At 32.8% G+C, this 58,079-nt stretch overlaps 2 protein-coding genes, 1 long non-coding RNA gene and 1 pseudogene across 3 annotated transcripts; 2 read left to right on the top strand and 2 right to left on the bottom strand.

Annotated features, from left to right (window-relative positions):
• Nucleotides 1-21,999: 21,999 nt before the first annotated feature.
• LOC143074649 (uncharacterized) lies at nucleotides 22,000-37,645 on the bottom strand. Its single transcript, XR_012978004.1, has 4 exons — nucleotides 37,524-37,645; nucleotides 35,705-35,799; nucleotides 22,501-22,592; nucleotides 22,000-22,203 (listed from the first exon to the last, which is right to left on the bottom strand). It is a non-coding gene; the product is annotated as an uncharacterized LOC143074649 (long non-coding RNA).
• LOC143058836 (uncharacterized) lies at nucleotides 26,551-28,655 on the top strand (the record flags this gene model as incomplete). The annotated part of the gene is made up of 4 exons (XM_076232345.1): nucleotides 26,551-26,621; nucleotides 26,983-27,075; nucleotides 27,876-28,158; nucleotides 28,326-28,655. Coding segments are annotated over 4 exons (777 nt in total), but the record flags the coding sequence as incomplete, so codon positions are not given.
• On the top strand, nucleotides 28,998-32,397 carry LOC143071280 (uncharacterized; annotated as a pseudogene).
• Nucleotides 32,068-34,845, bottom strand: LOC143071284 (uncharacterized). Its single transcript, XM_076245507.1, has 4 exons — nucleotides 34,578-34,845; nucleotides 33,333-33,566; nucleotides 32,934-33,206; nucleotides 32,068-32,358 (listed from the first exon to the last, which is right to left on the bottom strand). Exons 1-4 carry the CDS (start codon nucleotides 34,587-34,589, stop codon nucleotides 32,095-32,097), a joined length of 783 nt encoding a protein of 260 aa, XP_076101622.1. The 5' UTR covers nucleotides 34,590-34,845; the 3' UTR covers nucleotides 32,068-32,094.
• Nucleotides 37,646-58,079: the final 20,434 nt, after the last annotated feature.

The raw sequence follows: 58,079 nt of genomic DNA on the forward strand, positions 1-58,079 counted from the left end.
GACACCTTTAAGGGAAATGCGGTGAAACCCCAAATTCAGAAAACAATTGATTTTTTTTACTTAACTGATCATATGAAGTGATAGTAGTCACATTTCAATCTTTTTGGGGGCAAAAAGTCACATATTGCAAATTTAGAGCCTTAGACATGAATTTGTGCTATTTTTAGCTTTTCCCGACCTGACAATATGCTTTCACATAAAAAAATGTCCCAAATTGTTATAAATGCACAGCAAGATGTTTCTGTGGTATTAACATTAAAACATGGTTATTTTACCACCAAAAAAAGTTCTTGTCATCAAGATTTAATGAAATTATTTGATTTTTATCCCTTATATCATTGCGTCATAGCATGTATTTGGCAGATAACATAGCCTGATGTAAACATTGCAAAAACTCACAAAAATCCCATTTATTATCTCAAATGAAAGTTTTATGCCTTAAGTTGTATTAACTGATAGAAAATAAAAACATTTAAATGACCATGACTGCACTTTTGATCATTTAATAGTCCCATTACTTACACCAGGTGTAAAAAAGGGGGGTCAATATTCCTTGACTCTTCAATACCTTGAATTTTTTACTTAACCCATTGTAAAAATTGTGGAAAGTCTTTTAAGAAGTAGAACAAACCAGAAAAAAAACAACAAAACTGATCTTGATATTGAAAGTTTATGTTCCTGTAGTCCAAAATGAAATTTTCAAGTATTTTCTATCAAAGTCATACATTACAGTCAGTTTAAATTGAGCTGTGAAATTTGTAATATAAGTCACATTATGCTCAGATAGGATGTTTCTGACTTCAAATTGACTAAGGATTAAGAATAAAGCAAAGCAAAGATTTCTGAGCAACTTTTTGGCTCTTTAGGTGTCAGACCACCAATTACTCCCTCCAATTTAGAACGTATGTAAAAGTAGTCCTACTTTGACACAAAATAGTGCTTTTGATGTCATTGTTTACTTAAACTAACCAACAAATTTGCAGAAATGAAACTTTTGGTGAAATGGAAGTATATTTAGACCATTTTGAGCCAAAATTCACTTGTCTATGAGTTTGCATTAAAAATTCAGGATTAATGCGCTACATAGTACACTAATTTAAGATTTCCAGAAAACCGGGAGTTATTTTGGTAGTACCTGTCTTTTCAAAATCAGAAATTTGTTACAAGACTTTAAACATTGGTTAAAAATTGGCATGTAGGAAGGTGATACATGTACAATTCAGGATATACCTGGTTTCCTTGAAGTTAAACTTAAGGTAAAATATTTAGAAAGCTGTGAAAATTGCAAAATTTGGTTGAACAGATAGGGATTTTTAATTGGTGGTCTGACACCTTGTACGTACATACGGCGTGTTTCCCGTCTTTGTGTTACCATTTACATTCGTGAATATAGGAACATCTCCTTCGACTACATACTGTAAAATTGCAAATTTAGTTGGTTTTTCAGCACTGTCATGCAGTTCATACAATCTTCTCTTAAAACCTTTAGTGTTCTTAGACATCCAATATGTTCTTGTTAGTCTGTAGACAGAATTTTCATTACTGAAGGTTTTTTCTTTAATACACTTATATTAGATATTTCTCCATCAGAGATATGTACAGAGACAAAATCACGCTGGACTCTATTGTTTTTCATGGCCCCTGCCATATGAATCCGTAGGTCGTCTCGATCTTTCAAAGGTAAAGTGTCAATGACAAATGTTGACGTTTCAATGCAATCAACTGGTACTGAGGACACATAATCTTCTTTGTCTCCTTTTAGTATAAGTTTACAATCCTCTTTCACGGTTAACTGTTTAGCAAATTGCTCCATGTCTTCCTTTTCCCTAAAACGTGCAATAACTATATAAGTCATGATGAAGCATAAAAACCTACATATATAGTTTAACTTTATATAGCTAAATCACTGCACAAAACCAAAGCTAAAGAATGAACTACCGTATGACATTTTGAATGATCTTGGTATCCTCAATAAAATGCATCTTTATAAAGGTCTAATTGGTCTTCATATGACGAGTTAAGCCCATTTACAACAGATATTTATTTTTGATAGTTTTCTTTATGTTATACTGTTATAACACTGTCCCAAATCAGAATCATGTATTTAGTGGTTGTCGTTTGTTTTGAATGTCATATTTGTTTTTCGTTTTAATTCACAAATCAATGAGTTATTATTTTTCGTTTCGTTTGCTTTACATTCGTTATTTCGGGGTCTTTTATAGATTATTACATGTATGCGGTAAGGGTTTTGCTCGTTGTTAAAGGTCAAACACTATCCTGTATATGTTATATGTTATTTTGTCGCTGGTGGAGGATGGTCTCAATAGCAAACATATCATATTTTCTTTTTTAACTTTCAGTAATATGTTGATGGTATCGCAAACTTATTTCGAAGTTGAGCCTATTTTATTGATTTTGTTCATGTGCATCTACCCAATAACACTATTGGATTCAGCTAATGGAGGTCTGGCCTAAGCCAATATAACATCGGGCAAGAATGTGCCAAAAATATCGCAAGTGTTCGCAGATTGTACATGGGTAGCTGTCAAATTTGGATCTTTGTTCTCGTAGAGTTTAAATACAGTATTTATGAAATTGCTAGTGAAAAAATGTATGTTTTGTTTTAAAGATTGTTACTGTTTTACCTAGATAAAAAGGGGTAGCCAAAAGCTCGAAATTTTGTTTTCGATTCTAGTTCCAACATAAATACGTTTCTTTTTTTTCTTTTTTTTTTTAATTCTTACAAAATTTTCTTAATTTTTTCATATGCGACCTAGCCTGCAGTTTCTGTTCGAGCTCTCGATTTAACAGATTTGACCTAGATTATACTTCTTCCCATAGAGAAGGGCTCGAAAGGAGATGGCCCTCGCGAGTTTGGAATTTTTAGATAATTTGCAATGCATTTTCAATAGATAGGATTCACGTCAATATTTTAGCAATAATATAAATATCGACTTGTTAGGTTGATGTCGTGCTGTTTTTAAATGTAAACTATATTCTGCATATTTTTTTTTAAAAGTTTACCTGATTGTTAATGAATCGTTGCTATCATTGCTGAGATCAGTGCTGCTAGATATATTGATCACTGGTTGGGGATTTTTTTCGACAGAATCATCATCACTGTTACTTTTTTTCCATGGTACAAACATTAATAGGATCAGTAATAATGTCCAATGACGGTAAAGAAGAGGAATCAGAATCAATGTATGAACGGTTGCTTAAATTTTCAGTTTCATGCTTTTTTTCCTCCGAATCTGTCGAAATCAGAATTAAATCTGAATCTGCACAAATAAGCCCTCTCTCTCTTTCTTCCCCAGACCCGAATGATGAAGATGTTTCCACGGTTTCCTGGTCTCCCCTTAAATAAAATGTATATTAGAGTTTCTACATGCATAATTCAGTTATTTTTTCGCCAACCTTATAGAACTAGAGGAAGACTAAATAGTAAACTGCACCGACTAAATGGTCGATAAAAAAACTGACCATTACTTGTTACCGAAGTAACAAACCAACAATTGTAGTTAATGGTAAGAAAAGAGAAAACATTTTTAAAACAAATTCCTATTTGGTTACTGATTTTAAATGAGGGAAATGCCAGTATTGGCTCTTACTGTGTTCCATGCCTCTTTAAGGGATTTACACACGAAAGAAATTGCTGACGGTCGGCACTTAAAGTTAACCAGTCATGAGTGCTGACACCTATACATGCAGCATAAAGCATTTACCATCCATTTCAAGTGATTTTGACGTCATTGTATCATGTAGTTTGGTTTTCATGGCAACAAAAAATGATTTTTTTTCGTCAAAAATGGCATTAAGAAAGCGGCTTGTGGTGTTGTATTACATTGTTACGTATGTCCTTCATCCCACCCATCCTTAACCACCTTCCCATTGACCCCGGATCATGCTGTTGATACGAATATAACAGAAAGATGGGGTTTTATTACCTATTAAATAACTCGACAAACGACTAAATGACACAGAAATTAACAACTGTAGGTTAACCTTCAACAATGAGCGAAGCCTAACCCTCAAAGTCAGCTATGAAAAGGACCCGAAATGACAAATGTAAAACAATTCAAACGAGAAAACTAACGGCAAAATTTGAACGAAAAACAAATGTGTAACACATTGACAAACGGCATTCATTGAAATACTAGTACAGGCTCCTGACCTGGGACAGGCACATACATACAACATGTGGCGTGGTTAAACATGTAGGCGGGATCCCAACAACACCCTAATCTTGGACAGTAGTGTAACATAACAGATCATAATAACATAAGACCGAACTATAAAAATCAGTTGAAAAAGGCTTAACCCATCAGCTCATTAAGGATGTGCACCTCAGAAAAGCCATAAATTTTCTTGAATTAAACTTTTTCTTAACCTGGAATTTTGACTAAAATGACTGACTTGATTAGTAAAAAATGAAAAAAAATTATTACTCCATAACTACTTTTTTTCAGAGATAACTTTTTTTTTTATATTTTCCACAAATTTGGAAGTATTCCAGATAAGTTTGACGCAAAAATTAAGAAATGAAACCCGTAAAATTTATAAGCATTGCGTATCGAACACACTGACAAAGTCCTGGTACTGCAATGAAGTTTATGTCGTCGAATTCTTGTTTGTTTGTTTCCAAGTATGCAAATGAGTATTGTATTTCTTTGTGCATCATATTTTCTTGTTTTAATTGAAAATTTTATCCGCGCTTAGTATTTATCTGTCTGTGACCTAAATAGACCAAGGTAAGGATGATCGGTCTGGTTCCATGATTAATAAAAAAAAAATGGGATTTTAAACCAATAAAAGTCTTATCTTATCTAAATCTTATCTTAACCCGCACTACGAAAAGAGAAAATTATAAAGATAACGGAATAATAATAATATGCACTATTGTATGTTTATATGCCCTCACTCTATTTCATTTATATTTACACATTTAAGCATATACCTCTGTAGAAACTTGGCAAATTCTTCTTCCCACATGATTTTGCTTGACGAGTAGATACAATATGAGCCCAAAAACAACAAACAAATGGAAGTTTTTAACGACCTTGACTGGCTATACAGCCCTTGCACGGTCGGCAAAGCCCAAAAAGAAACGCCACTTCGTTTTTAAATGCTTCACGCTACAGAAAAGAAACTCACTAGAAAAAACTTCAGGACAGCCATTAGAAATGAAGAAATCAGAAGAAAGCATAACGAAAGAAATGACATTATTAATTACAATCAAAATGATAAACAGAAATTTTTTAAATTAATACGGAAACAGAGGCAAAACGGAAACACCTTTATCAATGATCTACACGTTGAAAATGAAATATTTGAGAGAAATGATATATTAAAAGGCTGGAACCAACATTTTAGTAAACTTGCAATTCCATCTGAACATCCTGACTTTAACTATCAACATTTAGCACTATGTGAAATGGATTATGTCTCTATAAAAAGGATAAGTGAACATTATGCTACCAGATATGTAGATTTAGACACTATCGAGAAAGCTATAAAATCAATCAATAAAGGAAAAGCTGAAGATGTATTTGGTATATCTATTGAAAATGTGTTATATGCCGGACAACAATTTAAATTATTTTTGCATAAACTGATAAATCGAATGTTCCAAGATAGGGTACTTCCTGACATCATCAAAACAGGGTTATTATCACCAGTATTTAAAAACAAGGGAGACAAAAACGATGCCAAATATTATCGTGGAATAACAGTCCTTCCCATACTTTTGAAGATCATTGAATTTATTTTACGTATAGACCTAAGATCTGGCTCTCTAAAATTACAGTCCATACTTCAAAAAGGCTTCACGGCAAATACATCACCTTTGAATGCTGCTATTATTTTAGAAGAAGTGTATAGGGAATATATGGACAAAAAATTACCTTTCTATATAGTACTATTGGATGCAAAGTCAGCTTTTGATGTTGTTGTTCTAAAAATGTTGTTAAGAAAAGTATATATATCAGGCACTGATCCATCATCTTGGCTACTGATCGATGAAATCCATAAGAACACAGAATCTCGAATAAAATGGTCAACCGAAATCTCAGAAAAATTTTCAGTTCTACAAGGAGTTAAACAAGGCGGTTTATTGAGCGCAGATCTATATAAGGTATATATCGAAGATCTTCTTAGTACATTTGAAAATACTACATCTGGATGTGAGATAGGTGAAACGCTAATTAATGCAGTAGCATGTGCTGACGACGTAGCAATTGTTAGCGAAAACCCACATGAACTACAATACCTTGTGAATATTGCTGCACAATACAGTGAAGATCATCACTATCTCTTACAGCCACAAAAAAGCGTAGTTATACAAGTACAACCCTCAAACCGAAAAAAATCTGAGGATCCAGTAAGAATATATATAAACAACAATGCAATGCCAATTTCAGATAAATCTCCACATTTGGGCATCTTAAGATCAACAACCAGTCAAAAAACACAAGATGCTACCGTTGAACAGAACATCACCAAATCAAGAAGAGCCGCGTACAGCTTAATGTCAGCCGGTATGCATGGAGAAAATGGACTTGATCCTAGTACTGCTATTCAACTATTCAAAAACTTCGTACAACCCATCTTAACCTATGGTCTCGAAGTCATACTACCAACTTCAAAAAACCTACTTAAATTAGAAACATTTCAGAAGAAAATATTAAAACAAATTTTATCCGTTCCTATATCAGCTCCTGATCCTAGTGTTTACATCATGTCTGGCATTTTACCTATAGAAGCTCAAATTGATCAAAAATCATTAAATTTATTCAACAACATCTGTAACCAAAATGAAAACCATTTAGAAAAGAAAATAGCAAGGAGGCAATTAATAGCAAAAAATCAAGAAAGTAATAGCTGGTTCATAGCGATCAAGAGGGTACTATTCAAATACGATCTACAATCACCAATCGAACTTCTAAACGACCCACCAACAAAATATTCTTGGAAGAAATCCGTTCGTTTAGCAATTGACCATTACTGGAAAAATGCATTAATACAAAAGAGCTGTACTTATAAATCTCTGAAATATCTTGGGACCTCGAACATTTCACCAGGAAAATGCCATACATTATTATCCATTGGAAATACAAGTGACCCAACGAGAGAAGCTGTCCGAATATCTGTGAAACTAAAGGTTATTACTGATACGTACATTTTACAATCTCATAGATCAAGATATAATCTAAATGAGACTCCTACTTGTAAATTATGTGATACAGATATCGAAGATCGTTCTCATTTTTTGCTTACATGTAAAATACTCCAATGCATTAGAGAAAGATATCTTAACCAAATCGATGAAATTATCTCTGATTTCTTGAACTTTAGAATGAGGGACATACCAACTGATGACCAACTACAAATTATCTTGGACTGCACCGTGTTACTTTCTCGGCATACAAATGATAATACAGTACTTCAAAGGATAGAATATTTATCAAGGCAGTTGATTTATGCTCTTCACGTTGCTAGATATAGAACGTTGGACATTAAGAAGAGATAATTGTGCGTCTTTAACAGGAAATAAGTATATTGTTAGTGTGCCGGGAACATTTAGTGCTAATTTTACCGTGATCGATATTGTGTATATATATGTTGTATATATAGTGTATATAAATGTGGTGATGGATATTATTGACATTATTGTGATGACGGATTACTGTTGTCTGTAGATAGTGAAGAAGGAAAACTGTACTCAATTGAGGTTGTCCCAACGTGGACGGAAAAAGAATACCAGAAGAAGAAGAAGCTACACTGACCTGACTTCAAACGGATTAACTGTTAACATTGATCAATACGTCAATCAAGTCTCATATATGTTGCAATAATCTTCATCAAAAGATTTTAAGAATTGTTGATGACAAAATAAATTGATTTACTGTAAAGTTCAAAACTTCAAACAATGACGATTATGATTGCGTAGTACGGTAGATCTGGTGGGATTTTTTTCTTCAGAAAAACATCATAAGGGGAGCTAAAAAAAATGGGCCAACAGTGAACTATTTGATTTTTACGGTAGGGGGCAGGAATATTAAAAAAAACAATTATTTCTTTGACCCGGTAAGAACTAAAAAAAAATGACTTGGCATGAAGATGAAACAAAAATGAATTGAACTATCATGTTGAAATTTATAAGTTATAGTTACTCTGATTTTTATTTTTGAAAAAGTTTCCAAGTGATAGATGCTAATTGTTCATTCAGTGCTTCTGCTTTTTAAAGGTCATTTTCTGCAAGGGCTGTTTGTAGTGGAAGTATTTTTTTTTTTTGGGGGGTTCATATTGATAGTAAACCCGGCAATTGTAACAAGCCCCTGTGGGTAAAGCAAATGGTGAATGTTAATCTCACAAACAAACAAAAAAATACCACCAAACAGCATTATCAAGATCACAAAACTTAAACAACACACATGATACGACGCGGCTAGTGCATTATATAGATGCAAGGGGTGATACAGCAATTGCACAATGGGTAGATAGATCTGTAATTAAATAATTATACAAATCAAAACTTATTTAGAGTAACCATATGCCGGATGAACAAAAAGTGTGCCATTTATTGAAAAAACATATGGTTTGGTATAACAAGAAAACTTCTCTAGTGTTTAAAAACATTTCTCACAACTGAATTGCCCAATAACAGCATAACAGTTAAACCCCTTGCCCCCTCATTATTATAACAAATTCAAATTCAAATTATTTATTCAAGAAAACTCACAAAGAGCATAAAATGAACAATATAAATGCATATGTACATAAATATTGAGAAAGAGTTATAGCTGACAAAGAGATCTAATACACACATAAAAAAGGAAATATTATATTATATGGTATGATAAATATCAAGGGAGACAACCCTGTTCTTATGTAAATACTCTATTAAGTTACCATATCCATACAACAAATAAATATATATATATATGACAGAACACTAAGATGATAATTTTTCTGTTGCTTTGCTATCAGTTTTGTAAAATATACTCAAACTTAGAAATCTAGATATATTTCTACATACATTGGCATGTTCATTACTCATAAGCCAAATAAATTTGTTATCTGTGTTCAGTTTTGAACTATTCTTATTATAGCAAATGTCTATATAGGTTTGCCTAATAGTAAAATATTTTTGGTAATCTAATAAAATGTGTTTTTCATCTTCTACTTCACAAGAGGAACAGTTCTTACATGTTCTGTCATTAACAGGTGTTTTTGGTATTGTATATCTACCCAATTCAATTTGCAGTCTATGATTGCTGGTTCTATATCTACTCATGTTATATTTATCATTTTCGTTACAAATATTAACAAGATAATTTTCAAATTTGAAAATGTTTTTGAAAGTTCTATATGTTCTCAGTTTCTCACTGGTTTGAAGTTGTTGAAACCATCTAGATTCAAACTTACTTTTAGTAGATTTTATTATCCTTTGGATATCACCATTTTTCATAGAAACATGTAATTGAGTTAATTCTGACTCATTAGGGTTGAACATATTAAATTTCTTGAGAATATTTTTTTATTGAGCTTAACCAGCAATTTTGATTATTTTCAATCATGAGTAAATTCTCTGCAAGTGCATGAGATAAAAGTTTATCACCTGTTTTATCATTTTCAAGTCTAGTCCAATATTTTAACATAGACGAAACAATATCAATATAAATTGGATATCGACCTAATTCACCATACAAGGCCAGTTTGCTTGTCTTTTTATTAACTGATAAAATATATCTACATAAAGACAAATTAAGTTTCTCCAATGGGAGATATTTATAAACTTTTTCAAATAAGTTATCATCTAAAGAGGGTTTAAACATCCCCACTATCTCGAATGCATATAAAAGTACAGGTTTGACAGTATGGTCAAATACATATAAAAAAATTTCTGCATCACAAGACATATTTTTAAATACATTAGTTATTTTGAAAAAAGCTTTTTGGCCTCGGGTGTATAGGTCCTTTAGCGCATTATTAAAACTACCATTTGCAGTAAATATAACACCAAGATACTTGTATTGTTTTACAATTTCTATTTCTGATTCACCAATGTAGAAATTAACTTTAGGAATTCTACTTCCCTTATTGAATATAAGTACTTTTGATTTCCGATAGTTGATGCCAAGTCCCCACTCATTACAATATTCAAACACTTTATTCATGCTATTTTGAAGACCCTCTTTAGTTTCTGACATCAACAATAAATCATCGGCATATAGCAAACAGTTAATAGATTTAGTTCCCATAGAAACTGGTGAACAGGAGCAATCAAATATCTTGGTGATATCATTGATAAATACATTGAACAGGTTAGGACTAAGGTTGTCTCCCTGAAAAACACCAATATTTGAAGGAAAGGCTTCGGTTATACTTTCATTGTTAAGTTTTACCCTTAATCCAATATTTGTATACATGGATTGTAGAATAGATAGATATTTCCCACCAATACCAGCTTTTGCAAGCTTTAATAAAAGGGCAGGGTGGATCACAGAGTCAAATGCCTTTTTAAGGTCTATAAAGCAAGTATAAAGTTTTTTTGACTTATTTAAATATTTATCTATAATAGTTTTAAGCTTAAAGATGTGGTCTGAAGTTCTACATCCCCTCTTAAACCCAATTTGCTCATCAGCGATTATGTTATTAACTTTAAGAAATTCTTCGAGTCGTGTATTTAAAATGGAGTTGAAAACTTTGCCCATACAACTAGTTATAGTTATTCCTCTATAGTTGCCAGGATCATGATTATCGCCCTGTTTAAAAATAGGGATTATTATACCATTTGACCAACTTTCTGGATAAATACCAGATGACAAAATACTATTAAATAATTTAATCAAAGATGGCATCAGTGCGAACTGGCCATACTTAATCATTTCATTTAAAATACCATCATGACCACTGCTTTTATTATTTTTAAGCTTTAGGCAAGCTTTACTAATTTCTTTTATAGTGATTGGGTTGTCTAATATATCTGTTCCATTAGGAATTATAGTTGTATTTAAACAGTTCTTAAAATAGTCATTAATTAAAGATTTTTCACCTGAGACCTTATTTAACTCCTTAAAGTGATCCAGTAATACACTGGGGGTAATTGGTATTTCCTCTTTTTCACTGTCACAAAATTTGAGTGTATTAACAATTTCCCAAAACTGTTTGGGGTTTTTTGTACAGAGGTTTTTCATTTAATTAACTATATCTTTACATTCTAACATTCTTGTTTTGTTTTGTCTGTTAATAGTCTTTTCGGTATTTCGTTGTACTCTACAAAATAGTGATGTTTAGGCAGAAAGTAAACAATCAGAACCATTTATAATATATCAGTGTTACGCAAGAAGTATTTGAAGCAAAATATCACCAAAACGTACCATTTAAAGGATCACTTTACTAGGCTTTCTTAATGAATATATACAAGGATTTTTTGTTCTATTCAAATTTATTATTCATTTTCTGAAATTTGCTTTTTCAGTGCCACTCTATGTTATGACTGTCCTTAATCGATGATAAGTTTCATTTATGGATGGTGTTGTTTATTGCTTTTGAAAGTTAGAAAAGGTACTTGTTTGTACTATAAATGTTTCGTTCAGGGCATTTTCTCACGAAGATCTGTCAGGTGAAAAATCATCTGGATACCACACTCGTTTGATGCGTTTGGGCTGAGATTATATGTATTATATGTCTCTGATCTCAGGTTTGAGCTATTGATTTTGCAATTTTTATTGGAGATCTGTATTGTTTTGATTAACTTTTCATCGGTGAGTACATTAGACATTAGACATTAGACATTATTTATTAAAACCAATCATGGGCCCTTGTCGGGCTAGTCCAAATAATTATGACGTCTTGAAAGGCTATTATATTTTTTTTCTTTGACGCCTTACTTCGATGTAAGGCGTCAAAGAAAAAAATTATAATAGCCTTTCAAGACGTCATAATTATTTGGACTATTGTCGGGCAAGATACAAAAACATCATACAATGATTATATAAACATTAGTGAAATACACAATATTATAAGTAATACACAAATAATAAATTGATGATATACACAAATAATAAATTGATGATATACACAAATAATAAATTGATGATATGAGCAATGTAGGATATTATTAAGGTAAGAGGCATTAAGTGCAATCTGTATCTAATCGTAATTCTGCCAATCAAGGCACACCTCCATTCACACAGAGGAAAATGTCAATACGCAATATAACACAATACAACGCGCATCACTTCATATATTAAAATTTTCCGCCACCTCAAGAATTTATGTTACATACACAAAATAAAACATTAGAAAAAGCTTTGATAGAAATAAAACTAAAATGTTCTTTGAGTACAAAAACAACTCATTCTGGGATCATGTGTGCCCGATATGTACTTGCAAGGCTAATCTTTCTAAACTACACTATAAGCAATTAGAAGTTAGATTTTCTACTGCCTTGCTTATCTATATTAGCTAATAAAGCATAGCGTTTGTTATGCATATTATAAAGCAACTGTCTACACAGGGGTTCCAAAATGTTACTGGTTTCCTCAAAAACAGCTCTGTTTGCATTAATGTCTACATAACAGAACGGATTGATGATTAGTTGGATAAGATCAATTGGAAACGAAGTTGCAACTTTGGCTAGGATCAGGCTTCCATTATCTAAGATCTTTGACAAAAGTGGTATTCTTGTCTCTTCTAACTTTTCACACAATAGAATAAAATGTTCCACCGTTTCATCCGCTTTACCACAGAGTTTACAAGTTGGACTTATAAAATTATTCTATGAAAATGATGCCTTGTGGGTTTGTAGGATATAGTTCCCAGTTGAAATTTTAAGACGTACAGGAATTTTTCTGATGTCCTTTAGATTTGCATTAACTGATATAGCTACTGTAAAGGATGTACGGATCCAATATTATATTTATGGTCCATAAATTTAAGAGTCGAGTAACCTTTTGACTCATCAGTAATTTTAGATGTCCAATAGTCATGAATTTTGGATTTAACTAGCTTTTTCCATTGGAATTTTGATAACGGATTGGTTAAAAAGCATATAAGTCATTAATTTCATATTTTAAACATAATTCCTTGACTTCAATAAACCAGCTGCAACTATTATGGGATTTTATCTGTAACTGTCTTTCGGCTAGCCGCCATTCAATTGAATCACAATTCGCTCTAGATATGTTTCCAAAAAGATTGATAGCTTTGACGTGGATTTCAGCTTCTATAGGGAGTAAACCAGATAAAGCATAAACTGCAGAATCTGCTACGTTGGAATTTAAAGACAGAATTTGTTTGATCCAAATGAGGTCGATTTAATATTAAAAGAATATGATATAAAGTTTATTAATACGGAAACAAAAAGTAAAAATAGAACCAGGAATATAGTGTCTCATTCTGCAGTAGTTCTCCTCATGACCAGTGCACAGCAGTGAGGGACTTTTACATCACAACAATGCAAAGGTCATCAAGGGGAGATCCTTCAGAACTAGCTACAGATACATGAGATAACTCCAATAGTGATTCTCCTCATGATTAATGCACAGCAGCAAGGGTTGACATTGCTACTGGGCAATATTCATCAAGGGACGGTGCTCTAGAACTCACTATAGAGAAAATATAAAGTTCAAATTACAAGTAGTAGAGGGAAATAAATCCCATTAACACTTTTCATATTTCTTAATGAACATGCATAATTCTGATAATAAATTCTCATCTTCATTATTCATTAACCATATCAGTTTTTGGTTAAGGTCAAGATTTTTAAAATTCTTGCAGCAATTATTTATCATTGTTATCATGTCTTTCCTTTGGTCTGATAAACTATCACAGTTGAAAAGAAAATGTGTTTCATCTTCGACCTCATTACTACAACATCTCTTACAAATTCTATTGTGTCGGGGAGTATTACTATATCTACCTCTCTCTATAAGTAAATGGTGAGCAGATATGCGAAATCTTGTTAGACTCCGTCTATCTTCAAATTTTTTAACAATATTAAGATATTTTTCACAACCAAAATTTGATTTAAAGGTAACATATGTGCATAGTTTTCCTTCTGAGTGAGTTTTGAGATTTTTTTCCCAATCTTTCAACATGGCATTTCTTAGTTTTCCGTTGTCATGCAGAGTTATGAAGCTTACCAATTAAGGGCGAAGATGTCCGTATTTGAACGATCATTGTAAACCTTCCATAAGCTGAATTACACATACATGACATATCTATAGGGTCCTTACATGAACGACTTATATAGACATGTTTGGGTCCATTCCCCCTGAGTCTGTTGAAACTGTGACTCATTTCATACTACACTGCTGACAACTCCGAAATATTAGGAACAAGATACTTCTAGAAACAGTTGATGTACTTTAAAATAACCAGTCCATGAATTTAATGAAATATTGGACAATAAAAATCTGCAAATAATTCTGGACATTACACCGGTAGCAACATCAAGGAAACTCTCTCCAGCCAGTGTAGCAAATTTAAGTAGAACGCCTAACTAGATGCATGAGATACCAGTTACATAAAGCCCCTAATAAGATAGATCAAGATAGTATGCGGATGATAATTATAATAATAATGACTTTAAAAATGAAAGACACTAACTGATTCCATAAAAGAAGAAACAAAATCTTTGTCATAAAATTCATGAAATTCTTATATATAAACTAGTCAATTTTACAGAGCAAAAATAATGAACCTATTTTACCATATATTCATACTAGTCATGAGGGGGGATAGGAGGGGTCCTGATCTCGAAATCCCAGGCTTGAAAAAATGAAATCCCGGGCTTAAAAACAAAAAATCCTGAGGTCCCGAAATTTGCAAAAAAGAATTCCCGGATCCCAAAAGGGTCAATCCCGAAATCCAGAGCTTAAAAACACCCGATCCCGGAGTCCCGATAAAGGTCCTATCCCCCCTCAGTCATGCTAATGGTGACATTTTATTAAAGTGTGCGATCTTATATTGAAAATATTTTAAATTATACAGCTAACAGAATTTTAAGTAATACTTGAATTACATAACAGAATAATAAACACAAAGGACCTTAGAAGAAATGAATATAACTTTTAGATAATACTTTATAATACAGCTTAAAGCCTTTTAATTCATGGGGAAGAGGCACTCATTCTTTTATCTTTTTACTGTGAAACAAAAGCAAATATGGACCATAATTTGGTATTCAGCCTTTGGTTTCTTTTTGTATCCTTTTTTATAAGTGCTAAAATTTTAACTTTTATTTTGTGGGTTGTGTTGGTGTTAGAGTAGTATAAATAGAACAATTGAGTTTTTTCGAGAAAAAATTAATACATTTTGATTCACCGTTTACGTGACAGGAAACCAAACAGGAAACCAATCTTTATTTTCTTTATTTTGCACAATATAATTCAAAAGGCATAAATAAACACCATTACTAGTGTTACTTGCTTCATGTTAATATTTAAAATCTATTTTCAATGTTATATTAAAGTTTTTTTTAAACGTGACAGGAAACCATAAGAAACCGAAAGCATTTTTTTAGTTTTATTTTATTGCAAAATCTGCTTAAAATAATCTGAACAGTATACTTTTTCTTAAAATCCATCTTAAATGTAACAGTATTATAAAACTCCTAAATATGTGCTTGTTTTGAAAACAATTAGTACAATTTATTCAGAATTTTCCATATTTTCTTCATTGATACAGGATACCATAATCGTTGTATCTTGGCCAAAAAAATATATTTATATTTGGTTTTGAAATTCCAGTTATATAAAATTTATTCCAAATCATTGGCAATGTAAAATTCTTTAAATCCAGTAAAGAAAAAAACTTTTAACTTGGAATTAAAATCTTTAAAATAGGCACCATGTGATATTTGTGACCTGTACACCATCTACATGGTTTCCACATTTTAACCTACTTTAGTGGGCTAAAATCAATAGAGTACTTCCTTTCAAGTCATGCCTGGTAAAAGTTTACTTTTCCTTTGACAAGTTTATTGCGTTTCTGAAAAGTGTTTGCAGAACATGAATAAAAAAAAATAATTAAAAATTGTGACAAAGTTACCAACTTTGTACATTCCTAGTGTAACGGTATATTAACATGCATTTTTCATTTAATTATCTTTATTCACCTAAAATATCCAGTAATATTTACTGCTGAAGCAAAATCAATCCAACGAACATCGGCACCATGATAAGAGACGTAATTTCGATTGAATTTTCCAAGGACCCTTTACATCGTTATTGGGAAACGTAGTGTGTTTAAACGTCGGTCAAATTTGAAATCGATTTTGTCAACTCATTGGGCATTTATTTTCACACAAGATCGTATGTAACATTATGCACATAGGAATAATAATAGAACCCCCGCGCAATCTCTTTGAAAATTGTATTTTCCTTTTTTAAACAAGTCGAAACAAGTCTACAGATTATGTTTGCTAACATCCCGTTGGAAACAAAAACAATGTTTAGAACTAGTATATCGTATGTCCGGCTGTAAGGGCGTGATCACATGTTAGTCACATGTTTCACGTATGACCGGAAATGATTAGAACTTAAGGACAAAAACAATTTTAATAAATAACTGGACTTCTGTTTCGTGTGAAATGTAACGCATAACGATAACGTCATTTTCTTACTTAATTATTACGAAGATCAAAACAAGAATGTAAATCATCTCTGATTTACCTGTTTGAACATCTCGCGAGAGTTCATATTTGCATATTGTTTTTAAGAATTCTATTACAACAAAGCAGATTACATCATCTAAAATTTGCGTTACGAAATCGGACACAAAAATCACGCCACTGTTCTTACATCTGCTACATAAATACTTATAGTTCTCGGTAACCCGAATAATTCAGTCCCTCCCCGTAATCGATCTCTCCTACTTGCGAGGGCCTGAAGTCCTAACACGATAAAAACTCTTCACGAATCCTGGATTTTGATTGGTGCCCTGTAGAAGAGGTGACCAATCAGCAATTAGCTCAATTTTATCGAGATAGGTAAATCCCGAGCTAATTCCGAATGGTTGATTGAAGATTTTTCATTGTCTATGCATTCAGGCGTTAATGTAGTAAGCGGAATATAACGACTGAATTATTCGGGTTAAGTTCTCGGCATTTTCTTCTCACTATTCTTATTGGTCGATGTTCTTTGTTATTTGAAAGCAAAAGTTACGAATTTGCCGGTGACGATTATCTATAAATCAGTCAGCGTTATGCTCTTCGGAAGCAAAAAGTAACGCGAGAAACGACACAAAAATACGGTTGTAGAATCTTTGAAATTCGTATATTTCAATTTTTTTTCTAGGGAAGAGTAGCATACACTTGTATGTTAACAAAAATAATGGCATCTTTAGATGTAGTTACAACTTTTCTTACAGTAATTCAAATTTTATCACTTTTCTATAGTTATAGGAAACAGAGCCCAATAGCAAATTATGGTCCATATATGGAATAATGTTTTTGATATTTTAAAGAAATGAGTCATACTAACTTTTAAAGCATACATACAGTCAGGGGTACTACTTGTACATGTAATGTTTATTTACTTGAGGTAGTAAAAAAAATATATGTATTACACATATATTTTATAAGTTAATTGTAATGTTTAAATAATCTCCCCTTAATTTTCTCAAAATTCACTTGTACATATAAGTAAATTTTTCTTACAATCCCACAAAAATTCTCAAGTTTTGAGATGTAAAATCATGCCTTTAATGATTATTCCTGGGTTAGCTTTCAAAATAATTTTAATTTAATTATTATAATAAAAAGACATTGCCTCCAACAGGTTCGGAACAACCCCTCAATTGCATGACTATCCCTTTTATGAGTAAAACACTCAAAGTGATTAATTTTGTTTTTGTTGTAAAAGCCACTTTTTAGTACAAAATTTATGTCAATTTTGCATATATTTATATTATTTGAAGAAATGTTTCCCATTGGCATTGTAAGAACTATTTACATCTATCTGGTATTGTAAGTTCAAAACATGTCCACGAGTTTTATAATAGGTTTGGATTTATATCTTTTGTTTTTATTATTAAAAATAATGGGACCCTATAGGCCTCTTTTTGAAAAAAACTGTTTCAAATATAATGAATTTTTCCCCTCTTAAGATAAAAATCTTAATTTTCTTTTTTTCTTTTCTTCAACAGTAAAATGACCCTTTGCCCTCATTTGGAGGGTTCTTCCCAACATGCAGTACAATAGTCCAAATAATTTTGACACTTTGAAAGACTATTTTATATTTTTTGCTTTGATGCAAAAATTATAGTACTAGGCTAGTCCAAATAATCATGACGTCTTGAAAGACTATTTTATTTTTTTCTGTGATGCCTTCCTTCTCTAAACATTCTTTTTTAAATTTGTTTGGAGCTTGTGTACCTTATTTGGTCTTCTGTCATGATCAGTCCTCTTTGATTTGAAGTCTTAAAATATTGTATTTCTTTGTTACCCCGGTAATTGTTTATAATATGAACAAAACACTGCAAGTATACAACAGCTGTACAAGGTCTTATTTGATTGTGTCAGACCTCAGACTATTATTATAGACAATTTTTTTCAAAGGTAATTCAGTATTTAATGTATAATGCATTTCAAATTGTTTTATTTTGTAGAGCAAAGCAGTATTGCATTGATCGATTGCTGTCAATATTCTTCTATGGATTTTTGCAGGATTAAGTAACTCATGATTTTATGTACTGTGCATATGTGTGAATTGTAGTCGTATGCCTTTATATAATATACTGAGTTGCACATCAATCAACAGAATTTCACCAGATTTTTTAGGTTGTGAATGGTTTTAACTAAAAGAACAGGAAAATCTGATTATTTTATTTACATGCCCTTCTATTTAACATAAATCTACATACATATATAGCCGCATCATATGAGATAGTACTTGTTGACCTACTTTCTACTGTATTGTTATTCATTGCAATTTTATTTTAACTTTACTAAGTCTTAAAAATACTCCAACAACAAGGATTAGAGGCTTGATAGACCTACTAATTCAGTTTACTAGGTTATTTCTTTTTTCTAGTATTTATAGTCATAAAGAAGGACACAACACAACAACAAAAACTAAAGAAAGCAACACAAACCCTACCAAAAACCAGGGTTCATCTCAGGGGCTCCTTAATTGTGTATTTTCTGAGGAGTCAGTTGTTTTTTTGGTCAAGTGTTTTCACATATATTTTCAGTATCATAGTTCCTGATAACCTTTTATGAAATATTACAATTTCTGGGTTGGCAATTAGATAGATGGGTATTTACAAATAAAGCCATAAAAGGCATGCTTTCAAATTAATAGTATTATTTAACCCTTGTACAGTCTTATGCCTTAAGCTTTAGTTCAGTGGTTGTTGTTGGTTCATCAATGTCATTTTTAATTTTCGATATTTTTGTTTTGTAATAAATTAGGCCGTCAGTTTCTCATTTGAATTGTTCATATAATTTATGTCTGGGCCTTTAACAGCAGACTATATGATATGGGTTTTACTCATTGTTGAAGACTGTACAATTGCCTATAATTGCTAACATCCACTTTATTTGAACTTTGATTAAGTTGTCTCATTGGCAATCATACTCAAATGTACCTTTGTTGTTGGGATATACAAGTACCCGGCCACGTCCACTCTATGTAGTATTTCTATTTGTATCCATCTGATGATTTCAGCCTTTTTCAACAGATTTTTTATAGTTCGTTCTTATGTTGTACTGTTACACCGCTGTCCTAGGTTAAGGGGAGGGTTGGGGAAACCGCTAACATCATCGTTACATGTTTAACCCAACCACATTCTGTATGTATGTATGTATGTGCCTGTCCCAAGGCAACAGCCTCTAATTCAGTGGTTGTCGTTTGTTTTTCCTTCATCTTTATGCAACTGTATATTGGTATTACGTTGTATGGGTTTTGCTCATTGTTGAAGGCTGTACAGTAACCTATATTCATTTAATTTCTGCATCATTTGGTCACTTGTGGAGAGTTGTCTCATTGGAAATAATACCACATTTTTTTATCTTTTATATGTTTTGAAGTTTTGTATGACATCTATTTTCACTGAACTAGGCACATTTTGCTTAGAGTCCAGCTAAAGCCTGCCTGAGTGAGCTGGATTTTTTTCGCTGTGATGAAGACGCATTGGTGTCCTTTTGCTGTTTTCCTCTCCTTAGTGGTCTCTTTGACACACTCCCCATCTCTATTCTCACTTTAATATATTCAACACTAAAGTAGATTCTTTTATTCCTACTTGTTGTTTGAATGTCCAAAGTAGACATTTGGAAAACTCCTAGATGGTCTTTGAGTCCATGACAGAAACATGATAAACTGTAATGCCACTTATTTTCTCCATCATAACAATTGAACATTCAGTAATTTAGAAATATCACTTAGATAAACAATGTTTTTTTGCCATGTTAAGAGACTTTTAAAGCTTACTATAGGCTATGGATTTTGCTCATTGTTGAAGGTTGAAAGGTGACCTACAAATTGAATGCACAATATTTGAACTCTGGTGGATATAAATCTCAGTGGCAATCATACCATATCTCATTATTCCAATAATTATAAGCATTCAATGTAGTGATTATTTTGCAGGATCATATTAGGTACACTTGATAGAGCTCTTTCTTCATGCTCTTTGGTTTTAATATTAAAATGCAATTTTTAGGATAAGTGTTTCTAGTTTCAAATTGTATTTTTTAAGGGGGTTTTATGTCAGAAATAAACAATGAAAACGAAATACATCAAATAGATACAACAAATTTACTTTCATGGTATTGTCAGAGGCAGATTTAGAGGGGGGCCAGGACCAGGCCTCCCCTTTTCTGGAAAAAAATTTGGTTGATTATATAGGGAATCACTGAAGCATGACTGGAGTGGGCCAGACCCCCTCTTAGGCAGTCAGTGGGCCCCAACTTATGAACATTTCTGAATCTGCCGCTGATTGTGTGATAAAGTGCTTATTAATGTACTGGAAACAAATTAGAAATATCTATTTTAAATCGCACAAACACCATACTAATTGTCTATTTAAAACTTAAAAAAATTCGTAAGGGTTCCATGGAACCCAGTGTCTCGCCTACTTTTGCTGTTAATCGCAGACTCAACAAAAATGAGGAAAAACATCAATAAAAATTTCCCTCTCGATACTGTCTTTTGATTGAAAGAAGCTTCCAAGTTTGGTAAAAAATCCAGGATAGTTTATGAATCTAATAAATGTTTTATAAACTTTAACTGCAGACTGTATGTATTGTTAACTGGAAGAAAAACTAAGTCCATTTATAAGTAAAATACGGAAAAAGTGATTTTTTTTTTTACAAAATTTACTTCTGAATAATATCTTATGATCAGAAACAAGCTTTTGTCTAAGTTTGGTAGAAATCCAGGATAGTTTAAGAACATTATAAAAATTTTAAAAACTTAAAACACAGAGTGAATGTTTTGTTTCTGGCAAAAAAACTAAGCCCATTTATAAGTAAAATACGAAAAAGTGGAAATTTATTTTTACAAAATTTTCTTCTTGATACTCTCTTATGATCATAAACAAGCTTCTATCCAAGTTTGGTACAAATCAAGGATAGTTTATGAAAGTTATTAAAATTTTAAAAACTTTAACCACAGAGTGAATGTAATGTTTCTTCGCAGAAAAACTAAGTCCATTTATAAGTAAAATACGGAAAAAATGGAATTTTATTTTTACAAAATTTACTTCTGGATACTTTCTTATGATCATAAACAAACTTCTGTCCAAGTTTGGTAGAAATTCAGTATAGTTTAAGAAAGTTATTAAAATTTCAAAAACTTTAACCACAGAGTGAATATTTGTGGACGCCGCCGACGACGACGCCGACGACGACGGAATGTAGGATCGCTTAGTCTCGCTTTTACAACTAAAGTCGAAGGCTCGACAAAAAAGTACTTGCACTTCATTCAACAATGATCTTTGTCATTTGTTTTTTTTCAACATTCTACTCCATTTATAACAAAATAGTCTTTTTAGAAAATCATACAACCAAAATAACAAATGCAATTTATTAAGAAATGAGTGGCATTGACGACCAAGATGATAATTCTGTGGATGCTGTAATGTATTATTATATGATACATGTAGGACATCAATTACAACTATTGCACAAGTATTGTAAGCACAGTTGGTCAAATGGTGTCTACTCTTGTTTCTTGATTTCTTCACTAGTTTCTGAAAAACAAAGTAAATTCTGTGGTTAAAATCAGACTACACAACATTTTTGGTAATGGATATCATGAAGTGGCTAATTGTTATTACATGTACAATTGTTACAGAAATATTAAGTTAATAAAGTCAATCAATAATCACCAATCAACTGATAGAAGCCAATTGAGAATTTCACTAACATTTTCATTGCAATTAACCCCACCCCACATTGTAACTTTGGATCTCTAAGTGTCTGCCCTGTATACATGCATGTATGTTTAAATGGAAAAGCCTTAAAGCAATATGTCATGTATGTGTTACCTGTTAGATTAATTTGACCTGTCACCATTATCAGGACTGTTGTTCTTTTTCTTCTGAGATGAAATACATGTATTGGATGGCAAAGCCTTTTGCTGAAATATAATTTGCCCATGTTTAATAAAATACAATTTGTATGAGACTAATGTCTACAAAACTATACATTTGTTTAGAAATTGTACTAAATAAAGTCAAATGAAAGTAATTTAGCAAAACTAAGAAACAAGTTCAAGTAGATATGCAAGGTTTAAAAACATTTAGTCTGACTTCATGTATCTGTATTGGAATAAAACCAAAGCAATTATTTTTCTTATTGGTAATTCATGTCCTACCAGTATTAGGGTACAAAAAAAAATATTCTTAAAAAAACCATTGGTACAATATATTCAAGATATATTTCATATGCTAAAAAAAAAGTCAAAAAGTGATAAAACATATATATAGTGTATGACATTTAGTTAAGTTCACATTATATGTCTGAGGAACATGTCAGTAACTGCTAGAAGTCCTTTGTAAATTTATGTATCGTAATTTTGCTTAGTTTGTTTTGTTTACTATTCTGACATAGGACTAAATATGACTTCTTTAAACTGAGATTTACTGTGCCTATTGTTTTTGTTTTTCTACAATGGCTAGCTGAATAGGTTGAGATCTTGCAAAACATGTTTAACCCTTACGCATTTTTGCGCATGTCCCAAGTCAGGAGCCTCTTGCCTTTGTTAGTCTTGTATGATTTTTAATTTTAGTTCATTTATATATTTCGTAGTATAGTATAACATTCATTATCACCTTGACCCCATGTTACCAGGAGTAGTACACATTTTTGTTTAGGTGGCAGCTGAAGCATGCCTCTGTGTGCATGATTTTCTCAGTGTGTTGTAGATCTAATGGTGGTCTTTGGCTGTTTTCTGCTCTTTGGTCAGGTTGTTGTCTCTTTGACCATGGAAGTAATATTTAGAAGGAATAACAACGTCGTCACTTCAAAGGTTTCATCTGCGTTACCGCCCATCTTTCAATAACTTGTTAATTGGTTCAATATCTGGCATGGAAGTTGATTCTCCGCATGTGATCGATCAAATCACTGACACTTATCGGTCATTTTCGTGTTCACGGAGAACTACGAACAGATAAGATTTTGTCGTTTATACGTGCGAAGTAACCCGAATAGTTCATTCGTTACATTCCGTTGCTGCCGAAAGAGTCATTCGTTCAATTTTTATTTTAGTCCAATTTTTGCCTTTTTTTGGTTAGTTTGATCATAATAGTTTAAACCGACAGCTATCACATAGAACAAGATTGTGTCATTTCAATTTTAATATTTACAGACAGGTAAGAAAACATTTCCGTAAGTTAAGAAGATGATTGTAAAAAAAAATACATTTGGACCCCCTTTATTTAATACGAAAAATCTAAATCCTTCTTGTATTTATAGTCAATTAAAATATTCACAATTCTAAACGGTTCTATCCTTCAATTTAAAGCAATATAAGCTTTAAAATCTTGTTTTTTTTTGTTCATGAATTTTAAACAAGAATCTTATTAAATGTGTATTTAAAAACGTAATTTTACTCGTTAAACGATCTAAAATATCTTGTTTTTGAAGTTTTAAGCAAAAATGATCGACTTGAGTCGTTTGTCTTCCCGACAGATATAATTTTCATTGAAAACGGTCAATATGCAGTGACCTCTTAGATGACCTCTTTCTTTAATCCACTGCGCGTGCGTAATATCTCCGGCGCACGTGGAATGTCTGACATCAATGTTTTGAAGCGAGGGAGAAAGCCAACATTGACTGATTCCGCTAAAAAACGACGACGTACAGCAGTAAATGCAAAATGTAACAAGAATAGAATATATCTTGGTTCCCAGTATGATCGCTGGAGTGAGCTAAAACGTGCTCTTCGTTTGCAATCACACGCTGAAGTGGCGAAGATTTTGCTGGATACGTAAGTTTCCCGTGGTTTTGTTTATAATTTACATTTCATTGTTATTAGCATCTTAATCGTAATTTTGTGATTAATAATGAATAAGAAAATAAATCAGGGAACAGAAGCAATCATTTAATCCTAGAGAAACCCGTAACTTTCTCGTTGTTTGGCAAGTTATTAACTGAAACGCAAGGCAAAATTTAAGGGGCCCCACGGAGGGATAATTTGTTATATCACTGTTTGACATCTTTTATAACTTCTTTACAAATTATATGTAATTTTTTAGACAATTATTGGAACTGTCTTTCTGTTTTTAAATATTCTTCAACTTATAAATTCAAAAATTTCTATAAAGAAAAAGGAAAAAAAGAATATTTATTTACTTAAGGTTCCACTAAAGTCAAAATATAGGACACTTCATAAACATATAAACTTTGCCTGTATTTTTCAACCTATAATGAATAAAGTCAAAACTATGGGAACATATGTTCATTTAAACATACTTAACATATACACACTGTGAAAATTGTAAATAAACTTGAAGATTTTATGTTGTGGTCAAACCGGTTTTGGGGTGAACACTAAATTTTCCAAAAAATCTGGAGGCTTGCGAGATGACTTAATTTGTTTAAAATTGGTATGAATGAATACTGTAACATATAATGCAGTACAAGCTAATGTTGATTTGTAAGAAAATGTATTGATTTACGAGTTTCAGTTAAATTCATGTATCTAAGTGAACGCATATCAAAGGTACAATACAGAAATTGGACAAAAATGTCATTGAAACATATTTATTTGACAAGTAAACACTAGCTTGTACTGCATTACATGTAACAGTATTCGTCTATACCAATTTTAAACAAATTAAGTCATCTCATAGGCCTCCAGATTTTTTGGAAAATTTGGTGTTCACCCCCAAAACAGGTTTGACCACAACATAAAAACTTCAAGTTTATTTACAATTTTCACAGTGTGTATATGTTAAGTATGTTTAAATGAACATATGTTCCCATAGTTTATGACTTTATTCATTATAGGTTGAAAAATACAGGCAAAGTTTAGATATTTCTGTAGTGTCCTATATTTTGACTTTAGTGGAACCTTAAATTATCAAATGCATGTCCTTTTTTATACAGGTATGAATTCCATACTCAGACTGACCAAGGAAACCCTAATACTATTGATGCCAACACTATTAGTGAAAAACCAACCAACCCTGTGACAAATATTAATGATGTCAACACTGCCGTTGAAAAGCCAACCAGCCCTGCCCCTACATGTAGTGCAATGACAGAAGAGACATCTTCTGCCAATACACTTTTAACAACTTCTACCCCTGGACCATTGCAATCTAAATTGCAACAGCATTCAGTACATTTATCTGATGTGTCGGAAATATCATCATCAGAAAGAGAACATGAATCGAGATATGTGTAAGCACTAACATACATTATACCAAGTATTTGATTAACATTTTGCAAGAGGGACAAGACAATTAATTGTAATTTGTACGTCAATAATGTTCTGTTACACCATTAATTCAGATTAAAATGTTCTGTTTAGAGTTATATACATATATACAAGTTTCTATGTAACAGTGACTTTAGTATTTCATATCTGAATGTCAGCCATAATACAGCATTTTCCCCCAGAATAATTATACCCCCGCTTTAAAAAATTTTCGTCACATTTTTCTCAGGAACTACAATACAAGGATTTCTGAAATTTGGTTTCAGGATTTATATAAGTCAGCTTTACCGTGTGATGCGTTTTCAGATTCATCACTCGACAACTTCCTGTTTACCGAACACTTGTATGATTTTACACATGATAGCCAAGTTGAAAATTTTCGTCACATTTTTCTCAGGAACTACAATACAAGGATTTCTGAAATTTGGTTTCAGGATTTATATAAGTCAGCTTTACTGTGTGATGCGTTTTCAGATTCATCACTTGACAACTTTTTGTTTACCGAACACTTGCATATTTTTACACTATTAATATTATCCACTTGCGGCGGGGGTATCATCAGTGAGCAGTAGCTCGCAGTTTCACTTGTTATTTAAATAATTGTATTTTAGGGAAGAGACCCAGATGTCTGGAATAGAGGAAATCAGTTGGAATAGAGGAAATCAGTAGGAAAACAGACTCTCTGTGGAAGAGTGCACAAAGCAGCTTTGTAAATCCATTTGAGTAAGCATAAACTATGTCTACACATGCTATACATGTATTAAATTGAAGTTGTAAACTTAATTAACAATGAAACAACTTAAAACAAGCACTTCTCATTTTGATTTGAGATATTGACTACAGAAGTTAAAAATGTTAACATTATTTGTTAAAGGAAATACTTGTGAGTATAAAAGGGAGTATAGATGATAGTGATAGAAAAAAGAGCAAATTGGTATTGAATCACATGACTATTGCTTTATATACTAGTAACTAATTTCTTGTCCTAAATATTTATATCAAGTTCAAATTTAAATATAAAATTCATATCGGTTACATTTTAGTACGAATTAACAGCAACAGAATATTTTTTTATTTTCTTCAGTCTAACCATTACTATTTCTGAGGGTAACTATGAGGATGATGATGATAATTTTTCTGATGAAGACTATGAACCAAGTTTTGATGCTACTTACAGGTAATTCTGATTTTCATTATAGTTTCTTAATAACATGTACACCGGTGTGCATATACTGTTGGTATTTACAGATTATTTTTATGCCCCACCTACGATAGTAGAGGGGCATTATGTTTTCTGGTCTGTGCGTCCGTCCATTCGTTCGTCCGTCTGTCCCGCTTCAGGTTAAAGTTTTTGGTCGAGGTAGTTTTTGATGAAGTTGAAGTCCAATCGACTTCAAACTTGGTACACATGTTCCCTATGATATGATCTTTCTAATTGTAATGCCAAATTAGAGATTTTACCCCAATTTCACGGTCCACTGAACATAGAAAATGATAGTGCGAGTGGGGCATTCGTGTACTGAGGACACATTCTTGTTTAATGCCTGACTTACTAAGGTAAAGGTAAATCCTGAAAAGTGCTTCGGACGTATGAAATTATAAAACATGTTGTTTTCAATTTTTTACCAATTTACTATATGTTCAGTCTGTGTATCTCTCTGTTCACTTGTCCGTCTTGTTAAATTTTTGGTCAAGTAAGTTTTTTTTATTAACTTGAAGTCTAAAAACTTTTAAAATTTAGTTCACATTTTACCCTATGATATGATTTATTTTTTTTAAATTATAAGCTAAATAGATGAAGTATGATGTCCTGCATACAATACTTGAAAATAAGGGATTTTTGTGTTTACTGATCCTTGTGTCTATTAGTTGATGTTAGTCTGTCTCAAATGAAATTATATTTTTTGGTTAAGAAAGTCTAACAAGATTTGAAATTTCTAGTATAGATTATAATATATTTGGTACATTTTATTACAGACAAGACCATGGTGTTGAATCAGAGTCAGAAAATGAAGGATTTGAAGACGAGTCAGCAGACCCCTCTGATCAACAGGAAGAAGACCTAGGCCCAAGTATAAAAAAGATCAGGAGCGAGACTGAAGTAGATACCTTTTTAGATGACAGACCACTAATTGTTTATATGAGCTCCATCTTAAGTTTGGCTAAAACACATATCCCACCTATATGTGCAGTAAAAGGATGCAGATTGCCTTTAACAATTAAGATGGAGTTGATTTCTTCAGCTTTATACTTGAAATGGGTTAGTTTATTATAAAATTCATGAGATGTGATATTATTATCAAGGAAAAATTTTATAAGAAAAAGCAGCTGCACTAATTTTATACATGTAAATTTATGTAACACAAACTTGCATATATATATTTTTGATTGACATTTTTTTTAATTGAAAAAAAATTACTTTTTCAGGTTTGTCAAAATAAACATCTTGCCCACAAGTGGTGTTCTCAGCCCATTTTGAATCGAAGACTGCACAGTGGTGACTTGGTTTTTTCTGCTGGTATTTTACTGTCTGGGAACAATTATCAAAAAATTGCAGACTTGGCAAAGTTTATTAGATTACCAATTCTATGCAACTCAACATTCTTAAAAATACAAAGGACGTACCTTGTACCATCAATTGATAGCTTTTGGGTACAATCCCAGGATATGGTGTTGCAAGAGTTCCATGATAAAGAAATAGTTATATTAGGTGAGTTGTTTGCTTTAGTATTTTTTTCAAACACATTTTCAGTGTAAAATAGATCAAGAGAGCGCCTATCAGGGAATAACTAGCTAAGTCTTAAAGATTTAATTTGTGTTTGAAATGGAATATTTATAAAAAAAAAATATATGTAAAAAGAAAATGTGGAATGATAGCTAGTGATGCAACTCTCGACCAAAGACCAAACTTATAATAGTGAAGGCAACTCAACTATTTACTTTAGGTAAACATTTTCAATGCTATGCTCCGTTTAAGGGTACTTTTTATGATACATGTAATAGCTCACTTGCACATTCATAATATTACAATTGTTATAAAAACTACAATGTACCAATAAAAGAAAGCTTTTCCATGTACCAACATTAAGTGTCCAGAATAAAATGTTTTGTTTGGTTACATGTAGGTGATGGAAGAATGGACAGTCCTGGTCACTGTGCACAGTTCTGTTCATATACATTCATGGAATACAATACAAAAAAGATCTTAACTATAGTTACCATGGATAAAAGGATGACAGAGAAGAAGAGTACAAATCTTGAGAAAGCCTGCTTTCTGAAAGGCTTAAGACAACTACTGGACAAAAATATGAAAGTGGTAGAGGTTGTCACTGATGCCCATATACAGGTGGAATCTCTAATGAGTAAGTATTTATGTTTATGTTGCCACAAAATAGATACTGTATGATTATTTCATATAGAATTTTGTAGGACACATTAGACTAAGTATTTTATTTATGTAACCTTTACCATTTGATACATTCAGCAAAAATATAAGTAAAATTCTTTTTCAAGAATTGTCTTTGAACAAAGAAATAATTATAAAAAAGAAGATGTGGTATGATTGCCAATGAGACAACTCTCCACAAGATACCAAAAATTACACAGAAACTAACAACTAAAGGTAACCACAGGCTTTCAATAATGAGCAAAGTTCATACAGTATAGTAAGCTTTAAAAGGCCCTGAAATGACAATGTAAAACATTTCAAACGAAAAAACTAACTGCCTTATTTATATAAAATAATAAATGAAAAACAAATATGTAACACATTAACATATGACAACCACTGAATTACTGACTCTTGACTTGGAACAAGTACATACATAATGTGGTGAGGTTAATTTGGAAGATATTGGAACACTGTTTCTTATTTATTTGTATGCTAAGTTTCTCATTGGAGATTACCATTATTGTTTATATCTATTTCAGAAAAAGAATTTAGTAATATCAAGCACTCATTTGATATTTGGCACGGGGCGAAGAACCTTGGGAAGAAAGTAGTGAAGGTAAGGTTGATTTACCAAAGACAATCTCTACTCATTTATTTTTGTAGTGTGAAAGTTTTGAAAAACAGTAAAATTTATTCTTATGACACTTGAAGGATAAATAGAAAAAAATGCTTGAGTTATGTTGTTTATGTCCGGTGGCAGATATTTCATGCATATTCTGGGGAAAAAATTAAAACACTAAATAAGCATCCATTCTCAATTTTATCCCTCTAAAGTGTACATTGAAAAGTGCCGTCAGATTTTTAAATGGCCTTGGCTTAAACACCTACTTTTACAGAAGATTTTTTTTTTCAATTACAGGTAGCTCAAGAACAGAAGTCAAACAAACCTCTACTGGAATGGTCTCGTGACATAGTGAACCACTTTTGGCATTGTGCAGATATATCTACTACTGAACAAGAATTTATTGTAAGTTTTTTATAAAAGCCATTCAGAACCTTTTTTAAAGCTCAGTCAAATTCATTGTTGATACTTAATCTTATGCCAATACAAAAAATATCACATTGTATAATATAATAATATAATATATTATTATTTTTTTCTTGTTTTTCTTAAAGGGATCATGGTTTGGGATCATGCACCATACTGTAAATAAGCATCAATGGATGATAGCATATAGTGACACAGCAGGAAATGAATGTAAACATGGACCGCTGTCATCTGAACGTGAAAAGGGATGGTTGACAGGTGCAACTCCTCCTCATGATGCGTTGATAAAGATAGTGATGGACAAACGCTTTCTAAGAAAAATACCAACGCTTTCTAAGAAAAATACCATACTATCTAAATTGCAGGTAATTTAATAATAGAACAATAATGATTTGTGATTAGAGAAACTAGGCTACTCTGCCTTTATTGGTCATTTATTAAATGTTTTGCCTTGTATATAAAAGTAAGGAGAATTGATATGATCATCAATGAGACAACTATCCACCAAAGCTTAAATGAAGTGAATGTAAGTACCTAAAGGCAACCATATAGCCTTTAACAACAAGAAATACTTGTACATTATAGTCCGTTATGAAAGACCCTGACATGATTATTGATCTGTAAGAATCAGTTCAATTGTGAAAAATCATGGCCTTATTTATGTTCATATTTTTAATTTGATTTTGAAAATATATATACATTTAATTTAAAAGTATTTAAAATCTCCATCAGTTATTGCGCTAAAAATGATTTTGAATATTATGGCTAAGATTGGTGCACTTCCTTCAATGATCTAATAGTTACTATTTTTGTTATGATAGGAGTACAGCTGAGTTAGAAAATTTTCAAAATGTGATTCTGAAATATGCTTCTAAACGCCATTCTTATGGTCCATCAACATATAATGCCAGGAATCAGCTAGCAGCTATTGACCACAATGCTCACTGTGAAAGAAAAGTTGTTACAAACAAGGATGGGACTAAAAGGTTAGTATATAGCTGCTTACATGTTTCAAGTAAGGATGAAGTAATTAAGTGGATATAATTGTGATTCATTGTTTTGTATATGAGTTGTGCAATTGTTTTGTTTGTTTAGGTATTTGACACTAGCCATTATGTGTGTCTAAAGACCTGCATTTATGGCTTACTTAGTAGTGTGCGCTTATATAGCATTGAAGGCGAAACTGTAACATTTCTTACATTAACAACATTTTGGTTTGAAGTTATCTAATTGACCATCATACCACATCTAATTTATAAATATTCTGATATAATTATTTAAATATGAAGACAATGTTAAAAGTGTTTGTGTTTAAGTTGATATGTTGTTGTCTATTGGACAATTACCCTATATCTGATGGTTTTTTATGACATGATATCTTTTTCAATTTCAGACTTCAGAGGTACTACAGTAAGAAAGGGGGTAGATGGACTGCTACTGAAGTGAAGACACCAAAACAATATATTTACATTCCAGAATTAATGAAGCATATTATAATGAAGAGTTGTCTGATGATATTGGGATGAGCAGGAAAGTGATTTTAGATCCATTTGACCCAAGAAGATTGTCAGCAACCATTGCCCCTGTTCCACCTCCCCCTACTCAAGATTTGATGGCTGCCAAAATTTCAAGATTTAACAGGGAAGATCTGGACAGGACCATAGACTACGATTTTGACCAGACAATAGACTATGAGTGGCCAACTAACTAACTAATAATAAAAATACAAATAAAACTGAAATAAAATTTATTCTCTCTCAACCGAAACGTCCTCCAATAAATCCAACATACTGGCCAGATGGGTCTGGAAATCTGTTCCTGATAGCCCAAACACAGCAACTCGGAATTACTTGTCTGTTTCCAGCTCCAAGATATCCATGGATCCACAGAACATATTGGCGGTATGCTGTGTGTCTATGTGATCTATTGTAATCCTGGTCTGGAGGCTGCGCAATCATATCATTTCTATACCTCATTGCAACCTCAAGAACCAAGGGGTCCAATACAACATTGTGAAAATCCTGAAATTGAAATAATAAATGAATAAGTTGAAATTGTATACAGACCATGTTTTTTTTCAATACAGCTCTTTGGTGCGGAGAGTTGTCAATGTTGTGTATACTTTTTAGGTTTAAGATTTTAAAACTTGCAATGTCTGAAATTATAGTTTGAAGTTAGCATTGAACCATAGCATTCAATGTAACCACCATGATCATTTGTTTATGTATCGAAGGTGATTTCCTTTGTTTTGGGCAAAATGAATTAAAGCAACCAAATCTTTTTAAGTTTTTAAGTACATTTGTTTACTGTTCTCATTGTTTAGAAAAATCACTAGATTACGAAAACATGCTACTATGCGGTAAGGGCTTTGCTCATTGTGGAAGGCCGTACGATGACCTTAAGTTGTTAATGTCTGTGTCATTTTGGTCTTTTGTGGATAGTTGTCTCATTTGCAATTAAACCACATCTTTTTAATATTGGAGGACGCTGGCATATAAATAATCAACTGAATAGAATGAGAATCCAAGTAAGTTTCTTGTTTAACGTCAAAATATAAAGAATAATATAAGATGAGTTAACAGAGAATAGTACTTACATGTAGTGTAGAGTGGCAGTTTTGAGGTATCTGGTTGCAACATCTTTTTTCAACCTCACTAGGCATTTCTCTGCAATTGCTGCACCGACACCAAGTTGGAATACCTACTGAAGGTGTTGGTGTAGGTTCTGGATCTGGCTCTGGTGTAGTTTCACTTGCGGTAAACTCTTGGTTTACTGCTTCCAGTACTCTGAACAGAAAACTAGGTTGTTCCCTGTACGTGGCCATTATTGCAAATTTCATTTGATCTTCAGATAGGCCATCAATTCGTTCCTGAAAAATAAAGTACTTTTACATTTCAAGGCAAATCACACAGCACTTTCAGTAAAATGCTTTATTGAACGAAGAAAAAAATGAAACAGTTAAAGTTTTTTGATATGTAAATGTTGGATAGTTTACCTGCATCTGACGATCTCTTTCAGCTCTGGCCTGTGCGGCGACTTCAGCCCTATTGAGTGGTTCTGGCTGTCCTTGTAAGGCTCTATTATGACCTCTTCTGCCTCTGCCTCTGCCACCTCTCGCCCTATTTCTTCCCCGCGCTGTCCGTCTCCTATTACCCCTCCCACGAATGGGCCTTTCTCCATCCGAAGAATGAACTTCAGGTGTGGTAGACCTGCTTCTAGTATCTGAAATCTGAGGAAAGAAAAGTAGTCGGTAAGAAATTTCTCAAAAATATAATTTTCTATGATTGACACATATTTTGTTATCACAAGACTATCAATAAACTACAGCACTATATAAAGTGTAAAAACCTTGCGAGACATGTCTCCACAAGAGGCTTGTGAACACATGCAGAAATTTCCAACCATACATGTAGGTCACCGTATGGCCTTCAACAATGTGTAAAATCTATACCACATAGTTGGCTATAAAAACCTTGTAATGACAAATGCAACAAAAGTCTAACTGCCTGATTTATGTACAAAATCATGAAGAAAATGTTTTATGATATACAGAATTATAATTAGCTCAACGTCAATAACTAATAAAAAATATCGTGCATCTAGAATTGAAAAGCTGAGTTCTTTTTTACAACAGAGAAATCAATGATTGAAAATAAATCTTGAGGTTCCCATTACCCCTACGATGTTTTTTTCCCACGTCGATCTTTTGATAGAGGAAATTGATGTTGTCTAAAGGCCAAATATATAATGCACAAAAGTTGTGAATACGTACTGAAAGAAAATATATGTGTCCTTGTTTTATTGAAAAACGTATATTTGTTTATTTCTTCCTTTGCATCAAATACATCGTTATGTACTCTTCCGATGTATTCATGTGAAGATATATACCAACTTTTAATATCCCAGCAAATATTGTCGGTTCTATTTCTTATTCATTCACCGAAAAACCTCGTTTGTTTGTGAAACAAATGCCTGTATATTATAGTTTAATGGTGTACCAAAAAACTTTACTTGAATAATTTTGTAAACAAAACACGCACACTTTCGGCGATTCCCCAATTGGACCCCCAAATGGATATTCTATCAATTTTCGGTGATTTTCTTTGCAAGTGAGACCAGAAATTAGTTATAATTGAAATATAAGAATAAATCAATGTTATCTTTACTCAAAAATATAAACACAATCGTCTGCAATGCAACACTAATGAATAACTACGAAGATTAACATGCAACATCTTACCTCTTCGTCCATTTTTGTTGACCCAGGTCAGCAGCACACGCATTCTTATCAGCATCGGCAATCTTCGGAATTAGTGTCGGAAATTAATAAGCTGCCATTTGCACTGGTCAAACGGAATGATGAGGAATATATTTTCAACTTTAACAGTTACATTACGGGTTTTTAGGACGTGAAATTTTATGTAAACCTTTTAATTCATTAATCATTTCTAATTTCATCTCTTTCATAGCATTTTAAAAAATCGCGATTTTGACGGCTTATATTGCTTTAAGGTCTTGATACATAAACTAATTTGTGTAAAAATGAATTTACCGTAAGACAGATAGATTCAAGCCCATTTCGTCGGTTTGTTATAATTTTTGCTGTATAGCTAATTATATTAATACAAGCATTCCACAATAATATATATTTACGAAAATATTATCCCCATTTTAGTTGTCCAGTTTCAATAATGCAATCAATGACATTTATGACATATACATAAATTTAGAATACTTGAAAGTAAATATTCTTTTATTCAATCTCGATTAACTTTGCACATTTCAACAGTAAAAAAATCTATGCCTACATCTGCCTACACTATTTTGTTTAACATCATGTGAAACCTGATCGATTCAACGGTATTTATCTGTTTAACTCGGGATCCGCTTTTAACCGGAAAATACTTTTAGAACAGTTGTAAACAAAAGGTAAAAAGCAAAAATATGCTAAATTAAATACAATTTTCCATGTTAAACTGCTGTAGTTTGAACAATTCTCGTCCGTTTTTCAAGTTTTTTACATCATACGACTTCATCTGAAGGCAGAGGTTTTATATGATACAGCGCCACCTTCTTATTAATAAACCTCGGAATTCACACAGGTACTTTAAAATTACCGGACTCGATAAAACCACGTGACTGATAAGAAATTCCAGATGCCATTTTACAACCGCGGTAACGCAGATAGTAACCAAAGGGGTCTTACCGCTGAGACTATAATTGGATGAAATTGTATGACTTTAGTACAGAGCTCAGCATGCTATAAATACATGCTAATTAGTCGTTGTTATTCCTTGTAAATATTACTTCCATGCTTTGACACAGTCCCCATTTCCATTCTCAATTTTTTATTAATAATAAAATTACCCAATGACAGTCAGTTATATGTGAGGCCTCTTCAATCCTCTATATACATTTGTACTAGGTTTGTATTCTCCAGCCATTCAATACAGATAATTGACCTGGAAAAGATATAATGTCAGTATTTTACTATTTCAGATGCAACTCAATGCAGATACTTTATACATAGATTACAATGCACATAGATTATAGATAGTTATAATATACTGTATTCTGTTGGTCATATTTGTTATTTCATTCTCAATACTAATCAGCCTTTGGTATCCGGTCGTTCCGGCCCCAAACCGATCCGGCCCCAAGTCAATCCGGCCCAAAGTCGATCCGGCCCAAGTCGATCCGGCCCACGTCGATCCGTCCCCAAGTCGATCCGGCCCCATAATAAAATATGAATTAACTAGATTTTGGAGGAATTTGTCACAAACTTTAACAGTATAAATGGAATTTGAAAAAAGTGTCCGATCGATGATGGTGACAACAGGTCAGTGAAGTATTGGAGTACCAATTAACGAACTATTTTAAATCCATACGAAAATTAGTGTTATTGTGTCTGGTTGTATCGCAGTTTCTACATTTTTAAATTATGAAGTTATTTTCACTGATAACTTTTACTTTGAATTTCATGGCGATTTTAATTTATTAAGTTCACACACAGAATAGCTAAATAAATATTTACAGTCCAATGGAACTTATAAAATTTAACGCATAATAATGACTTATTTAATCAAATCATTAGTCTATAATTGGTTTGTTTATTCAACAATTGTCTGATGATTGTGAACTAAGGTAATGCCACTCGTAATCACTTAATTCAGTCCAATGCTGATTAATAAAAGTTACGTAATCTGTTTTTCAACAAGAAAATGCTAATTACTGCTGATTAATGTTGATGCCTGAATTCTTTTATATACGTTTTAATATAATTATACCCAATTATCTTGAAAACTTGTAATAAAGACATAATCAACCTATTTGTTTTATACTCATCTAAAGAACATATTTTTCAAAGGGCTTTTTTACTTTTTTTACCGTACATCTTTAACATCATAATAAAAATAATAAACATTTCTGAATTACAATTAATATATATATTTATTTTTATTCCTTAGAAATATTTTTTCTTATTGGGGCCGGATCGACTTTACATGTGGGCCGGATTGACGTGGGGCCGGTTCGACGTGGGACGGATCGACTTGGGCCGGATCGACGTGGGGCCGGATCGACCCGAAAGCTCAGCCTTTTATGGCAATCAACAATTGTTACAACAGTAATCCTGTATTTGTTTAATTGTTAGTTTCATTAAGTGCATTCTTAATGGCATAATCTATATATATATAGCATGAGGATAAATTGTCTTATTGTAAGAAGAATTTCATATTCTCTTGCACCGTCCCTTGCATTGATGATCTTTGTGCTTACTGCAGATTAGTCATATTAAATATCCTTTATTAAGTATCCTTGTGATTTGCAGTATACCTCAAGACTCAAGAGTCAAATGTGAGGTAGTTATATTAAGATTTTAGCTGAGACTACTGTGTTATAGTAGTCTAAGATTTCAGTGATCGATGCATGAGGTAAAATATTCAAAACTTAACTACATACACATTGTACATGTACCTAATACAAACTGTCAAACATTTTATTTTATGATACTACTACTAGTTGTTACAAGGATTTTGCAATTTTGCAAACTAATCCTTGGTTGTTTCAACCTACTGTTTTTGTACATAAAGGTGTACAAAAACAGTAGGTTGTAACAACCAATGATAAGTTTGCAACAACAACCCCCACCCCACCCCCCTTTTCTGAGTTATGTGTAAAAAACTACCTTTTACCTATCCTATTAAAAGAGACATTCGTAAACATGAACCTTGATAAGTTAATTGTCTAGTTTCCATGCTGTTTAAACGTTCATTTTACACTGAAACTCAGAACGCTTGTCAACCACTGCCGCATGTTATCGTCAAAATTCCTGAAGTTTTTACTTTCCGGGAACATGTGGTCAAGGTCATTACCAAATTTTAAAACGCCATCTATGAACGAAATCCAAAGACACAAAAATCCAGACGCTATATTCATAATGCGTCTGGGTGATCGAGACTATGTCCTTAGTGCAAAAACTTTGTTTGCGCCCAGTTTTAATTGGTTTTGTGTTTAATAACTTTGTAATCAAGTTTTGGCAAGTAGTATTCTTATAAGTATAATTGTTTTCATTGTCTCAAAATAAAGTCAGACAGTATTGAGCACGTGTTTAACATGTACAATCAGAGAATTGTTTATTTTAATGACAGATTCATGCGTATGGCGACCACCGGATTTTTACGAGGAGGGTTACGCTCAGGTCACTTTGCATACGGAAAATATGTCGGCGAATTGCTTCCTTCGGCAATTAAAAATAAGTAAACTTATTCTAAATGTGAACAAATTAAAGAAAAAAGTATATGTACATAAGTTGTATAATGAAAACTATCCATTGAGTTATAAAAAACATATGCATATATTTTTTTTATTTGAGGTTTCTTATGACTTCTACATCTATCTACATCTATGTCGTTGAAATGCAAAGGGTCTAAGACCCATCACGCAAGTACTAATTTGGTCATTCAATATGGTGCTCATTAAAAACGTATTTACATGTGAAATTAAAATCAAATGTTTGTTGCGTGTCTACTCTGTTAAATAAGATGTGAGGCTGTTCTTGAATGCCTCTGCATCTTCTATATTTAACAGTCTTATTGGTAGAGTATTCCAGTCTTTGATGGTACGTGGAAAGAAGCTGTATTTGTAGGTGTTTGTTGAAGTTTGAAGGTTTCTAAATTTGCTTCGGTGGTATTGCCGTGTTGTCCTGCCTTGTTGTTCTACATAATCTGGTATATTTATGGCTATCTTTTTATGTAAAGCTTTGTGAAACAAGCAAAGCCTTTTTATTTTCCGTCTTATTTCTAATGATGGTAGTTTTAGCTCCTTCAGTAGACTAGTAACTGACCCCGGTTCTCTGCTGTATTGATGTTTGATGGTGCTGATCTTCTTTGCACCATTTCTATCTGTTTGATGTGGTTTTCTTGATATGGATCCCATGCACTGCTTGCATATTCAACGTTTGGTCTGACAATGGCTTGATATGCTCTTTTCTTAATTTCTTCTGGGAATTTGCCAATGTTTCTCCTCAGAAAGCCTAATGATTTATTTGCCTTTGCCGTGATGTTATTGATGTGTATATCCCATTTCAGATTGTTGGTAAACTGAACTCCTAAATATGGGTTTTGGCTTACATTTTCTAAAACTTGGCCATGCATATGATAGTTATGTAATATAGGTTTTTTTCTTGTTGGTTATTCTTAGAACATAACATTTTGAAGCATTAAATTTCATCTGCCATTTAGATGCCCAGTCAATCAATTTATCTAGATCTTTTTGTAGTTGGTTACAGTCATCTTTGCAGTCTATTGCTAGGTATAATAGACTGTCATCTGCAAAGAGACGCAACTTTGACTTGATGTCATCCCCAATATCATTGATGTACAAAAGAAACATCAATGGACCTAAAACTGTACCTTGGGGTACTCCTGATTTTACAAAGGCATTTGTAGATGTTTCGCCTTCAACTACTACACACTGCTGTCGTTGTGTGAGCCAGGCCTTTACCCACTCTATTATTTTGCCATTTATTCCATAGTGCTCTAGTTTCCGCAGAAGACGTGTGTGAGGCACTACATCAAATGCTTTGCTGAAATCTAATATAATATATCCACTTGCTCTTTTTTATCTAGATGTTTTGCGATATCTTCAATTGTTGTTACTAATTGAGATTCGCATGATCTTTTCTGTCTGAAGCCGTGTTGGTAATCGACTAAGGCAGCAACCATTTGATTTTCTTGGGGGGCTATGGTTTTTTTTTCTGTGCAAACTTTTTTTTTCGCCTTCGGCGGGGAACAATCTATTTTTTTAGCGACAAACCGAAGACAATTTTTTTCTTTCCATTTTAGCATTACATATAGTGGCAGCTGAGGGTGAAACACACAATTTTTTTTACTCAGGGTCCAAAACAAATTATTTTTTTCACCAAAACCTGGAAACAAACTTTTTTTTCCAAAAAAAACCATAGCCCCCCCCCCCCCCCCCCCCCCAGAATATCAAATGGTTGCTGCCTAATATGTCATATTCACTTGGGGCTCGTATGGATAGTAAAAAAGTTATTGCAATCGACTAGCAATGGATTGTTGAGACTTGATATATGTTTATACATTGTAGAAAATTGAAAATAAATTTAAAAAAAACACCAAACAATTTTTTTTTTAGTGAGGTCCAAAAAAGGGGGGTCCATGCCCCAAATACCTGTGGTTCTATTGATATGCTAATCAAACACCACGTCAGAAAATATTTACCACACAGTCATGACGAATCCAAGATATAGTTCCTACTTTAAGTGTTGGCAGAATGTAAGTGAATAACATCCTAAATTTAATATAATTTGCATTTCTTGATAAACATAATATAAACAAGTATATTTTTTTTTAAATGTTCCATGTTTGTACTCTCAGTCATTGTTTAATTGTCAGGTCACAGGGGCGGATGCAGGAATTTTCGAAAGGGGGGTGCTAAGGGGTGCTAACCCAGGGCAAAGGGGGGGTGCAAAACATATGTCCCGATACAAATGCATTGATCGGCAAAAATAAAGGGGGGTGCGCACCCCCGGAACCCCCCCCCCCCCCCCCCCTGGATCTGCCACTGGGTCAGTTTTTAAATTGTTGTATTGCACATGGTAAGCATATTTGCTCATTTTATAAAGGAAACCATAGATGTGGTAGGGTTGCCAATGAGACACCTCTCCACAATGACACATAAATTATAACATTTCTATATATGTCAATATATAGTATTGTACAGCCTACAACAATGACCAAAGCCCATACAGCAGTCAGTTATAAAAGGCAGAAAAATGACAAATGTATAACAATTCAAGTGAGAAAACTAAATAACTTATGTAACAGAAAAAGCAAAACAACAAATATGTAACACATCAACAAATGACAATCAATGAATTGCAGACCCCTGACTTGGTAATCAGCTCGTTGATTGTGGCCATTATCAGACAGAAGCAGAAGGGAAAGACACATATACATGTACATACAGAATGTGGCGGGGTTAAACATGTTAGCTAGATACCAACCCTCCCCTAACCTGGGACAGTGGTGTTACAATACAGCATAAGAAGGAACTATAAAAAACTTGTTGAAAAAGGCCTAAATATGTTAATAAGTATTCTTTATTTGAAGTCAGATTGCATTCAGTGATATTGTTGGCTTTTTCAAAACTACCTCTATCCTTTTTTATTGGGAAAATATGCGAAATTTACATCAAATTGGGAAATTTATAATAAACCATGAATTTGACTGAAACTTCAAATTACAGACCCCTTTTCAGGATCAGTCAAATCCTGCTTTGAAATAAGACCCCTTTTGTCAGTAATCATAAATGATACATAAATAGACCCTCATATCTGCACATATGGTCATATTTATAGGCATGAAAAATGTATTAACAAGTGTCTTTCAGTTTGTATTCATGCACAATTACTACTATATATGACTGCACTGTTTGAGAAAAAAGTTGTCTTTTTGGGATTACTACTATATATGACTGCACTGTTTGAGAAAAAAGTTGTCTTTTTGGGAATAATTTTAAGCCATTTTTTTCAAATTGGGAATCTTCTCCAGGGGAAAAAGCCTTTCTTCTCCACTAATTTAAGGCAAACAATATCACTGGGCATTATGCTTATATATACATGTATATAAATATTTAATAATAACAAGGACCATAAGCTCTTAATTAAAGCTCTTTAAAGGATTATGTACCCTTTTGCTAAACATTGAAATTTCCAAGCCTTTGTACTCTAATATTTGACCATTCTATGCTATATAGATAGAGCATTAATGCATGCAATGATTTCTTTTATAGTACAAGTTTATAAATCAAAATACTGGTTACAACAAATGTAAATATGAACCAATTCAAGTACATCTTCTAATGTGCCCTCTACTTTCAGAGTGACTCACCAGGTTTTTTGGAATGTAAAGGTTATTCAGTATATATAAAAAAAAGAAGATGTGGTACATGTGATATTGCCAATAAGACAACTCTCCTCAAAAGACCAAAATGACACAGAAATTAACAACTATAGGTCACTGTACAGCCTTCAACAATGAGCAAAGCCCATATGGCATAGTCAGCTATAAAAGGCCTTGAAATGACAATGTAAAAAACTCAATCAAAAAAACTAATGGCCTTATTTATTTTAAAAAATGAACGAAAAACAAATACATGTATGTAACACATAAACGCACGACAACCACTTAATTACAGGCTCCTGACTTGGGACAGGCACATACATACATACATGTATAGTGGCTGGGTCAAACATGTTAGCAGGATCCCAACCTTTTTGTAAATAACAAATTAATCATTGCATCCCATTATCCCATTTTGTATTTTATGCAATAAAACAGCAATAATATAGCTGCTTTGAAAGGAGTTTCCCCTTGGGTTACATGATCTTACATGTATGAGTGCAAAATGAAACATCTCTTATATTGATTATCTTTGCTGTTTTGACATGTTTGATATTATTGCACTAAGAAAATTCCCCCTTTTTTTTCTTCAAACCTTTAGATTTTGAGTGTTGCAGATGCTGTTCAGTTTGCAGAGGTATTTGAAATGGAAAAAAGAGATATATGAACATACATTGACTGCTTTGAACTTAAGGTGTAAGTACATTGTATATATATGATATAATTATTCGATGATCAGCTTATCAGTGAATGTAAAAACATTTATTAGAGTTCAATATTTCAGTTAAAGTCACACTTTTTTTAAATTTGTGTATAAAGCAAGGCAAATGTAAAAGATAGTTTGTTGATAGTCATGATAGTACATGATTACTCATCTTACAATATCATACTTCTAGAAAATCACAATTTTATTGGACTGTTTTCCCCTGTTGAATATACAATTGATATTAAAATTAATCATCAGTAACACAAGAAAATTGTATCTTTAGAGGCAGATTTAGGGGGCAGTTTGCTGAACCTCCCCCCTTTTTTGTGCGAAAAATTTGGTTGATTATATAGGGAATCACTGAAGCATGACTAGAGTGGGCCCCCTCTGATGACTATTTATGTATATGCTTATGATCTTTATATAATAACATACTGTTACACATTTTGTTTTATTCTTGATTTATACTATCCTATTCTTCTCTTTTGTATGTAAAAATGAGTTACATGTGCCAAAAAATATGTTGAAAATTTGAAAACTGTCAACATCAACAAATAGAAAAAAGAATAATACCAGGTCTAGACTTTTGTGGCTGCATGCAATTATTTCTAAAATACCAGGAAAAAAGATGTAGCTGCACAGCAGACACCCCAGATCATAAAATTGCATGTAAAAAAGGAAAGCATTCCTTTTCATAGAATCAAAGAATATTTTTAACCAAGTCAAGGTGTTATTAGACATGTTATTATATATATACTATATATTAGTATTTACAAATATAAGAAGTATGTGTGACTATGTCATGTGACATGTATGCTGAGAATATTTTAATGTCACAAAGTTATGAAATGGATAAATGAAATATTGTCAACCATTTAAATAAAACAGACAAGCTCACATAAAAATCAACAGCCTATGTGAAAGTTCAACTTCAAGTTTAATAAAATTGTTTAGATTTAACATACCATATATCCAAAAGTACAGAATTGCCTTTGTCAGAAATTTTGTATGTTTAATAGAATGATAGTTGTAGCTTTTATTTTCTTGGAACTGTTTCAATATAAAATAGGGAGATGTGGTATGATTGCCAATGAGACAAATTTCCACCAGAGACCAAAGTAAATGTTAGAAAATACAAGTCACAGTTATGTTTGACATTGTGTAGCAATATATGAAAGACACAAAGATTACAGAGTGTACAATAATTCAAACAAGATAACCAACTATCAATGATTCCTCTTAAACCAGCCAACTCACTGAAACTAAACATAAAAGCCAATTAAAGTCATATTCACAATAGGTACTATTTTGGGTCAACAGGGAATTCAAAATACCATCAAAGGCAATGAAAGTCAACATGAAAACTCAATAGCTATAGTAATTAATTTTCATCTACACTGCTACTTTTGCATGGGTACAAATCAAGTACTGTAAAATACAGATACATGTACCTAAATATTACAATAATTTAAAGTAACACAATAGTACTGAAAATTAAAAGTAGAACTACAGATTTTTTGTACAAGAATAGTCCCTATGCAAAAGTAGCTGTGTAGGTTTAATACACATGGTTTCAGTTTTAAAGAATATATGAAATGGAATCAAATCTTACAGGAATATTCAGGCTGCCCAACACTTGAAAATTTGTTTTCTGCTTTGCAACATTGCAAAGATTTAACCTGATGATAAAAATTTGGAAATTGAGCTACAAAATGCATATCATACATAAAGTATTATTTGTGACTTCATATTTGAAATAGTTCATCAAAATGATAGCAATAATTAATGGAACTAAATTACTGCTACCTTATTGAATTTGTTATCCTTGATTTTGTGTATTTGTATGCAATATGCTATGCCCCAGCAGAGACATATATTCCATTAAAAAGTAGTTAGCTGGTTTGTATTCTGTAATTATTGGAACACAAAAATATAAAAGAATGAGTCAACAGGAAATAAAGCAAAGTGGGGAATACAGTTTAAAGACAAATCCCTCTATTGTTTATGCGCATATACAAGCGCAACAGTACTATGCCGTCAGTGGTTTATGACGTCGCGGTTTCCGCGAACTGGAAACGTTTATTAGAGTTATTCCTCTTTGAGCCGATGGAGAGAGTGACAATCGTTTTGATAGGTTAATTTGCCGAGAAAAAAATGAAAATTGTTTTTAAATAATAGACATGTTCAGAATTGGATAAAATATGAGAATGGAAAGAGAGTCAACTATACAGCAATCTAACAACAAAAAATACACAAAAATGACCGTAAAGAAACGAAATAGAATCTGGATACTCGACAACAAGATGAGCCAATCAAATTAGAATATAATACTTTTTTCCTTAATTTTCTACATGTATAGACTTTTGTAGGTTCTTAATTACATCGATATTTTACAAATCCTTAAGAAAGTACGAAAATCATCAATCTTTCTGATCATGTCCTCAAAATTCACTGTATCTTTAGCAATAGGTATGGATATGGCAAATTGCACTGACGTATTTTGAATTTGTACTGCACTTACATTTTTACATGAATATGATAATTAGATTTCAAATAAACACCAACAAAACAGTAACCTAATGACGCATACATGTAAAACAAAGTACATCTAGAGAAGTTAACATATAATCTTCTAACATTGTAGGTTTTTTTATATGACCATTCCGAGTTTGTCCCGATTGTTTGATATTTATGTATAAGGTTCGCATTTTTTGTTTAACCAAAAACATAATCGTGTCTGTGTTAAAAAGATGTCGGAATGAAGAATTACAGAGGAATGCATATGGGGAAAAATAATTAAAAGGAGATTTGAGAAAAGAGGTCGGACTAGGTTTTATTCATACTCACGGTATGACAGCTGTATGAGTATACTTAGACTGAGTTTCTAGCAACATTACGGAATATTTCGATATTCATAGATGCCTTTAAAGGATGAGTGATCAAAACAGAAATGGTGTTAATTAGACCCCGTTAACACTTGCACGGAATTGAAATAAAATCGATCTCTGAAGAGCATCTCGCGTTTTCGATCTTTTTAAAAGAACTTGTGCGTTTACATTTAGTATACATTGCATATCTAAAATAATCAGCCTAACCATTTCGTTGACAAAAAATCGTAAAAAATTGAATAAGGAAATATTTGGTTCATTAGATAATTATATGCTTCTGCATTTATTAATATTATATTTGATTAACATGTCATAAGTAATTAAAAAAAAAAAATTGTCAGAAAAAAATTACTTATAACGCTCATTTCGTTTGAAGATGAGTAATCTACAGAAAAAAAAAAATACTGAATGAATACAATTGAAAAGATATTGTTTTAAAAAGGTGCACCGAATATCACACGTATAGCAAGAGAATATGGAACGAATAAGTAACAGGGCATCAGTCGAGCACTGAAACGAGTATTTACGCCTTAGAATAGGGTTATTTTTATCTCTTAGAACCAATATATAGCATCATAGACAAGAACAAAAAAGGTGCGACCTATAACAAGCATATTGTAAGCGAATAAGTAGCAGGTCATCGGTCTAACGCTTAAACTGGAACATACGCGCTAATAGGTATATTTCACTTTTAAGAACCTATAGCTAACACCAGAGACAAGAAAACAATTGAAAAGATTTGTTTCGTAATAGGTGCAATGTGTTTCAACGTATAAGGAACGAATAAGTAACGGTATCAGTCGAGCGCTGTAACGGGCCCTGTCTCAACTCAGGAGTATGTAATTTAAAGTGGTTGTTGTTTGCAAAAGAGTCACACATTTGTTTTTCATTAATTATTTTTTTTATTATTATTTCCTAGTTTGAATTGTGTAACATTTGTCCTTTCGGGACCTTTTATAGTTGTGTATGCGGTATGGAATTTGCTCATTGTTGTAGGCAGTACGGTGACCCATAGTTCATAATTTCCAGTGTCAATTGGTCATTTGTGGAGCATTGTGTTATTTGCAATCATACCACATTTTCTTTTTTTATTAATATATTTTCAGAAGAATGACGCAAAAAAACGTCGAATATATTAATTTGGTTTTTATTATATCCATGGCACGTTTTGTCAAATCATTTGAGAATAAACACTGAAAACATTTTTAAACTGACCATGCGCAGATTTATTTTCATATCTACATAAAACACTTGGAATTTTATATCGATTGATTGATTGAAAAGTCGATCGCGATGTATCTAAAGCGTTTTCACTTGAAGAAAAATCGGTTCATAAAAAAATAGTTCTTTTAAAACTACGTCTGGGGATGGAATGTTTACGTCCGATTGAAGATCGATCTTTCTCATTTTTGCAATACTAAAGATCGGCGATCTCAGAAATGATCGATCTTTATTGTTATTGGAAACGGAGTCTTAGATTTCTAATGATTTTAAGTAATTATCATCAAAATAAAAAGGAACAACATTCTTAAACGAAATTAAAATTCATGATACCGGAAGCAAAATTCTGTCTTGTCTTTCAGATGTACTTTGATTGAACAATGATATTATATAAAATGTCTTCACTATTTTAAAAAAGAATTTCTGTTCAACACGTAAGCACTATGAATAACCTGAAATGAAATGTTCACAGAAGCATTCGTGTGTACTTTTGTACAACGCATTGTTTTCCAACCACCGCATTTATATTACGTGTCTGTGATACTGACTGAAAACTAAGTACTATCATGTGTAATTTACTGTGAATTTATCGTAGTTTAAAACAAACAAACAACAAAACAGCAAATAACGAGAACTGGGTTAGCCTAAAACGGCCGAACGTCTTTCGACGTTGTTTTTAGAATTGGCGCAATGTGTTCCCGCCAATTCAAATTGTTAACCCCTTTTTTGAAATATCTCTTTTTCCATTACGGTGACCCCATCTTTTTATTTCCTTATTTTGTTTACATATAAACAACGCATATTCTATTGAAGACTCATGGAGAAATTATTGGTCAATTTTTTTTAAACTTATTTTTTTTATAGGTATTTCACAATAAAAAAAGGCGGGAAAACTATTATAGCGACTTATCATTATTATTTTCCATTCAGTAAAGGGTGATATTATTAAAATAGTTTGTATTAACAACTAAGTTAACAAAACAGACAAGTTTTTATTGGATACGGACTTTAAAAAAAATATTACACTGCTATTGACTAGAAGTCCCAATATCCAAATTCCGTGAAAAAGATGGCGTTTTAAATCGAAAACGAGGTCGGTGACCCCATTTTTTTATTTGCTTATTTTAAAGCTTTTACCTAGCCTAAAGTAAAAATAAAATATAAAGAAGATGTTATTGGTAGATCTGAATAGAAGGATTTGTCTTTAACAAACTATGTTGATAGTGCTCCTATTAAACATGCATCTGCTTGCTGAGATAACACAATTGAAATCCATGCCAAGAAAACCAACAAATAATTCGACTGCCTATTTCCTCAAATAAGAAAAAATAGACACAATGAACCCAGTGAAATCATTAGCAGATCCAGGGAGTTTTCCTGGGCCCGGAATTCTCGTTTTAGTTAGATGTATTTCTATTTGTATCCATCTGATGATTTGAGTCTTTTCAAACTGATTTTAATGGTTTGTTCTTATATTGGAATATTCTACCATAACCAAGGTTAGGGGAAGGTAGGCGCCTATGTTTCATATTTGTTTTTCGTTCATTATTTTGTACATTTCAGTGGCGGATCCAGGATTTTTCATAAGTGGGGGCCCACTGACTGACCTAAGAGGGAGCCACTCCAGTCACGCGTCAGTGATTCCCTATATAAGCAACCCATAGGCGGATCCAGGGGGGGGGGCGCGGGCCCCCTTTCGTGGGAAAAATTTGGTTGCTTATATAGGGAATCATTGAAGCATAACTGGAGCGGGCCCCCTCTTAGGTCAGTCAGCGCCCCCCCCTTAGGAAAAGTTCTGGATCCGCCACTGCAACCAGGAATTTTTTTTGCCAAAAAGGGGGGGTGCCCCCCCCCCCCCCCCCCCCCTTAAATCCGCCTCTGCATATGTACAACGTTAGTTTTCTCCTTTTAATAGTTAGATTTGTCCTTTTTGGGGCCTTTTATTGTTGAAAATATTGTTATTGCTCTGCTCATTGGTGAAGGCCATCAGACGTTGCATGACCTATATATACATTCGCCAATCCTCGGTAGAATCTGCTACTCTCTCAGAGGGTACGGAATCGGCCGAGTTGAGACGAATGGACCTATATATAGTTGTTAATTTCTTTTTCATATTGGTATCTTGTGGAGAGTTGTCTCATTGACAACCATTCCACTTGACTTTGTGTTTGTCAAGCCTACCTTTTGTATCAAAAGCGAGAAAGCGATCCTACATTTCGTCGTCGGCGGTGCTATGTCCACAAATGTTCACTCTTTGGTTAAAGTTTGTGGAATTTTAATAACTTTCTGAAACTGTTTTCGATTTCTACCAAACTTTGAAGGAAGCTTGTTTATGATGTAAAGAAAGTAACCATCCAGAATTAAATTTTGAAAAAAAGGGTAATCCGTATTTTACTTATAATTAAATGGACTTAGTTTTTCTGCCAGTTATCATTTCATTCACTCTGGATTTTTATGCCCTACCTACTATAGTAGAGGGGCATTATGTTTTCTGATATATGCGTCCGTCCATCCGTCCGTCTGTTCCGCTTCAGGTTAAAGTTTTTGGTCAAGGTAGTTTTTTTTATGAAGTTGAAGTCCTATCAATTTGAAACTTAGTATACATGTCCCATATAATATGATCTTTCTAATTTTAATGCCAAATTATAGTTTTTACCCCAAATTTCACAGCCCATTGGACATAGAAAATGATAGTGCGGATGGGGCATCCATGTACTGGGGACACATTCTTGTTTTTTTAATTTTTTAATAACACTTAACTTACTATCCTGGATTTGTACATAACTAGGATAGAATCTAGATTATGGCCAAATGCTAGTATCTAGAAGGATATTTTATGATAATTTATTTCCTGTTTTTCCGTATATTAATTACTTTTAAAGGACTTTTTTTCACATGACATACAGTGTGCATTAAAAGTTTTTTTTATTAGATTCATCAAGGATTTGTATAGTAACTATACAAATCCTTGGATTCATATTCCTATATGGATTTTGACCACACATAGACCATGTGTAGACAGAATCAAAATATATTATACAGTATATATAAAAGACTGCGATTTTTTTTTTAATCTTTTTTCCTTATATTTTGTAGAGCCTACTACATTTGAAAATACCTGTACCAAGTCAGGAATATGTTTTGTTAATTGATTTTGCCATATGGACTTTCCGAATTGATTTTCTTCTAAGTTCAGTATTTTTGTGATTTTACTTTCTATTACATTTTGTGCTTACACTCTTTTACAACAAAAGTAGGCGAGACACTGGGTTCCGCGTAACCCTTACAATTTTTCTATAAACTCTTTAATAAAAGATCATAATATATTTTAATGATAAGATGAAAAGAAAATGATTTCACATTTCACATTGACAAATACAGAGTTGTCCAAAAAAGTATAGAAAAATCAGAAAACTGGAATAAAATATACTAGTTGTCTATGGCACTGTCATAAGCACATTACTAACAAGCCGCTTTTGTTATAAATAGCTAAATTTGCATTCATATTTTAGAACAAGAAAAGTCTATAAAAGATGAAAATGACACAAATTAAATAATCATCACTGACTCAAGAGTAACAAAGTTAAGAACCATCGAACACTTCAAATAATACAACGGCCTGGCCATGTGCACGCGTAAAGGTGCATTGCAGGTAGAATGCAAATTACCTGTCACTAGATTCGAATCGTTATTGAGAATCGTTTATAATCTTCAAAAATGTGTGCACAACAGAACAAATAAATTGAAGGTTGCCATTTTATAATCATATATATATCATGAGTCGGACAAGCGCATGGATGTAATTAATACGCGTTAGTTTGTTATCAAACTGTGTATTGACCTTTTAATTTTAGAATAATAGAGTTCAAATATATCAATATTCATGTTGTTAGTTATTGTCATTTTGACGTAAACGTTTTTAAACCAATGGCACGATACGATTTATTTTTCGATTATCTCTGATATTTACTCATTTCATATGGTAAAGTCCCAACAGGTTCAAATAAGATCTTCCCAGCATATTAGCATTGGTTTCCCTCCCCCTTACTTATATTCCCCTGCTTGTTTAGGTGGCAGAAACCAGTTATTTTACAATAAATCTTTAGAATTTCATTGATTTATGATTTTATTTTCTTGAAAATTCATTCAAGCTTGTATACAAATAAAATGTATGGTTTCAAGGAACTAAGATGTGTGCGTGCTTAAGTAAATATATAGGAAACCTTTAAATTTGGGTGTCTGTCCAGCATGGAGATTTAAAAATTTATAAATGCATTGCAAATAAGACAAAAAATGTGATGCTCTGATACCAATCTAATCCTCACCTGCAGAATCCTGCTAAAAGCCAACAAGAATTTTAGCCAAAATTCAAGAGAGAAAGGATATTCAGTGAATTAGAGCCTTGTCCGAACCTATCCTTCTACTTCTACTTCTACTTCTACCGGATAATGGCCACAATCAACTAATTGAATATTTTGCCATGACTTCGGTGCGCATACAGACCCCACCCCCCTCCCCCCATATTGTTTGAATTTAGTTCAGCTTTGTCACCGAGGCTTTAAAAGCCTCGACTGACGGCGCTGACACTACCCCAGGAGGGAGACTGTTCCAATCTTTGATGGTTCGTGGAAAGAAAGAAAATTTCCGGTAATCATTTGATGCTTACCATCAAAATCTCAAAGATATTTTTGTTTACATAAAACTGAATGTTTTCCCCACTTTGATTGGATGCCGTCAAGTGAGGAGACCACAATTTTGACATCTGATTGGACCTATATGTGAAGGAAATCCCCTACCTGTGTATGCAACTACTTACTTGTGTAGTACAGTAGCCTAGAATTTACATTCATTTATTTTTTCAGTCCACATGATGCAATTATATACCTCAAAATTTCTGCGTGGGACACATGTTCTTGTACACCAAAACTGGTACCTGCCACCTTATTTGTCATGTTTGTTTTCGAAGAATCACATGTCATGCTCTCCAGTTACACCTGTATACAAGGTGTCTTTGTAGTAAACACATGCACATGTTTCGTGTTATTCATCTAAAAAAAAGAGACTTACTTTCAACTAAACATTCATTCGTCTTTAACCAGTATTAAACATATTGATCAGATGTTTGCGTTCCGGCTGAAAGTAGCATAATTTTGATAAATGTGGTATCCAGATGAATTTCCAGCTGACAAATCTTCGTGAGAAAATTCCCTTACCGAAACATCTATAATATCAATAAGTACTTTTCTAACTTTTAAAAGCGACAATCAACAAACCCATAAATGAAACTGATCATCGAATAAATACAGTACAGTTATTACAAAGAATGACACATAATAAGCTAAATTCATAAAATAGATAATGGAGTTAAACAGAACAAAAATCTCCGGAGATATTATACATTTGGGGGTATAAAAAGTTATCCTTTTAATGTTACGTTTTGGTGGTTTGTTGATTCAAAGAGTTTTTGGTTAGCACTGACATACTATAAATGGTTCTATCGATTTACTTTTTGCCTATACCTTTATATTCTGCAGAGTGCACCTTCTTCTTCTTCTTCTTCTTTCAGTAACTTCCTCCTGTGGTTAGGAGCACATCAAATGTTTTTGATTATCACAGTGGGCTTATGTTACACGGACGCTAAAATCACTTTGTTAAATCACAGTAAAAAAACGCAATTGCATATATTAAAAAGACGATGGGCTTATATTACACGGACGGTATTAAAAGTTATTCACTTTGATACTTCGTTAAAAAATAGTCTAAAATCTAAAATGACACTGATTCACTTTATGAAATTAGTAAAACCGTGGTCTGACACTATTTTATAATATCTGCATGTCTCTATATTTAGAACATCAGCTACCACTTTGATACAGCAATTGTCTGTATATTTTGACTGTATATTACGTCTATTATTGTAACCAACAACGTATTCCTAAGTACATCTATATCACAATTGTCCTCCATGTACTTCTCACTTCTAACTGTTATTTATGTACGCCACTATTTTGTGCTCTGAAAAGGATTGAAATAAAGCTCAATTCCATGATGATTAATGGATGTTTATATTATGATAGAGAATTTATCTGAGCCAGCTTCTGTTGATGTAATTTATCACACAGATTCCTAGAAATTGATTCAACCGTATTTAAAAAATTGTTGTCGTTTGGAAGTAGAGAACCCACTAGTTTTCTGCAGTCAACAATTAATTGGCTTAATGTTTCCCTATTTTGAAAATTTGTTTTCCACTGATCAATCCCAATTTTATTTATAACAGCCTGTTTTTTAATGGGGCGTAAAAAGTCCTACGAACCCCTTCCAGAGATGGACATCTAGTTAGGAAATGTAGAAGGTTTTCTTCCTCGAGTTTGCAAAGCGGACAAATTGGGTCTGTACTTCTTATATTAAATTTAGCTTTGGTTGCTTGTAAAAGATAGGTCCCAGTTAGTATTCTAGCTTTTGTTATGGCTTTCTTTGTATCCCCCGGAATTTCTGTTGCTGTTTTCCAAACTGGATGTATTTCTCCTATATTGATAATGTCCGTACATAGTCTAGTCAGGGTTGATTTTTCTCTACTTAGAGATCTAAATTTATTACTCCAAAATGTATTAATAGCATGTCTGACGGATTGTTTCCATTTAATTTTTGTTGGAAGAAATATTAGAAGCTCATCAATGCTTGGTAGACTATATTGAAGCAGGACATTTTCTGTTCTGTGTAGAAAAGTTCCATTGCAAATTTCTAGTCGGTACTGACGCAACAAGATATCCCTAAGATTTTGATTTTCAGATGCTAGGACCCGATTGAATGCAGAAGGCTTAATTGTCTTTTGTGAAGCTCGGCCTCTATAGGGAGGGCACCCAGTAGTGAGAATACTGCAGCCGAAGCTGTTCTTGTTGGTAGAGCCTGAATATTTTTTAAGAATGATAAATGGAAGTCACCCAAGTCGTTGATTTGGCTGATCGTAAGAGGCAAGACTTCTAGACTGTAAAGCAGACGGGGTAATATGTAGATTCTATAAATACTATAGGAAATCCTTGGATTCAGGCCATTTGTGCCATGTACACCTGTTGACATAAGTGAATAGGATGTTCTTCGGGCTAAACTAATGCGATCTTTCACATTTATTATATTTTCATTTTTTGATGATCTTATAATACCTAGGTGTGAGGCCTTATCTGTCTCTGAGACGGACTCATCACCAAGAGACCAGGAGCATATGGATGATTTCCTAGAGTTTGTGGAATTTTCATTTTGTTTAATAAGAACGCTCTTTTCAGGGTGGATATTATATTGATGTTCTTTCGAATATGAGTCTACTACATTGAGCATGATTTGCATTTCTTCATCCGAGTTAGATAAGAGTAGGATATCGTCTGCGCACGTATGACATCCTGCATAATTTGTTCCTAGATATAAACCAATATTTGAATCTTCCAACTGTCTCAAAAGGTCTTCAATATAGATTTTATAGAGATGCGTGTACCAATATACCGAAAAGACATAGAAAACAGGGATACTTATAAAGGGCGAAACCGGATAAAAGAGGAACGAAACAAAACAAAATGAAACGAACAATTAATGTTATTAACAGTTAATGATCAAACAAATTGATTCAAGTTACGTTTAAACAAATCTCTATAAGCTTAAACGTTTCAGAGAAATAGTTCAGAACTCTTTAGTATTCCCAGTACCTATAGATCATTTATGAATACAGTGATAACTTCAAAAAAGATTCTGATCTCCAATTTGATGAAAAAAAGATATTCTGTTCAAGCAGAGAACAAAAAAATATTCTGAATAAAGATTTTCCCCATACTTGTACTGTAGTGTTGAATTTTGAACAAACAATTTGATTAATAACATTGAAAAAATAAAAAAATAAAATATTCCCACTTACCGCGTAAACAAAATATCTCACTTCGACAAAAAGCGTACATTTTTAAATTATCGCACGACAATTACCTTTCAGCAAGGTAAGCGTACGCAGCAAAGTCTTGTCAGAATGAGGTGTGTAGAAAGAGTGACAAGCTCTCAACACGTTAAGAACCCCTGCAGTAACTCGTTGGTTTGTTGCAAGGCAACATTTCTGTACCTATCCAATATACCCCCATTTTCCATCTGGATTTACCTTCAACAGGAAGGCTCAATTAAAAGCCGACTGATATTTGAAGGCAAATCATTTAAAACAACCGTAATAATTGTTAACTGAGATGACCGTTGAGAATGAACATTCAATAATTTTATCTGCAAACATGATGGCAAAATGTTGGCCCCACTTCCGAATCTATTAATACTTCTTTCAATTGATATCTGTGATATGGAGCTTATAAAACACCAAGCATTTTATAGTTATCTCTTGCCGTTTTTCTTGTTATGACGTCATAAAAATGGTATGCCGACTGACAGTTTTCAATGTTACTCCTAAATGTTAGGCGCTGGGGAAACCAAATAGTTCTGAACTATTAATCTGAAATTCTAAGCTTATATCAGAGATTTTTTTCAAAGTAAATCTACTGGTTTGATGCCAGTTTAATAGGTTTAAATAATTAATTTTAAATAGATACAAACCTTAAAAATCCAGGATACTGATAAATGTGCTGTCCATTTTTTTTTTTTTTTCATATAAAAAAAAAAAATTCTTTATTCTTTTTTTCATTTTTTTTGGCAATTAAAAATGGTTTGATAGATTTTATGTTTTTATTCCTAACTAAGAATGATCATAATCAGAGCCTAGTTTCTTGCTTTAAAATGCATTCTCCGCTTTTCAGATTTTGTTTTTATCCAATAGTTCACTGCTTACAACTGGCTGCCTCATTTTGTTTCGTTTTGTTTCACTTTTATCCGGTTTCGCCCTTTAAAGGTACCACTCTTTTCGCCTCTTTTCTATTTTTGATATCTTCACCAAAAATTTAAAAACTCAAAACATTTTTTTTAAAAGCTAAATAATCTACGGAAGCCGATACGGGCCATTCAAAAAAATAATTTATGTCGTAATTACGACATAGCATGTCGTAATTTCGACATAACATGTCGTTATTACGACTTCGCTATGTCGTAATTTCGACATAGTGATGTTGTTATTACGTCATGCTATGTCGTAATTTCGACATAGCATGTCGTAATAACGACATCACTATGTCGTTATAACGACATTATAACGACATAGCTATGTCGTAATAACGACATCGCTATACATAAAAGAATATGTCTTATGGTTGCCAAGAGACTAAATGACACAGAAATTGACAACTATAGGTCATCATAATGCCCCCAATAATTAGAAAAGCCCCCGCATAGTCAGCTATAAAAGAGGGAGGAAAGACACCAGAGGGAGAGTCCCCGAAATGCTGTGTGGCAGACAGTGTCATTAATTAATTATTAGCTCCCTTGGTAGAACTCCAAATTTCATATTTAATGTATGTCATTGTTAAATAATTTACATGAAGCTTAATACATATATATTTGTTAATTGCATAGCTTTTGCTATTTGAATTCATTGGTTAAAGATTTTTATTGATATTGTAAAGTTTAATATTTGCATCGTCGCAAAATCTTTGGTTACCTTCTTTGGATACCTTCAGTGAGAAACTTATATTTTTTTTTAGATACCACCTAATTTGATAAGATACCGGCCGTGGAAGGGCTGTACAGCCAGACCAGTTTGATTTAAACTAATAACGCGTGGAAATATATGAGGACTGTCATTGCAAGCCAAGCATGTCATGTCCTTTTAAATAAACGCAATCTAAATATATGGAACGCCGTAGCTGCCTTATGTGTACTTGTTTTTAGATACGCTTATACTTTTCAATATATGCACATAGTTTTTCTATATATGCACATACTTTTTCTCTATATGCACATAGTTTACTTTATATGCACATAGTTTACTTTATATGCACATAGTTTTTCTATATATGCACATAGTTTTTCTATATATGCACATAGTTTTACTATATATGCACATACTTTTTCTCTATACGCACATACTTGTTCTCTATATGCACATAGTTTACTTTATATGCACATAGTTTTTCTCTATATGCACATCTGTTACTTATTCGTTTTTAATGCGCGGAGTATACGGTTGCACTTTGAATTTAATCGTTTTTCAATTGTGTTCATGTCTCTGGTGGTAACAATGTGTTCTTACAGATGAAATGACCCTATAAGCGCGATTGCAACCGTTCCAGTGCTCGGTTAATACCCTGTTACTTATTCACTTATAATACGTTTGTTGTACGTTGCACCTTTAAAAAAAAAATTCAATTGTGCCCATGTCTCTTGGTGTAACAATGTGTTCTTAGAGATGAAATGACCCTATTAGCGCGCATGTACCCGTTCCAGCGTTCGGTTGACACCCTGTTATCTATTCGTTACCTATTCGTTACCTATTCACTTATAATACGTTTGTTGTACGTTGCACCTTTTAGAAAAGGATTTTCAATTGTGTTCATGTCTTTGATGGTAACAATGTGTTTTAAAAAATGAAATTACCCTATTAGCGCATGTACCCGTTCCAGCGCTCGGTTAATACCATGTTACCTATTCACTTTTAATACGTTTGTTGTACGTTGCACCTTTTAGAAAAGGATTTTCAATTTTGTCCATGTCTCTTGTGGTAACAATGTGTTCTTAGAGATGAAATTACCCTGTTAGCACGCATGTACCCGTTCCAGCGCTCGGTAAATAACCTGTTACCTGTTATATAAAATTAAAGTATTTACATGTTTCTGCTTTTGCACATATTTTCCTTGGAGAACCCTGACAAATATGGTTGAAAATCAAATATGATGAATAAAAGATATAAATTTGCTCTTCTTAATGAACATTTATCATTGTCATAGAAAATTGTAGATTAAAGCAATGTCCCTATTTTTTGGTGGCAGCTTTGTGACAAGTACAGCTTTCTCTTAAATGTTAAATTTACTATTCTAATAAATTCAAACTCTGAATGTTTACACTGCCATTACACATGGAATATTTAAACAAAATCATCCAAAACGTACAAACAAAAATAAGTCTGAACATACTACACTACACATAAAAAGTATTACAAACGTATTATAAGCGAATAAGTAACGAATAGGTAACAGGGTATTAACCGAGCGCTGGAACGGGTACATACGCAGTAATAGGGTTATTTCATCTCTAAGAACACATTGTTACCACCTGAGACATGGACATAATTGAAAATCCTTTTCTAAAAGGTGCAATGTACAACAAACGTATTATAAGTGAATAGGTAACGAATAGGTAACACATAGGTAACAGGGTATTAACCGAGCGCTGGAACGGGTACATACGCGCTAATAGGGTCATTCAATCTCTAAGATCACATTGTTACCATCAAAGACACGGACACAATTGAAAATCCTTTTCTAAAAGGTGCAACGTACAACAAACGCATTATCAGTGAATAGGTAACGAATAGGTAAGAAGTTATTTATCGAGCGCTGGAACGGGTACATGCGCGCTAATAGGGTCATTTCATCTCT

The sequence above is a fragment of the Mytilus galloprovincialis genome, chromosome 1, assembly GCF_965363235.1.
Source record: "Mytilus galloprovincialis chromosome 1, xbMytGall1.hap1.1, whole genome shotgun sequence".
In the NCBI taxonomy this organism is placed as follows: Eukaryota; Metazoa; Mollusca; class Bivalvia; order Mytilida; family Mytilidae; genus Mytilus; species Mytilus galloprovincialis.

Excerpts from the sequence above, each read along its gene's own strand:
- LOC143071284 (XM_076245507.1), bottom strand. Across the intron at positions 33,207-33,332 it reads AAAGAGATCGTCAGATGCAG|GAACGAATTGATGGCCTATC; the intron begins GTAAACTATCCA and ends TTTATTTTTCAG. Across the intron at positions 32,359-32,933 it reads ACTGCCACTCTACACTACAT|GATTTTCACAATGTTGTATT; the intron begins GTAAGTACTATT and ends TTTCAATTTCAG.